This window comes from Castor canadensis, chromosome 10 (assembly GCF_047511655.1).
Source record: "Castor canadensis chromosome 10, mCasCan1.hap1v2, whole genome shotgun sequence".
Classification (NCBI taxonomy): Eukaryota; Metazoa; Chordata; class Mammalia; order Rodentia; family Castoridae; genus Castor; species Castor canadensis.
In genome coordinates, this window is record NC_133395.1 from 5,993,901 (window position 1) to 6,065,989 (window position 72,089).

The 72,089-nt window shown below is 40.4% G+C and overlaps 1 long non-coding RNA gene across 1 annotated transcript; it reads left to right on the forward strand.

Annotated features, from left to right (window-relative positions):
• The first annotated feature begins 38,786 nt into the window (after positions 1-38,786).
• LOC141411574 (uncharacterized) lies at positions 38,787-52,289 on the forward strand. The gene is made up of 4 exons (XR_012436414.1): positions 38,787-38,924; positions 49,541-49,672; positions 50,179-50,289; positions 50,720-52,289. It is a non-coding gene; the product is annotated as an uncharacterized lncRNA (long non-coding RNA).
• The last annotated feature ends 19,800 nt before the right edge of the window (positions 52,290-72,089 follow it).

A 72,089-nucleotide genomic window follows, 5' to 3' on the forward strand; every position in this document is an offset into this window, starting at 1 on the left:
AAGAACAATCAGCAAAAATAAATGAGAAATGTGCTAAGAACAAAATAAACAGACATTGTATTTTTTAAACTTGGGGGCCTCTGAATTTCCCAGACTTCTGGAATCTGGGGAGCTCCACCCAACTGCTACACATTTTATTACCCTATTATAGGTTTGGCGGGAGAGGCCTAATTTTCCGACTGTTGAAACAATATGGATTCACACTTTTCCAGAAGGGGAAAAGAACCCTCTCTATCTTACATATTAAATTCTAAATAGAGAAACAGTGTCTGCATCACTCTTCCCATTTTATGATGGAATTTGAGAACTAAGAGAAAAATTACATATATGAAAATGGTGTATCTCAGCATAGTTGGAACCTACATCTGGTGAAAGGATTTTTAAATCAGTGTAGAAAAGCCAGTTCACAGAGCTAAGCCCCCATGTTGTGAAATCCCACTTATAACAGTCACTGGAGGCTGGTCACCTGGGATTTGTTGAAATAACTCCTGTCTAGTTCTTACTGTTACATATTATACATGCATTGCTGGCTGATAAAGAGCTTACTACAGCTTCGGCTGAGAAGTAGTTCTCTGAATACTTGCTGAGTCTAACAGTGCCTTCTAGGTGATTAGGAATTCATGTTTTCTTAATCACCATCACAACCAACACACCTGTTTAGGTGGATGTGGGGGAGCTTTGAAAAAGAATGCGATTGCGATTTTTCTTATGTATATAAAAGATGATCTAAAAGCCACACAATGGAAAGTGATTATTCAATGGGTTTCTCTTATGCTGTGAAATGTGTAGAAAAAAAGAAATCCAGAGCTTTTCAGGATTGGTGTGAACCAATTTTCCCAACTGGAATTTAATTGCAGTGTTGGCACCATGAGTTGTGTTTTCCCTCCCTAATTGCAGGCACAGTGCGGGAGTGAAATGAAGAAAGAGGGGGGCTGGAGGCCGAATAGCTTGTTTAAGTTTACCTGGTGAGTTGGCAAAAATGTTGCACTAAAATGCACAAAGCATGCAGGTGTTTGCGGAGTGGTCAGCACCAGTAAGAATAGTGCCTGTGCATTTTGGACAGTTCTTATCTCTTCTGCTCAGACACGGACCAGCCGTGCTCCTTTAATTGTGCCCCTCATGTTCACATCCAGGAATGACATGCTTGCTGGAACGTCAGCCCAGAAAAGTGTGTTTGTTCTGGCATGACCTCCCCTTCCTGATGGCGGCTTTTCTGCCGGTCTCAGGGCTGCTCCTTGGCTTCACCTCTCCCTCTGCCTGGTCCCTGTCCTCCCTGTGCTGACTTTACCTCCCCTCTGGCTCTGTCTGCTTCCTGTTTCCAGCTGTTCCCTAGCCAGCCTGTAGCTACACTGGGTGATGAAGGGTCTCTCCCATTAGTCCTCTTGAGCCCAGGCCCCATGGCCCTCCCCCAAGAAGAGCTGAGCTAGGGTCTCAGCAGCAGCCACTGAGCAGCTTGGTACAGGGCTGCAGGTCCAGGATGTCTGATGTATGCGACAGGTGGCAGAATAGTCAAGAAGCCAAAGAAGGACGGGAAATGCACTGAGTCCTTGGACTTGTGTCTGTGGAGAGGCAGGTTGAGAACTAAGGTATCTCCAGGGACCGTGCAGCCATGTCCTGGGCTCTCAGGTGGGGAAGCCATCCTCACATAGGAAGGGCCCCATGGTGGTCCTGTGTTAAGTGATCGCACAGCTCTGAACAGGGACTTTGTGTGCATGAGTCAGAGACTAGAGTTGTGGTTACTTTGTTTACAGTTAATTTTTTCTCATTTGGAGAAACTTTAAAAATACAGTTTCAAAGCATAATGTATCAATCAGTCCCACATTCACTGCTAGTATTTGGAACTGATGTACTTTGTGATATTTGCGCTCTCTCTCTCTCTCTCTCTCTCTCTCTCTCTCTCTTTTCTTCTACTTATTGCCTTTAAAACCCACACAGGAAGGGTATAGGTTCACACTCTTAGAGAAGACCAATGATCGATAAATGATACAGAAGAATGTATTCATTCTTTTAACAAAAGGCAGACAAGAGGAAGAGAGACCCTCTAGGAAGAACCAAACTCCCTTGCCTTATTTCCAACTCCTTTCCTTTTAGCAGCGAGACAACATCAGCTTGAGTTTGAAGACCCCCTTCCCGTGTAACTTTCACAGTGCACAGCGCAGGTCTGCATGTGCTCCTCAGGCATGCTGTATGGAGCACATCCTGACTCTTGCTTTCTTCACTTGCTGAAGATGCTGGGATGAAGCTTATTTTGGTTTGGTGATGATAAGCATAAGGTCATGGGACCCTGTGTGTGCAACTCATGGTTTATCACATTTTTCCTTCTGAAAGTTCACTTACAACTCTGGCCATTGCAAAGAATACCCCAGTACACGTCTTTTGCACATGCCTCCTTGTGCTTTTCCTTGTGTTTCTCTAGAGATGAATTTGCACATGATTATGGGTCACACACCTTTTCAACTGTCCTAAAGATTGCCAAGTTGCTGTCCAAAGTGGCTCTAACAAATGCACTCATGCCAGCTTCTATGGAGGGTTCTGTTTCTGTAAACCTCCCTGGCACTTGATAATGTTACTCTTTTGAATTTTTATAGAGCTGACTGAAACACAGGTTATTGTTGTTGAGTGCAAGCAAAAGGCAAGAGAGTAGGTGTGTGTTGAGATCATGGCACTGTCTGGAAATAGGATTGTTATGAGACCCTACAGGGCAGCAGGACTCAATCCTACTGAAGAGCCCAGAAAGTTATCATTTTCCCACCTGTGCCACCTTGGGATTTTTTTTTAAAGCACTGATGATCTAGCTATTGTGAGTTACAGATAGTGTTATACACTGATTAACCTAGTATAAAAGGTTTTGGCAAATACAATTCTATGCAGCCCATATTTAAATGTTTTTTTTTTTTTTCCAACTTAACTGCTTGGTTATATAGGGAAGAAAAACCCAAAGGTGAAAAGCTGAAATGACTTAGCCAAGACCTCAGATTGAAAACGTCTTTTAAGAAACTAAATTTCTGAAAGGTTGAACAATTGGGAGATGAAAAACAGGGAAATAAAAATAAATGGCTCAGCCTTATTGTACCTCCTGGTGATTCCCACGCAGGGCAGGTACCTCTGAGCAATTCCCCTTTCTGCCAGTCACCTGTATAGTAGGTGGGGCCTGTGTTATAGAAGTTGCTAAAAAAAATGGGTTAAATTAATGAATAAGTCAAAAGGGGGAGCATATCAACCCTCTATGTGTGTGCAGGTGTTTGAAATATATCCCAGAAAATAAAACCTTTCTCTCTCCCTGGAAAGAAATCACCTACCTTCTCCCTCCACTTCTTCCTGTCTCCCCCTCCCAGGTCACTACTTGAGAATCTTAATGGCAGACTGAGCCAAATAAGAATCAGCTGGGTACAGAGTATAGTAGTGAATAAACTGATTCTACTGGAAGCTTTTATGCAGCTAAACACATGTAATTTTTCTGCAGTTAAACATGATATAGAACCATCATAGAGGTAGAGGGGTATGAGAGAACCATCTAAACTATGTGGCTGATATCATTGCTAATGTACAATATGTCATGGTACAAATTATGTTAGGTTTAAATTTTTGATTTAAGTTTTTGAATTGTAATAATTGTGTATCTTTGCAGGGTATGACGTGAAGTTTTGGCACATTTATATATTATGTGTTTTCAACTCGAACACAGAGGTTATCCACCATCTTAAACATTTACTATTTCTTTGTGATGAGAACTTTGAAAATCCTCTCCCCTGGCTATTTTGAACTGAATATTACTGTTCCATAATTACCCTTTGTGCAAAGGAAAACTAGAACTTATTTGACCTATCTGGCTTTAACTTTGTACCATTAACCAATTTATCTGCATCCTCATTGTCCCCTCTCCTCTTTGCTCATGATGACCACTGTTCTGCTCTTGACTTCCATGAGCTCAAGTTTTAGTTGCCACATGTGGGTGAACAGCAGTAACGATGTAGAGACGAACTATTGAGAAGAAATCCAGAGCACTACGCAAAAATAGTCCAAAGTCTGGCTGCATAAAATTGAAGAGGGTTTTTTGATGGGAATAAATGATAACCTGCGTCAATAAATTTCTTTTCAGATGAAACCTCAAGGCCCGAGAGGATTCTTTGAGGATTTGAGAGTAGATGACTGTGTACATTCAGAGGCAACACCATGTTATAAGTAGTTAGTTTGTGAGATTTAGCAGAACAGTATATATTGAAATCAACACACGCGTAAATGAATTTCAGTGCACAGACAGAAGAGACTCAAGGGAAAGAGTGTGGTGTGAGACTTGAGAAGCAGCCCGAACTCCAAGTCTTCATCTTGCAGTCCTAACCAGAGGAAGGAGACAATGCTCTGTGACTTCTGTGCTTTCTGTGGCTGAGATTCACAGGGATGGTGTCAGGAGGCAAGTATTCATGCCACTGTTCTCAATCAAAAGTCAGGCTTTGAAAGATGAAAGGAAGAATAACTTTCCCATATTTGGAGGTGACAAATGTGGCCAGATGCACAATGCCTCTCTCAGGAACTACAAGTCTTCCTAATAATGGTGATGACTCATCCAAGGGCCAACACTTTCACCAGCACAGGGTCTGCTTGTATCTTGCTGGAGAATTTCTTTATTAGTATAGAGCACTGGTCTGTCACATTGAAAACGTTTACCAAGCGTTGCATAATTGCTCTGCTCTTCCTAGCAACCTCACTCTGCCCTGGTCCAGCTCTTTAAGAGTTGTGAGCAGAGCTCTGTTCCCACACAGATCCCATCTCCAAAAGACTCCTCTTGAAATTTTTGGCTGAGCTACTGTTTAATCTTAACAAACTTGAATTTTTAGGAATACTGCAGTCAGATAAAAGGGCAGATAACTTAGCTGTCTCTTGTGCTTTTAAGAATACTATGTGAGCAGATTTGTAAGGAAAGAGAATTCCTTTACAATGAAAGTCTGTCTCTTTGACTCTGGAAATTTCTCTTTGTTCCAAAGTGAATAAGAAGATGTTAAAAGTAAAGAAAAATATACAGGCATAAAAGGAGTCATTGAAATTTATTTTCTGAGCTATTTAGTGAATATAATATACAAAAAAGAGTCGGGGACAGGACATTGCATGCCAAAGGGATTAACTGGCATACCAGTTAGTGTATGCCTTTTAAATCTGTTTTCAGCTTTCACAATATGACTGCATTTATGACCTGACAGTTATTAAACATAGCATCAGTTAATTATTCAATAGTGAAGGAATTCAATAAAGTAAATGTCTTAGTTATGCTTGAAAATTATGAAAGAGATTTATTAGGTTGATTTAAAATTTTGCTGATTTTTAAATTTACTTCTTGAAGAAGAGAAAAGTCCTTGTGACTCAGAGCATTGAGGATGTCTGTGAAGTGGAATTCTGGGAGTACTGGCCCCTGACTTGAGCATTTCTTTTTCTTTCTTTCTTTTTTTTTTTTTTTTTTGGCAGTACCTTGGCTTGACCTCAGAGCCTCACATTTGCTAGGCAGGAACTCTACCACTTGAGCCACTCTGCCAGTGACTTGAGGCATTTCAAGCTAAACTGGATTCACTATTCAGGAATATTCCACAGGGAACCTCCTGTGACAGTGAGTAAGACACCCCAGGAGAGGTATCTTCCCATTCCTGGGGTGATTCTTATGCTTTTGGCCTTGTTGCAATCTTCTGATTGAAAAGGAAACCCTAACGTGTACGTATGAGGTCAGTGTGTACTTTATGAGGTGTTTGCATCCATTACCCCCAAAAGAGTATTTCTAAAAACCAAAACAGAAGGCAGGGAAGAGGGTAAGTTTGTTACCAAACAGCAGATTATCAAGAAACCATGCTAAATGGCAACTGATTCAAAGAATTTTATTGAGACTATTTCACGTGAGTAAGGAATTATCTTAAAGTCTATTGCTCTTCTTTTCCCAAAACTAAACTAAAAATAGTAATACTAGATGAAACCTTGAAACGTATTGTGTAAAGTAATGATGAAGTAGATTGTGAGTGTCGTAGAGCTCAGAAATGTCTAAACTAGTATTTCCAAGATGAGCACAATTTCTTCCACTCAAGCAAACCATTGCTTTCTTTTCTATTTCAGAAACCACACTGGTCTTATAGGTTCTGTCATGATGGGTATACTAGACCACGGCATTTCTACAGGACTTTCACTTGAGTGTATACATTTGTGTTCATGTAGAAATAGGTTCTCAGACATGGTCCTTCCCCATTGCCACATTCATTAGCCCTAAGAGCACAGCCTGAGAATTAAACTTCTAGTTTCTTGTTATAGCAACTGTCCAACCCTCCCCTCTGTCTGCCTCCATAGTCATCTTTCCTTATCGGGAGGAAAGGGACTTCAGTTCTGGTAGGTTTCAGGGCTGTAGTTTTAAAAGAAAAGAAGAGAGAGAGAGACACACACACACACACACAGAGAAAGACAAACACAGAGAGAAAAAGAGAGAGATTGGAGAGTGAGAGAGGGAAGTCAGGCAACTTCATTCAAAATGTTTAGGATTCTTAGTAGGACATACTGCTTTTATATCTTTGAGTACTGCTTGCAGATTTCTGCTGAAGTGCTGTGCAATTTCCCCTAAGTGCATGGAGACACTCAGGCTCTCTTCTCCCTCCTTCTACTTCTCTGACAGCCATATCCCTCTTTGATCCTGCACTGCACTGAGCAGAGTTCGCTCCTGGGGAGGGGAGGAAGCCAGTCTTGGAAGGGGAGAACTGTAGGCAGCCGTTGTTCCCTACGGCCCTGAAGCGATGCACTGTTACCTTGGGATGAAATACTCCATTCCTGGCTATGTGTTGTGTTTGTGTTGTCACATTGCTCTCAGGCTTTCTTTACTTGGACAAGGAAAATGTTTCCCAAAATGTTAAAAAAAATAGTTTCAAATAATTATTTTTTCCTGATGCTGTGAATGTTAGGATTCCTGTATGATTTATTTGTATATTGAGACTGTAAGTGAAGAAGGGTGTTGCTATACTGGGAAGAAGAACTACCTTGTCTTCTTAGTCTTCAGTTTTTGGAGTTCATTAAATGCAAATCAGTTTCAGAAGGTTTTTGTAGAGGGATGCTCAGTCTTAAAGACTCCCCAAAGCATCCAAAACCCTCACAAAGCAGGAAGAAAATAACATTCCTGTCTACTGTCTTCTCTACTATACTCAGGCAGCTTTTGTTTTGAGACCAACCGTCTTATTTCCTTAGACAGTAAACTAGAGTTAAAATTCCTTTATAATTTTGCAATACGTATATATTTTTGAAATATGGTCTTCCCTTGGGGGATTGATTCCAGGACCAAGTCCCTTAAGTAAAATGGCACAGTATTTATATGTATCCTCCTGTATACTTCAAATCATCTCCAGATTGTTAATGATGCCTAAAACAATGTGCCTGCCATGCAAATAATTGTTGTTGTGTATTATTTAGGAAACAAGATAAAAGGTCTGTACATGATCAGTACTGATGCAATTTTTTTCACAATATTTCAATCTCATGCATACAGAAGGCTCTGTGTGTGTGTGTGTGTGTGTGTGTAACATCCAGTTTGCTCATGGTCATTTCATTGCTGAAAGTTTTCTCTCTCTCTCTCTCTCTCTCTCTTTTTTTTTTTTTAACTTGTTCTGTATAGAATGAGCCAAATCATATTATCTCTACAAAGTGGTATCATTTGTTGTAGTATCAGAGGTATGGTATTGCTGTTATTCTTTGTTTTGTTTTCACCTGAATTAAGTGGTGAATTGGTTTGTTCAGCAACAGTGAAAATAAATCTTTCTTAACATCAGCAGCTCAGGACTTAGTCCTCTGACTTCACCTGTCCTCATATCTCCTCTTAGTGACCTCGCCTGGCTAGTAGCTCGGCTTGTGGTTTATATGCTAAGATGCCATAACTTAGATCCTAGATCCTAGCTCAGACCTCTCTTTTTGAAGGCCTATATTCAATTTAAGACTCTATTTAAGAGTGTAGGAGACGTTTCATTCTCCGCGAACCCAGCTTCAGATTCAGCTGCTCATATGTGCTACTTGTAGCCTCCTTCATCTTACTGCACGGTCACCAACCTTTCTGTCACTCTGCCCAAATCTGGGAGTCATCCTGAGACTTCCTTCTGTTCTGGTCTGAGCCACCCTCCTGTATCACTCATATCACTGTGGGAGATGGGGAAACTCCTCACCAGTGTCCTTGCCTCTGTCTTCAACTCGATGGTCAAAATATCCCTTCAAAATATGGCTGTAACATGTCAGACCCTACTCAGACCTTAGCAATTGCTCTCCACTTGAAATAAAGCCACACTGGGTATGGAATCATTGCACATCTTCTGTAAAATGACCTTCTGCAACTGCCCGTGTCCTATGTCTGCATGTTCTTTTGCACTCCTTTGCACGTGCTCCTCACTGCACTCCTTTGCACGTGCTCCTCACAGCAGGGCTTGGAATGATTCCCGCACCTGCTCGATGCCCCGCTCATTGGTTGTTCACCATCATGACCAGGTCTCCCCATCCCTGCCCTCACTCAAAGTTTCTTCACAATGTATACTTTCCTAAATCCCTCTTTAAAATGCACCACATTCAACTGCAAATTCTCCATGTCCTCACCCACTGTCTTTTCCCCTCACAACTGTCCAATATACCATTTAACTGTTTTATTCTGATGTATCCCAGATGTCTGGAACAGGCAGGCACATAAAAGATGTTTAACATGCATTTATTGTGTGAATGAAATCTCAAAGGCATGTGGTGTCAAAGAAATGGTGTAGAAGATAATGTCTGTTCTCATAGGGGCTCAAAAATTAAGGGAGGGACAACAGGCCCAAATGAAAAAATCACAAGACCAAAACCCACCCAACTGCTCATTAAACAAAAATCACCATGAGCTGTGAAATAACAGGAGAGGAATTTAGACTGAAAATAGTCAGGACCCAGGATGGCAGTTGGCCCACTGCTGTATATTGGCAGGTGCTGAAGCTGTACTCGGGTCATAGAGTACAGAGAATAGAATGCCTTGCAAGCCTAGTGCAGGCATGAGTATCATGTCTTGTCTGGATCTTCCCCCTCTGAGCCTTCATGCAAGCTGTTCTCTCTGCTTAGACACTCCTGCCCTCTTTTATCCATCTGGTCAACTCTGACTTACTCTTTAGGTCTCTGTGTGCATACCTCTTCCCTAAGCCTCCCCCCACTCCATTGGCTTCCTCTGCACAGGACTCCTGGTGATCATTTTCTTTCTTATAGGATCAACTTTCTCCTGACTAGGCTGTGTAGTCCTCAGGGAGGGGAGGATCTTTGTCCTGTTCCCAGCTGGAGTTCTGACACTCAGCCAGCCTGGAATGCTTCTTGGGATGAATCCTGCAGACCACACCCTGATCCAGGTTGCATTAGCAATTGTCATTGACAGAGAAGCTGGGACTCACATTGACAGGGCGTCTATTCCCAGGCAGACTGTCTCCCAGCCCTGCTGTACATAATACCTTTGATCCGTAGAGGAATGACTCATAGGAGATATTTTGGAGAAGAAGAATTAACATCCTCCCACTTTATGTTGTTATTTATTCATTTGGCACATGTTGAGGCCTTGGTGGGATGTGAAATTACAAGGCTTCCTAGTTGAAGGAAAGATAGTAGAAATCAGTTAAAATACTGGAACAAGCAATACTAGTGAGCTGCATTAATGTGACTCTGGGTGTTATTTGCCTGGGATGGAGGGTTCTCATGACCGACAGAAGTGCAGGACGGCAAATAGGCAAGAGTGAGGTGGGCCAAGTGTGGCCCATGAGCTCCTGCCACTGCCTGGGAGCTCAAAGTGGTTTTTATACATTTAAATGGTGGACAGAAAAAGAATAAGTAATATGTCATGACGTGCATAAATTGTACGAAAGTCAAATTTCAGCATCAAGTTGTCCTGGAATACAGACATGCTCACTCAACTATTTCCAACAATAGGGCAGTGTAACAGAACCCATATCATTCAGTAGCCAGAAATATATCCTACTTATCCCTTTACAGATAACATTTGGTGGTCTGCTAGAGAGAAATGTGAAAGTCCGCTTCGACTGGGTTGTAAGACACGAGTGTGTGTGTGTATGTGTGTGTGTGTGTTAGGAAGGATGTGCTCGTGTGAAGGGGTTGTGGGATGTCAAGAAATGTGGCTGAGGAGAGGCAGGGCATGAACATAAACACATTTTGCTCAGCATGCCAAGGCCTGCACCTCTGTTCTGTAGGCCTGAGGAGCTCAGATAGGTTCTCAAGCAATAGAGTGACTAGCTAGCCTCTGACCTTGGGCAGCTAGCCTTTTGGCAATTTGTGTATGTGTGGGGTGGCCTGGTAGAAAGAGCTCAAAGACTTCAGTTAACCTGATAATCCATGTTGCCATTGTCATTAAATTATTCTACTTTTTATAGCTGTGCAAAACTGTGCCCAATTGGCTACACCTAGTTTCTCCTTTGTTCTTGAGAGAGAGAGATTGAGACAGAGACAGACACACACAGAGAGACTGTGCATGGCACAGATGCTCCATTTAAGTTATAGCACAGTTGTGATTCAGTCTTTTGTTTGTGTTTGTTTGTTTCTCCAGCACTTTTCCAGGTGTACTTCCCACTATCCAGAAACAATTTTCCTCCATCTTCCCTCAAGGATCCTTGACTTCAAAGAAGAATACTTGTAGATGGATGGCAGGAGAAATCAGCCCCAGATGGGATGTTATCAGCATCACGTGTTCACATCTCTGGAAATGTTCACATTTTAAATTGCAGTTTTCAGGCTCTGCCACCTTTTGGGCCACTCTTTGAGGTGTATCGTTCAACTATTAATTCGCTACTTCAAAGAGACTGCAATTCATGGATGCAGCTGCAGTGTATTTAAAGCATTATCCCCACCACTGTGGTCTCCTCCAGATTTGTCTTTAAAATAACGAAAATCAAATGTCAACCTACAGTCATGAATAGTAAGGGCAGTTGCTTTTCTGGAAAACTGTGAATGCTGTGTTTCTTCTTAGACGAACTTCCTTTTGCTTCTGGATTATATATTATTATATTTATAATGGTATAATAAGTTTGACTTTGCTGTCATTGAGGAAAGTCTTTATGTTGATGAAGAAAAGATTATAAATGAATACCAGAATCTCTGATGGACAGAAAATGTGGATGAAGATCTGTTTTAGTTTTCCCACACAAAGGAGTTTCATTGAGTGGGGTTAAGTTTTAAAATCTTTATGTTAATTTTTGTTAACAATTTTTCCTCTCCTCTTCCCCCCCTTCCTCTTTTTCTCCCCTCCTCTTTCCCCTTCCTTCCTCCCTTGCTTTCTTGGTTTTCTTCTTTTGTTCTTTTTTGGAGACAAAGTATAGATGTACCCTGCAGTACCCAGCTAACATATTTTTTTCTTCATTTATCTTTTTTACTTGTTAAAAATGGCATTTATTAATGACATAGCTATAATATAGAAACATGAAAAACTCTTCTTCTCAAAAAGTTATGTGTATTCTTAAAATTACATGAAAACACATTATGTATGAGATGACTTTCTATTTTGTTTAACAGCATCAACTAATGAATTATAATCACTCTTTGTGTTTTCTAGAACATGTCTCTGAGGAAGTCACAGTCCTTGTACACTTTTTTGCCATTACCTTCAAACTATTGTGCTTCTAAAAGGCAGCCGCACGTTGTCAGGTGTGGAGTTCTATATATGATGTTATCTGATTTTTGCCTGGTTATGAAGGAACAATGTGGTCGCCTGACCTTGAACAATAACAAAACAATTAGACGATATAGAATAGAATAATGGTAAAAGTATATGGCACTTTAATATTGCTCAACGTTTGTATTTATGGTAATTATTACTTGGAAATGAAACTGAAATCATGCCCTGTGACTGCTTAGTTTTAGTACATTTAATACTTGAGACTCCTTTGGTTGTAAATCACAGAAAACCTAATTCTAATTGGCTTATGGAAAAAGGAAATCCATAGGCTCAACAAACTCAACATCATGGCACTGGCTGGGTGCCATTCCCTGGTTTCCCTTGTATAATCGCAAGATGGTGGCCAACGGATTCTAAATCAGGCTACATCATTCCTCTTTCTCAGGGAGGGCAGACGAAGAACGTCTTCTCCAGTACTTCTGTTCAGAACTCTCATTGCTTGTCTTTGTGTCTGCCAGCACAAGGCAGAGTCCTGACTGGCATAGGCTTGGCCACATGCTGTGTGTGATCCAGGTGGACTCTACCCGGAGAAAGTGGTGTGAGGGTCATGGAGCAAGGAGACTCCCAGAGAGAACTGGAACACTTTGTGAACTCTGCACTAGATGTGCATTAGAGTGTGAACTTGATTTTTGACAACCTGCTGTCTAAGGCTTACCTTGAAGATAGAGACAGAGTTCAGGACATTCTACCGTACAGCATGACATGATGGCCCTTAAGGGAACAGCAGAAGCAGGAAAGTCTCCCTCACCTTCCCCTCACCTTTCTTTCCTGAAGCCAACCATAAAAGAGTCCTCTGACCTTCTTCTGAAGCATGTCAGAATGCCCCTATTCCAGAGGGACTGTCCTCATACCAGGAGGGAAGAAATGGAGACACAAAGAAGTTGAGAAGAACCTCAGCAATGCCCTGGCTAAGGAGCCCCCAGCTTGTTATCATTGGCTCACACTCCCTTTGTCCAGTCATCCTCCTGCAAGACTGTCCACTGTCCACCACATCTCAGCCCAAATAGGCATGCTCTCTCTTGCTTCTTTGGAGTGTTCATTTCTGAAGGCTCCTGTGTCATGTAAAATTAATATTAAATAAAATGTTTATGCTTTTCTCTTGTAATCTGTATTTTATAATGGGAGCTTCAGTCATGGTCCTTGAATGAAATAAGTAAAATTACTTTTCCTCCTCTACAGTAGCAAAAGAATGCTGATGAGATCAAGAAATTTCCCTAGAGAAAGTAAGTACTTACCATCTGCTTCCTCCAGCCCTCGGGGAGGGCACAGGGGATTCTCCTGACTTTATGCTTGTTGAGCATGACCTCCAAGGAGCTGTTTCTGTCTGAGGAAACATGGTGGGGAGGTGTTGAAGACCTGGAGTCCTACATGGGGAGAAGCTGCAGGTGCCAGTGCAGAGCAGAAGGAAGAGTGGATCTGAGACCAGGGAAGTTAAATGGGGCACCACACTCACAAAGGCCTATGCTTGGTATAATACTCTATTGTCACCATCTTGAAATACTTAATTTTTAATAGGAGGCCTACATTTTTTTTTGCATGAGGCCTTGTGAACTAAATAGCCTGTCTTAGTGAAAGGCCACCTTGCATTGAGAGCTGCAACCAAGAGACAAACCAGGGGGAAGGAGCCACTGTGAAGGTCATTGTTCAAACAAACCTGGTCTGGGGGCACTTGTGGCAACAGCAAGAGCTTGGTAGGGTAGCTCAGAGGCAGAGGTGGAGGAAAGCTTTAAGTATCAGAGAAAGACTTGTAACCTTATTTAAGGAACCAAAATGAGACATCTTGTTTCAGATGATGTTTCAAAAACTCATCAATGCATTCATTCTAAGACAAAAAGAGTTAGCCTTACAGTGTCTCAAGGTCCAGTGCACAAAGACCTTCTTGATATACTCACCTCCCTCTTCCTTGCCCACTCCAACCTGGAGAGAGCCAGACATAGCCAGAAAAGACAGAAGAGGGGTGAGGAGAGGAGAAAGCTCTGATGTGGAGGAGAAGCCAACCCCTTCTCCAGGTAGGCCTTCACACAGGTCACGGGAGAAGAAAGGACAGAAAGGAGAGAAATTCTTAACTCCAAGTGAAATTTGGAATTTTGATAATTACACTGGTTTGACAATGAAGTTGTTGATATTGAACTATTTTTATTTCTAAAAAGGACTGTAAAACTTTTCTTTTCTGAGAGTGGCCAGAAATACCACGTAAACTCTTTGAAATACCTACCAAGGATCCCAGACCTGTTTACAGACAGGATTTGAATAGGTGGTAGTAAGAAAGGGCGGAGTGGTTTCTCCTTGCGGCCTGCGGAATCCGCCCTTTCCATTCGACAAAGAAGACTGTAGAAGATCTTTTCTCATAAATCATATTAGCCATTTTACACAGAAGGTATCATTCTTGACCTTGTTTTTAAAACAAATGAGTTAAACCATCAAAAAAGGTTTATTAACAGCATAAAAGAAATTGTGTGCTGATTAGAAAAAAAATTATGAAGGTGTTGTCTCCAAAAGACTCCATTCATAGTGATCTGTAGTATTTGGTAATAAAGAAAATCCCATCCCCATGCTTGGGACTAAAACTAGAGCCATGCTTCCAGTGGGTGATAATTGAATCTCAGTTGTGGTAGCTTATCCTATCAAGGTTATACCAATGTTGTTAAAGAGAGGAAATTAAATGCACTAACAAGAAAGTCTCAAAGTGCAACTCAAAGTACATTAAGGTTTTGACAAAAACCAATATTAAGGAAATTCACGGTTTGAGCTGACCTCCCATGGTAGACTCAAAGGGATACCAAAAGGAAGTGGAGGAAGTGGTTTAGAAGACACCCTGTTGAGCCCAGGTATTGGAAGTCAGCCTGAGCTATAAATTTCCTGGTTTTCATTAGTTTGGGTTACAAGCAGAGCATTTTTTGAATGCTCTTTTAGGTAAGTAAGCTCCCTTTGCTTTCCTTACAAGTTCCATGGTAAGAGAACTTCCCTAATAATAGTCACACATTCTGTTTTGATTTTATGCAATTTAACAATGAAAGACAAACTCACCCATTATCTCATAATTACCTATCTCGTCCTGTATCATAATACTTTCTTTGTGTCCCAAAACATTCTTCTAAGGATTTGATGAAACTTGTTGAGCAGGTTCCCCATAGCAAAAATCAAGGTAACTCACAAATGGAATCTCAAAAATTTGGGTTCACCTATGAGTAAGTTTATTAATCACATAGCCAGCATTAGAGTATATACAGAAACAGCAAATCTTTTTGAACACTCATTCAAAGACAGCATGAAATTGGTGACTGAGACTAAATCAAAAATACTGAAGTGTTGTTACACTTCAGCTATTCAGTGATTGGTCCAAACAGGGAGGGACAGACCAGATTTCCAGATTCTGGAACCCATTTTGATGCAACAGTGACGTTTACCTGAGACTAACAGAGTTGGAGGCACTTACTCCGTTTTGTTAAGAAAACAATCCACACGATCCCTTTGAAAATTAGTTTATGAGTATCACTGGATTCATTTACTGACTAAACACTGAAATTACATGCTTTATTTCTTTAATTGCCCTAGTGAGTATGACATTCCATTTCATTTTGCCTTCCCTGGAGTCAGGAAAACTGAGAAGGACATGTAACCCATGCTATCACACTCCAACATTAAAATTGTATTTTTACTATTAAATCAAAAAGTAACAACAGTTAGATAAATGGTAAACATTTAAATTCCTCAGCTCTTTTTACCATAAAATAACATTTGATCAATATCATGAAACACAAGCCTTTCCCAGCAACCAGCCCCTCCGGAGTTTCAGCTTTCCTTAGCAATGTACTCAGGGGAAAAAAAAAAAAATTTCTAAGCCAAGAATAAAATTCTAGCTCCCGTGTTTACATATTTGCATATGCAAACACTTTCTAATGCATTATCTATGTATGTGCTCAACTTCTTGCTGTTGATACATGTTTTCATGGTTAGTCTTCAAACTTGTGTTGGCCAGATCTGTAAAACTAATAACTAGAAGTGGGGATAGGCGACATAATAAAAAATAGCAATAAGGATAATGTTTTCATTAGTAGCACTTAAAATTATGAGTAGCTCTTAAAAATGAATTATAAAAAACTGAAGACCCCAAGTAAAAGTAATTTTTTGTTTTATGTCTCCTTAGCTTCATGCCTCAAATTTATCAGAATCTCTTAATTTGGCAGCATGGGAGTTGGTGACTGAGACATATCTTTGATGACGGGCACCATTCTGGTGGAATATGATAGACTTCTTTTTCTTTCCAGTTGAGGCAAACTCAACTAGATTTGTTTATGTGACCCAGAGTCCAAAATATCACAGTGGATGCACGTGTGATCTGTGAAAAATGCCGTGATGTAGACACAACTGATTACATCCAACCTGCTCTGCAAGAACTTTCTAAGGAGGTGTAACTTGGGGGTTCCATGCTAAAAGATTGTGCCTAAGTTCCACATCACTTTAGCACCTACGAGTTTCACTGCACAAATAATTATAGAACACTTACTTTAATAATTATCTTGAAAAGAAATCACAGATATTGGTTATTAGCCAGGTGCCAGTGCTCACACTTAAATTCCTAGCTACTCAGGAGGCAGAGATTATGATTGAAGTTTGAAGCCAGCCTGGCCAAATAGTTTGAGATACCCTATCTCAGAAAAATTCCTTCACACACAAAAAAGGGACTGGTGGAGTGGTTCAAGGCTCAAGGTGTAGGTCCTGAGTTCAAACTCTCGTTTGAACAAAACAAAACAATACAAAAAACAGAAAACAGATATCAGTTATTTCAAAGATTTAATTGAATAACTTTTCCAACTGTCTTAAAGAGGGCAGTTATTATCATATATTTTCCACTTCTTCCTCAAAAAAAATTGTTTTGGCTGTACCCATTTTTTTCCTTTGAACCCATAGCCCCTTAATTTAGTGACGTAAGTAAGGTACAAACCAGCCTTAATACTTTCACTTGATCCTTGTGGCTCTTCAGAGAAACTGTAGTATAAGAAAGGAATCGAGTGAATCTTGACTCATTTCATCACTAATTCTTCTACTGCACATTCCTTGAAAGTCTTTCCTTTGACAGATCAATCAACAAACCCAAACAACCCTGTTACTTCTGTGTCTGTCATTCTTCGACACTCTGTGTGAGACATGGCTTACACATTCTTCCATCGAGTGTTCGTTGAGCACTCATTCTGTGCCAGGTATTTTGTTAGTGCTAGGCACTCAAAGAAACACTCATCCTGAAAGAACGTGTAGTATATTTATGTCTTAGTGTTTTAGGGCTACTATAACAAAATGCCATACACTAGGTGGCTTATAAATAAGACATTTATTTTCCACAGGACTGTTTTTGTTGTTGGGTCAGAGTCTTTCTATGTAATGCAGGCTGGCCTGGAACTAGCTATGTAGAACAGGCTGCCCTCAAAGTTATGAGCTTCCTGACTCAGAATCCTGAGTGCTAGAATTGCAGGCAAGCACCACTACACCCTACTAAAAAGTCATTCCAAAGACCATCTAATCGTCATAGTTCATGGTATCATTTCTCATATTAGATAATAACTGGAAAAAAACCAAAGGTTCTTTAGCTGGTAAGTGGATAGATACCTGCTGTGTGGGCTCATCCAATCATTTGAAGGCCTCTGGAGAAAAGATCAATATCCCCCAAAACAAAGGAGTTCAACCTCTGAACTTTGGACTTTGGTCTCAACAGTACCTCAAATAATACTGGTCAAACATCATATGCAGGCTGCTGGTATGTTTTGGGGATTTACGCTTGCTGGACCCCGTAATCAAAATGAGCCCATTGTGTAAAGGCGTATTTATGTACTTATATGTGTGTATAATTTTATATGTGTATTTGCACATACAGATATGCACATCTCATGGGCCCCATTTTTCTGGAGAACTGTGAATAATACAGGCTGCATGTCATATAATTCTATTTGTATAAAATTCTAAAAGGATTTATTAAAATAGTGGTGATGGAAGATAAGTTTCCCTCAGTTGAGGGCTTGTGAAATGTTTTAGGACAAGGGAAATGAAATGTCCTATGCATCTGTCATGGTGATGGTTACATGATTGTATCAATTATTAAAATTAATCAAACTGTACATATATACAAGTACTTAAAATGGGTGAACTTTATAGAATTTAAGATTAGTTTGATAAAAATGTAGGAAGAAGTCTTAGTACAAGCCATGTAGTAAACTCTAATGCAATTCTCTTGCATGTCATAGGCAAACTTAATTTAAAATCACTCTGCATATAATTTTACTTTGTCATGAATAGAGACATCCCAGGGTTCACTGAATTGGAATTGTTGAGATTGAAACACACTCAAGGTGAGCAAAACTGACTAATATACCTGTCAGGCATGGCTATGGGTAAATCACATCTTCATTATTATGAACAAGTTAATTAAAAGCATAATACTAATAAATTACATCCACTAAAACTATTACTCTATCCATTTCTGATTTATATACTGTCTCTCTCTTGAGTAAATGGGAATTTTTATGTGACAATAAAAACTTAATAACTAATATATCAATCTATAGTAAACATCATCCAAAGGCAATCGTGACAGAAATTAAGTCCCTAGAATATCAGGGAAGGACAACAATAGCAAAAATAGCAGTGTTTATAACTTCAAATGCAGCACCTGCATTATCAGTTGTGACACGGTCCTTTTATCTCTGGCTCTGAAAGCCTTGTGCAGCAGCCTCTCATTATCTTCAAGAAATCACAGGCACTTGGCAAATGTATGTGAGCAGCAAAGAAAGGGCTAGAAGCTTTTGCTCAGAAGTTTCACCTCTGTTCTCTTAGGTGCCCTTTTGCCTGAACAAGTCCATGATAACAAATTAGTCTACCCTTAGTTTGCCACCAAATTTCCTAGATATGAGTCAACTAGCAGAATCTCTAAGTGCACTCATGAATAATGACCCCTCTGTGTATCTAGACTCCCAGGTCCTTCTCTATGACATAGCTCAGCCCATCTGACACTGTGAAATGGTGTATTGTTACTTTAGAGGTTTATCTGAGCATAAGGAAATAGCAGAAGTACATTGCTCTCTGTCTAAAATTTCCCCATCATGCAGTTTGTAGTATGAAGTCCATCTTCTCATTGGCAATGTGAAACGACTATGGAAAGCCACTTCCTAGGGACACTAGTTCTGGCACTTCTGATCTGTGGAGCCTTAGACAAAGTACTTGACAGTCTGAAACTCAGGTTCTTAATCTGTAAACTATGAATAATTACACCAACTATGCGTGACTGTGTGATGGTTTAGCTAATGTTTGTGAAGGCTCTACTTTTAATACCCAACACCTTGTAAGGCCTCAATAAAAATGAGAGACATCACTGGTATAATTCTCAGTCTTAGTCTATTCCTACTACTGTAACAATTATCTTAGGCTGTATAATTTATAAATAATGGAAATTTGTTTTTCATAGTTCTGGAGACTGGAAAATCCAAGATCAAGGCTACAACAGATTCATTGTATGCTGAGGGCACACTGTCTGCTCCCAGCTCGGGGCCTGTTGCTCTATCTTCCAGTGGAGATGGACACTGAGTCCTCACCTGGCAGAAAGACTGAAAAGGGACAAACTCACTCCCTTGAATCCTTCTATAAGGGTGCTAATTCTGAGTGCTCTGCCTTCCTGGTCTAGTCACCTCCCACAGGAACCACCTCACAATGACACCACTGCAGGGGATTAAGTTCCATTTTATGTCTTTCAGAGGGACATACACTTTCAAACTGAAGCTTCCTAACAAGTGACGCGTGTCTAGGCTGATAAGATTCCCAAGTCAAGATTCCTCTTGAGACAGTGGTTTCAGACATTATAGATCCTAATAGGTTTCAGGTAAGGTCACTGGAATGTCAAACCAATTTTATATGGAGAGTACCAAGTAAAGGCTTCCTCCTGTCAAAGGAGACCAACTCGTGAAATATAGTTCATTTGGATATAGGACCCACAGTCTATATTTAGACCGTGGATCTTAACACTGATCCCCCCCCCACCAATGTACCAATTTACACTTTCATTTGCAAAGACACTAAACTGAAAAATACCTGCTAACCTTGCAGCGAGGCTTACTCCTAATACAAGAAAACTTAAAAGGGTAGACAGGTGTCAATAGGTGCTGATTGACTTTTGGGGATATATTGAAAAATGAGGGAAGCTGATTTATTCTCTCTGCCAGTGTCTGATGACAATTTCAGTGTCCTTAAAATACAGTGGTATCCCTTCCAGACGCCACCTTGATTGTTCAGGTTTTTTGAATATGTCTTTTTTAGCTGTAGTTTTTTTTCTATTTTTCTAATTTTTTCCCATTACTCCCCAATTAGTAACAGTTTTGACTTTATCTCCCACACTGAGACATGCTTTTTAAAGCTTCCTCTCCACTGTAGCACTACATCCATCTCCGCCATAAAATTCATAGACTTACCTGGCAACATCCATAATATGAGGAGCAAAAGCAAATCATAAAAATCAAAGGATGCCTAGGAAGTTCCTTACACCTAAAACAGCATAATAAAGCATAAATGTAATATATATTAGCACATATAAATGTCTGTGGTTTGAATGTTTGTGTAATCCTAAAATTCATATACTGAACTCCTAACCCTCAAAGTAGAGATACTAAGAATTAAAGCCTTGGGGAGCACTCAGTGTCTGGAATCTGTAATTCCAACCTGTTGGGAGGCAGAAGGAGAAGAATCAGCTTGAGGCCAGCCTGGGCAAAAGGACTAGTCTTTATCTGAGATCCAAATTAAAATCAAAAGGACTGGGTCGTGGCTCAAGAGGTAGAACACTTGCTAGCAAATGCAAGGCCTTGAGTTCAATCCCCAGTCCACAAAACAAAACAAAGCAACAACAAAAAGAAGTGGAACCTCTTGGCAGTGATAGGTCGTAAGGCTGTAGCTGTCTTAAAAGGGACCAACACCCTCGTGGCAGTACCTGAGACATCTCTTCCACCATCAAGAAGGCACCATCCATGGGCCAGGAAGGTGGCCATCACACACCGTATCTGCTCATGCCTCCATCTTTTTCTTCCTAAAAAGTAGCTTTTTGATTAAAAATCTGCTCAGTTGCTAGGTGTGGTAACTCATGCTTGTAATCCCAGCTACTCCAGAGGCAGAGACTGGGAGGATAGTCTGAGACCAGCGTGGAGAAAAAACTTAGCAAAGTCTCACCTAAGCAAATACACCAGGCATGACAGTACACACTTGTAATCCCAGCTATGTGGGAGACACGGGTAGGAAAATCATGATCTGAGGCTGGCCCTAGGCAAAAAGCAAGACACTGAATGAAAAATAACTAAAGCAGAAAGGGCTGGGGACATGGCTCAAATGGTAGAAGGCTTGTCTTGTGAGCTTTCTGAGTTCAAACCCCAGTGCCACCAAAAAAAAAAAAAAGATCAGTTTTACTCTATGAACTGCTACAAAAAAGTAGCTATAATTTATACTGCCCTGAAGTATTTACACAGTATATTTGCAGTTCCTTCTTAATTTAATTTCCATCATTTGAATTATTCTAATCATAATAAACATGCAAAAATACTTTCTAAACACATTATATATATTTATTATATATAATAAATATCTCATTATTATTTATTATAAATAATTTATTATAAACAATAAATGGCTCATTTATTATTTAAATAATTCCATGATTTAAGTAGTTTTGGCTCCATTTTTTGGACTAAATATTTGAAATTTCAGGACATGTAGGCATTTGTCACAGACGGCTGTCACGGGAAGTTATAGGGTGGGGTTCAGAGGAGGCTGCTCTGGTTCTAAGCCCAATTAGCCCTGTTCACTGGTTAAAGGTATGCCCAGAAAATGATGAAATTGAAATAAGATATCAGAAAAAAGCCTGATCAATGCTCATGAAAATGTTCTGAAAAATTCATTTCCCTGATTTAGAAAGCAGTCTTAAACAATCATTGTAAATTCGGTAATTGGAAAAATTCAATGCTATCTCTTTCTGAGAATGAAAATGGAGAGGTGGCTCCCCACGTACAGCTGGCATATTTGAGCTCCTTCAAGAGCAATCCGAGCTTTGTTAAAATGACATAAATAACCTGCGAGATCAGCGTTGTACGGTGGTGATTCTCACAGGGCAGTGACAGCTTTCAGATCCCCTGGGATTGTTCTGAGGTGACCTGCCAGTCCTGGCCCTTGACATTGCTGCAATGATCAGAGAATGGCTTGCTGATACTGAAAGAGTTCTCAACGGTCTCTACGCTCAATTCATGTGTTGGGAAAGGTCAGGATCAGAGGACTTCGAATGATAATTCAATGTTTGAATCACTTGCACGACTCCATCCCATTGCTTAAAATTTTTAGATTATTCATTTACACAAAAATTTTATTGAGCATTTACTACAGAGCAGATTATTGCTAGAAGCATCTCTATACTTCAGTTTTTTTGATGTGTTGAATATTTTACAGAATTTCACTGCACTTTTTTAATATAACACACACAATACAATATTTGTCCCTTTTGGCAGGTGTTATAGAAACTATGTTCTAGCCGTCAATCTCCCTTAAGTAGGTGCTGATATCTTTATTTTACAAATACGGAAAGTGAAGTCCACTGAAAATGAAATTCTTGATTCCAGGTAGCAGAGGTCCTAAGTGATAGATTTGCAAGTAGAACTCATGTCTTTCTGACTCCTCATCTGCTCTAATCTACGGGTCAGTTATCTGTTTCTGTAACGGCCAGCTTTGCAGTCTGTGAGGCAAAATTGAAGTTATTGTATTGGGCTGTGTGTTCCACTGTCTGTCACAGTCACTCAACTCTGTGCTTGTCACCCTAATGGAGCCAAAAGCAAGATGTAAATGAGCGAGGTGATTCAACAAAGCTTCATTTACCAAGGTAGAGGGATTTGACCCACTGATTGACAACTACAGCTCTAATGTTCCTTTCATTTGGGGAAGGGAGGTGTCTTTTAGCATTTTTTGTTATTGGATAAGTGGAAAGCTTTCACACAATAGTTCTTCCAGAAAGTTTGATGAAATGTCACTGAATACAGCTCTACTTTAGTGCCTCCTGTTTATGGGAGTGTGAGAAGATGGGAAAATCACCATCTTAGGAAATGTGGATAGACCTGAGATTTTAGAATATTGAACAGTCACAATAAACATTATAATGAAAAGAAGAGGTAGGTCATGTGAAAACTTTAATTCTCTAAAAAAAAAAACTCAGTATTTTAGTCTCTGTATAAATCTCAAGTTTATATTTTTACTCTGTGAGCCAATTGTTTTAATTTCCTAGTGTTGCTGTAATAAATTGCCACTTAGCAAGTTCAAAACTCCAAATTTATTCTATAAAGTCACAAAGTAGGTAAGTGATTGCAAGTGTATCCAGGGATGGTAAGGAGGTGCAAAGGTGGAGGGGCGGGGCAAATGGGGCGTTTCCTTTTTGGGTGATGAACATGTTCTAAGAATGACTGTGGAAGTGGTTGCATTAGACTTACTCCTCAGTGCGGGAATGGTGTGAAAAGTGACACCAATGCATTGACTTCCAGCTCTGGAAGCCAGAAGTCTCACTGAACTAAAATCGAGGTGCACAGGACCAGGTACCTTCTGGAGGCTGGAGGCTCAAGAGGCTTCACAGGCTGCCTGTGTCCTTTGGCTCACAGCTCCTTCCTCTCATTGTCACATCTCCTCTGACGGCCCTCCTGACTCTCTGTTGTAAGGGCCTTTGTAATTACATTGGATCCAGGGCGATCCAGGGTGCTCATCTCATTTCAAAATCCTTACCTTCATTGCACCTGCTGTGTACGGTGACAGGTTCACAACCTCTGTGCATTACAGCATCTTTGGGGGATCACTGTTCTGTCTGTCACCCCAAGGATGACGAGCAATGGATTAGGGGGGAGGGCATCTTAACCAGGAGTCTCCTACAGAAGCACATAGCACCTCTGGGGTGGGAAAGTCTGTTCCTAAGTAGTCCTGTCAATTTAGACATGTAATTTTTCACAAGAAATAAGTGTAAGCATTCCTGAGGCCACACCACCATCCCCTGCCGAGCACACAGAAGCGACAACTCAGACTCCATTGGAGGTGTGAGTTTACCAGTATGCTGGTTTCCCCTTGTCTTTTCAGCCAAGTAATTTGTACCATTCAAAATGCAGCTATTGTTAAGGAAATGATTTAAACATGATTCACATGTTGATGGTATTTAGCAACGACTGAAAGGATTTGAGAAATTTGCTTCTTTGCAGGGTTGCATGGAAGTAGGCAAAGTCTCCCTTTTAAAAGGATTTATGTAAAACTGCCCTATGTTATTACGGGTATAGAACCAGACTTTACAGATGTTATTTATTCACCCTTACAATCATGAGAAGACTGGATTGTTGGCCTACAGATATTAGCCCTTTCAAATTGGTGAAGAACACCAAATAAGGGTATTCTCACCAAGAAAACAACCACCAGTGGACTTGAAGGCAAATAGACATTCTTTGCATGGGGTCGCTTAGAAGAACCAAGAGCAAAGTAATAACAGGGACTGTGATTTTCAAGGTTCCTGGGGGAAATTTGGTGACATTGTGATAAGCAGGCATTTATGCCAGGACTCTGTTGAGCTCTGATGAGAAGAGGACCCCTGTGAAAGCATCTCTTCCCATGCTGAGGGGCTCCCCAAGTCACGAACACCATATTCTGGGTTACAATACAGAATCCCTCCTCTGAGTCACTCAGGCTGAGCTGAAATCAGGGTGAAGCCTGCAGCTAGATCTCACAGTTGGATCTGGGAGTCAGAAGACTTCCTGAGAAGGTTGCAATAATATCTTGTGACTATGTTTCTGGCTGCCGAATGTGTGAATAGTGGAGTCATACTTCTGAAAGCATCAAGCCTCAGTGCAGTTAATCACCAGCACTAATACCTGGCTGAGAAGTAACTGTAAGATTCCTTCAGAGAAAGATGTTCCCCAGCTTAAGCAGCAGGAAACAGGACTTAAGTTAGACTTCAGAGTTGGCTGATTGTAGGGGTTATTAAATACTGAAACCAGTTATTGAAAGACATGGGGAAGTCTTCTCTGGAGGTCTTTATTAATGGCAAAGCTGTTGTCTTGCCTGAAGGCAAAGGATATTTTTAATATGTTGAATTAGCATATTTTAGAATTTGGAAGATCTTTGAGAAAGTAATTAATACACTCATTGGGGCAAGAGAGATGGATGTGGACTGAGTTATTTTCCTGTTTCTCTGAATTCTTCCTTTGTGAACAGATGGCCATCACCTAGAGGTGAGACACTTCACAGCTCTCTTTTGGTTTGAGGAGCTGTAAGAAAAGAAAGTTACCACTTATTAACTCTGTGGTTGAGGAACAAGAAAGGTAGAAATTTCTCAGGACTCAGACTACAGTATTGTCTTTGTTCTGAGGTCCATCTTCACCTGATGTCAAACTGCTGGAGACCAAAGTGTTGTCAGGTATGCTGAGAACTGAGCTGTGTTCTACTGAAGAAGACCATGACCTCAAGTTTTCTGCAATATTTCAAGGAGTGTGCAAGACTGTGTTGGAAAGTTTGAACCAGCAGCAAAGAAAATGTTGCCGCTGAGTCTTAAAAAAAATTGGCCTCTCAAGTATTATCCCAGAAGAAGGGAGCAGTCTGTCTGGAAGGGAATGGTATTAACTGGATGACTGCATCTCAGGAAGAAGCAGGTTCTCTTGGTTGGGTGGTTCACTGTTTCATTCTTCAGTGCCTACTGATTTTCTAACTTCCTTTTACTTGCCTCTTGTAAAACGGCTAGCTGTTTGTCTCTGAGGCCTCACCTGTGAGTGGAGACTGTGGGTGTGTCCTTTTCTTATTAATGCCTGCACTTGAAGCTGGGTGCTGGTTCACAGTCTCGTGAATGACTTGAATAAAGTCTAAGAAGACAGGCTTAGGGCTTTGGCTATGCAAAGCTGAGAGCAGGTTCTACAGAGGAAGACTGAATCAGGAGGCTAAGAAAGTGCAGAAATACGTACAGTGCTAGATCAAAACTAGAAAGATGAAATTCAACTGTGCTGAGTAATTCAACTTTAAAAAAATTAGCTGCATAATTGAAGGCTGTCATGTCAAGTCCATATTTACTGCAGAATGGAATAGGGAGAGGAGGCCTCCCAAAGGGCCTCAGCAGTAGTTGACAGTTAGTAGGTACTCAATAAATGAGTTCGTAAAGATTAAATGTAAAATCTCATTGGGAGGTTCCTAACACTTTTTTTTCTCATTCTTCCTTTTTCCTGCTCAATAACCTATCTTTGCATACCATAGGAGAGTTTCTGGAAACAGAACCATTTGTTATACCTGTTGTGCTTTTGTGTATTTTCCAACTTTGTAGACAGACAATTCAAAGAAGGAGTGACCATTACCGCTCTTTCTTTTTATTTCTCTGTCCATTAAATAATATAATATGTGGTTCATCTTTGCAGCCTCACTCCACAATCCCACACCATGAGAAAATATTCTTCCCTGAGGAAAATTTTCTAGACATAATTCTATTTTAATTTGATTATTCACAATTTTCTTTCAGCACACACATGATTATATGCTCACTTTAAACATAACTGACATTAGTAATTGCATTTAGTTCCTGTATTGCACCATAATATTTTACACTTGTTGACATGTAGCTATATATTCACTTTATCCATGTGCATGACTTTGTGAGCAATAAAATGTAATACTCCAGTTTTTCTTCAGATCCTATAAATTTTGGGCCTTTTACTCAAATGCTGAATAGTTATTGTTTGAGAAATATAAGACTAACATCATTAATGTTAATTATTTATATTCTTCAAGTGTTATTAATTCATCCATTATTAATAAATTGAATTCAGTGTAGTATTACAATATTGGAAGAAGAGAGAAGAATAATTTCAAACTGAATTGTAGGTTTAACACAATACTCTGAAATATGATAGCAGACCTTATTTCTACAACAGTAGACTTATATGATTACCATCCTGGTAAATAACAAAACTTGCCACAAATACGGTAATTATAATGGTATGAATTGGTTTATACAAAAAATGTATTGGGATCACTATAACTCTTTGTAGACGGCCACTGACATACTCATAAACAAATAAAGCACATTGTACAAGAATCCTGCCCTAAAGGCTTAGGAACTGTATCACTCAGTTAACAAAATTTAGACATAAATAAATATTGACAATATGAAGGTATTGCCAACCTGCTTTCCAGGTTATTGCTAGGAATCCACCGAGAGTATGTGAAGTTAGATTCTTTTAAGATAAATCATTTGAAATATGAGGAGAGAAAACATTACACCTATGCTTATATAACAGGGGAAGAACGAAGTAGAAGAAAATGAGAATTGGTTTAGAAAAGTAGAAAACCAAAGGAAGCTTTGGGTTGATTGCAGTGTACCTCAGAGTCCAATTTAACCAACAATTTCAGACTCTGTCTCTTGGAAGACTTATAGACTGACTGGGTACAATGACTCGTGCTAGTCCACCGGGTATAGTCATAAGTGAGATGATGTTGCTTGCTGGGGAAAATGAAGACCAATGACCTAGAACATGCTCTGTACAGATGCAGTGAGATGGATGGGCACAGACTGCTCAACGGATTCAGAAATGAGACTGCTCACCCTAAACTAGAGAGCACAAGGGAACTTCCCACAGAGGGAAGTGGAGGATGTGGTGATTGAATCCTGGAGTGTATTAGGAACTGTTCAAAGAAAGGGAATGGAATAAGGCCATGTATGAGAGAAAGGATCTCCAGGAAGGGAATGTGAAATAACTCAGAGGTAAGCAAAAGCAGGAATGTTCATGGAAAGTTAGGCATGAATTGTGTAGTTGGTAGAACCATGGCCACACACAAAAAAATCTGTGAAAATGTTAGTTCAAATGGCATTATCATTAAAATCTGAAATGTCCCCCATAGGCTCATGAATTGAATGTTTGGTCCCCAGTTAGTGGTGCTATTTTGGAAAGTAGTGGAAACTTCAGAAGGTGGAGCCTTACTGGAGGAAGTAGGTCACTGAAGGCATGCCTTTGAGAGATCTTCCAGATCCCTGTCCTTTCTGATTGCCCTCTGCCATAAGGTGCTTCTTTTCTCCACCATTCATTCTCTACACCATAGCCCAGAATCGAAGGAACCAGCCAACAATGGGCTGAAATCAAAGGCAAAATAAACCTTCCCTCCTTTTGTTGATTTTCTCAGGTATTTGTCACAGCAGTGAAAAATCTGAGTAACACAAAGAGCAAAGGGGCAAGTTGCTGATGGTCTAAATTGGCTAATGAGCTCACCTGAAATTAGGGAGGTTATCTTGGATTATTCGTGTGGACTCAATGTTGTCACAAAGGTCCTGAAAAGTATAAGAGGGAGGCAGAGGAGGAGGTTGGAGGGATATGATATGAGAGCTTGTTCTGTTGTGACTGGCTTTGTAGATAAAGAGGCAGAGGGCCAAGGAAGGTGGGTACCTTGGGAAAATGGAAAAGGTAAGGAGAGAGAACCTTCCCTGGAGACGCCATAAAGGAATGCAGCCTCCCCAGTACCTCTTCAGACTTGTGTTGGACACTTGACCACTAGAGTTAAAAGATAATAACGTTATGTTGTGGTTTTAAGCCTCTCAGTTGGTGATAATTTGTCACAGCAGCAGTAGAAAACTAATACTGTGTATATTGTATGCAATGAGGAGCTGTGAACTTGGAAAGGCAGACAAAGTCCAAGCCCTGCTTTACCCTCATGGACATGGGAAACTCTTGGCGGGTTTAGCTGGGGGAGTGACAAAATGGAACATGTGTTTCAGAAATGTGACTGGCGTGGCAGGGAGAATTAGGAGACTTTTGAAAATGTGCTGATATGGGAAATTTTAATGAATCACCACAACTTGATATGTGAGTGAGTGTGTGTGTGTGTGTGTGTGTGTGTGTGTGTGTGTGTGTGTGTTTGTATGAAGAAGGTCAGCCACTTTTGGTTGGAGAACACCCACTAAGAGAAGAACACACAGGTATGGGAATGAGTTTGACAATTCACAGAAAGGAAATTGATAGTGTGCTCTCTGATGGCCTTTGAGTTTCTGAGAAGGAAGAGATAAAATCATTGGAAAAGAATGGTAAGAAGTCTGGAATGAAAACTGTAAGGGCAAAAAAAGATGTTCATCACCTGCTATGAACAGGTAGGTATTAGAATTTCTGCTCACAGCGAATCTGAATGAACTAATGGTTGTCTGTGAAGGCCCAGGTGAGTGAGTGCTTGGCATCTTGACCTCTTTGGTTCCTGATCTTCTTCTCTTTTTCCTCCTTCTTCTCCTTTCTTTGAAGGGTCTTACTATGTAACCCAGGATGGGCTTAAGCTGGATCCTGTGGCCCAGCCTCCTGAGAGCTGAGATTATATGCATGTACCATCACACTGGGCTAAGACACTTGAGTTCTTATTCTTGGAATAGAACTTTTTCATCTTGGCCAACCAGCTACTAGCATTCTTAAGATCACAAGTGAGAAGTCATTTTAACCCCTAAAATTTCTTGACAATTTAGGTATATTTCATTTTTACCTACCCAGAACCACTTTCCCCTTTTCCTGATACCTGGTAACCTCTTTTCCTTTGAAGACTTGCTCCCTGTCCTGATGGAGATGTATATCACAAAGCCCCTCTTCCTCCCTATAGGGCTAGATATGTAAGCTGGTCAATCAGAGTGATTCTGTGATGGTAGACATGGATGCTGGGAGGGTGAGATGATGAAGGACCAGATGAACCTGTAGCTGCTGCAGACCGATTTCCTGTAGAGGAAGAGCATGCAGAGGAAGAAGGCAGAGAGCATGTGAGTAAGGAAAGAGCAACTCAACATCATTATTTAAATCCCTGGACATTAGTCTATGCTTTGGACTTGAAAGTCTGGTGAGACAACTTCTTTTTGCCACTAATTCAGTTTGAGTTTGCTTTCTATCATTTGCAAACAAAAGGTTTTTTTTTTTTTTTTGCTAATAAAGTTTTTATCCATTGTTCTTTGTAATTCTCTGTCACAGCACCTGACATGCTCTGCTGTCGGACACCTTGTTACTTGTACTAGTTTCTGAAGACTACTTAACAACAGGCCATAAACTAATAACTTGAAAGGAGAAATGTATTTTCTCACATTTCTGGAAAAATCAAGATATTGGTAGGGACAGTCTCCCTCCAAGGCTGTAGAGTACATTCTGTTCCCCCTCCTTTCTCTCACCGCTGGTCTTGCTGGCCCTTGTCTTTGATTGGCTTGTAGACACCTCACTCCAATCTCTGTCTCCATCTTTACAGGGCATCCTCCCTGTCCCTGTCCACATTTTCCTTCTGTGTGTGTCTCTGTATCTTCACAGAGCATTTTCCTCTTTGTATATTGGTGTTCAGCTTTCCCTCAGCTTATAAGGATGCCAGGATGAGTGTCCACACTAGCACAGTATGACCTCATAGCTGCAAAGATGCTATTTCCAGATAAGGTCACAGTATAGGTAACAGTATTAGACCTTGAACACATCTCTTTTGGGAGACATAGTTTAACCCAGCACAATTTTATATACTCAATGAGAGCAGAAGCCACAACCTCAGTATCTCCACATGCTGGCTTAGTGCCTGGTACACAGAAAGAGCTTGGAAAGTAATGCATTCTCACTGGAGCAAAAAAGGAAGGCAGCATTTCCACAAAGAGGAGGAGGCCAGCAGCATCAAATGCTCTTGGAATTTCCAGAAAAGACAGTTCTGCAAAGCATCCAGAGGGTTAAAGGCTTGAGAGGCTTGGTATATAGTGTGCTTTGGACTAATGTCATATCAGGCACATGCAAGGAAAGTAGGAGATAAGAGACTGTAGGCAAGTCACTCAGTGGTCTCTCCTGTGAAGGATAAGAGAAGGACATCATTGCTTGGGAGGGACATTGGGTTGAAGGAAGATGCTTTAATGTTTCAATGCAAAAAGCATGGTTTCCAAAAGAACTTTAGATATGTGTTCAAACACACAGGAAAATGGATAAAAACCAACTAGACAACCTTACTCTAAAGTGTGGAAAAGCCTGGGTTTTATGTGTCACACCAAAGGCATGATTCTGCTGAGTTGGGTGATGGCCTTTTTTTCCTGGTGATTGCAATGCTGTGAGATGGCTTTGCCCAAAGATTGTCTCCTTTCTTTTCCTGTGGTTGTGATATGGGGTTGGAATGTAGACATCATTCTTTTCTGCTGTATCCTTCCCTTATCCATTGTCTATACAAATAATTAGTATTTAAAATTTTTAGAAATCCTCTGTTGTGACTTGAAACTAATTATTTATTCTTATTTATCTCAAGATTTTTCCCTCTTACAGTCCCTTTTTATCTCTTAGACTTTACTTTAAAAAAAAGATCTATAGAGGAGGATTCCAAGATGGCAGCTAGAGGGAGGAAGCAGAAAGCGAGCCTCCTACAGTGAAATCTTGGAGAGACGCTGGAGACACACTTTGTAGGCATAATCACCAAGAAAAGGCATAACTTTGACCCCTCCACATCTCCAGCCGGTGCAGAGAATCTCCACTTCATGTTAAATGGAGAAACCAGGAGGGCCCCCAGGCTGCCAGTCGCCCACGCCCAGACGGCTTGGGAAGACTCGGACCAGGTGAGCTTCACGGTACCGCGGTACTCCCACAGACAAACCTGGGCCAGAGCAGCATAACCCCTGGACAGACTGACCTCCTCCAGGGGAAAAAAGAGAAACTGAGTAATAAGCAATAAGAACAATAAAGACACACGGGAAAGAGGGTGGGACGCCCAGTACGCTGAAGATTGGGAGAAGGGAATCCTTCCCGGGACTGTAAATAAACAAGCCGGGTGGGCCGGAGAGGATCTGGCGGGAGCGGGGGCGTGCACCCAGCAACCAGGAGCGGGAAAACTTGTGAGAGTGGCGGAGGTAGGAAAACTCCACAGGAGAGGAGGGAAGACCCACTTCCTATGTGAACTGTAAACAAACATGGCGGCCGGCAGGAGCAGCAGAACCACCCAGTAATCAGGAGCAAGAAAGCTTGTGAAAGTGGCGGTGGGAGGAAAACTCCACAGGAGAGGGGGGAAGACCCACCTCCCACATGAACTGTAAATAAACACGCACGCCTGACAACGTGGGGGCAGTGTCACCTTTCCCAGTGCTTGGAAAGGGGAAAGCTTCTAGCAGAGGCTCCCGCACAGGAGAACTCTGAGCAAACAAAGCCTGCAGGGCCAGGTGAGTGCTAAGCTCACCACAGAGATCTGCATAAATAACGCCTCCAGCAACAGCAGGCTGACAGCAGCGGGCAGGCAAGCCACAGCCACAGATACCATTCTCAGAACTGCCTCCAGACTCTTTTTTTTCTTTTTCTCCCTATCTTTGATGAGAGAACAACCGAATTACACCTGCAAGCCGAAAAACTTACTGAAACTGTATGGCATTTGAACTTGGGACACTTGGTGGGTTTTGTGTGTGTGTGTGTGTGTGTGTGTGTGTAGATTTGTTCTACTTTATGCATCCCCTTTGATGAGACAACTACAGAACAACATCTGAGGCACCATCTCCAGGATTGGAGACTGAGACAGACACCAAAATTATTAAGACTGAAACTTCATTGCATTTAAACTTGGAGGTTTTTTGGTTTTTTGGTTTTTTGTTTTTTTTGTTTTTTTTTAATTTTCTATTTTCCATTTTATTTTAATTCATTTTTATATATAGATATTTCTTTCATTAACTTATTTTTTATTTTTATTCTTATCTTTATTTTTTTATTTTTGATTTTCAATCCTCTCTCTGTCTCTCTAATGTCTGTTCAGTTTACTGTCAATTAGTACACTAACACTCCCTGTTTATACCTTTGAAACTTTCTTGTCTGAAACCTTGTTCTGTTTTCTCCCTCTTGTCTGTGTATTTGTTTTCCCCTTTTCTTTAACTTCTTGCTTTCCATCTCAGCTTACCCTTCCATTCTAAATATTACCATTGCTATTATTACAAGCTAGAAAATACTTAATTGCACACAGTACAGGGACAGTAACAACACCAAAGACAATGATGGGAAGACAGAAAAAACAGGGAAACCAGTTTCCCCACAGCAAAAAATTAGTACAGAAACCAGAAGAGAATGAAGAAAACAGGTACTCAGATCCAGACTCCAACAAAATGAAGATAAACTATGCCAAAGGACCCAATGAAGCCCACAAGAATAATTTAAAAGAAGACATACTACAGGTACTCAATGAGAATTTTATAGAGATGATACTGGATAGGGTCAACCAAAATATATAGGAGACACTCAAGAAATTCCAAGACAACAAAAATAGAGAATTTGAAAAAGCAAAAGAAGAAATAAAGGAAACCATAGAACCACTGTATAAACACCAAAGTGAAACAGAGAACACAATGAATAAATGGATAAATGAACTCAGGACAAAAACAGACAACATTAAAGAGGAAAACTGCCAGGATATGGAAAACCTCAGAAAAAAGAACGAAACAGAACTGCAAAACAAAACGGAAGGCCAATCCAGCAGAACAGAGCAAACAGAAGACAGAATCTCAGAACTTGAAGATGAAATGGTAATTAAAGGAAAAACCGAAGAACTATTAATTAAACAACTCAAGACCTGTGAAAAGAAAATGCAAGAACTCACTGACTCCATCAAAAGACCAAAGTTGAGAATCATGGGCATCGAAGAAGGAGAAGAGGTGCAAGCGAAGGGAATGCTTAATCTATTCAACAAAATGATAACAGAAAATTTCCCAAATCTAGAGAAAGATATTCCCATACAGATGCAAGAGGCCTCCAGGACACCAAACAGACCAGATCAAAATAGAACTACTCCATGATATATCATCATTAAAAAAACAAGTTCAGAAACTAGGGAAAGAATATTGAAGGCTGTAAGAGAGTAAAAACAAGTAACATACAAAGGTAAACCCATCAAAATCACAGCAGACTTCTCAACAGAAACATTAAAAGCAAGAAGAGCATGGGGTGAGATCTTCGGGGCACTGAAGGAAAATAACTGAAACCATTCCCTCTAAAATCGAGAACCAGACAAGGATGCCCACCATCTCCACTCCTATTCAACATAGTACTGGAATTCCTAGCCAGAGCAATTAGGCAAGAAGAAGGAATAAAAGGAATATAAATAGGTAAAGAAACTGTCAAAATATCCCTATTTGCAGACGACATGATCCTATACCTTAAAGACCCAAAAAACTCTACTCAGAAGCTTCTATACTTCATCAATAGCATCAATAGCTATAGCAAGGTAGCAGGATATAAAATCAACATAGAAAAATCATTAACATTTCTATACACTAACAATGAGCAAACTGAAAAAGAATATATGAAAACAATTCCATTTACAATAGCCTCTGGAAAAAAATTTGGAGGCTACTTAAAAAGCTAAACATTGATCTACCATTTGATCCAGCAATACCATTCTTGGGGATATACCCAAAAGACTGTGACACAGGTTACTCCAGAGGCACCTGCACACCCATGTTTATTGCAGCACTATTCACAATAGCCATGTTATGGAAACAGCCAAGATGCCCCACTACTGACGAATGGATTAAGAAAATGTGGTATCTATACACAATGGAATTTTATGCAGCCATGAAGAAGAATGAAATGTTATCATTCGCTAGTAAATGGATGGAATTGGAGAATATCATTCTGAGTGAGGTTAGCCTGGCCCAAAAGACCAAAAATCGTATGTTCTCCCTCATATGTGGACATTAGATCAAGGGCAAACACAACAATGGTATTGGACTTTGAGCACATGATAAAAGTGAGAGCACACAAGGGAGGGGTGAGGATAGGTAAGACACCTAAAAAATTAGCTAACATTTGTTGCCCTTAACACAGAGAAACTAAAGCAGATACCTTAAAAGCAACTGAGGCCAATAGGAGAAGGGGACCAAGAACTAGAGAAAAGGCGAGATCAAAAAGAATTAACCTAGAAGGTAACACCCACGCACAGGAAATCAATGTGAGTCAACTCCCTGTATAGCTATCCTTATCTCATCCAGTAAAAACCCTTATACTCTCTCTACAACAAAATTAGAAATAAGGGCAAAATAGTTTCTGCTGGGTATTGAGGGGGTGGGGAGGAGAGGGAGGGAGCGGAGTGGGTGGTAAGGGTGGGGGTGGGGGCAGGGGGAAGAAATGATCCTAGCCTTGTATGCACATATGAATAATAAAAGAAAAAAAATAAATAAAAAGAAAAAAAAATTTTTAAAAATCTATAAATCTTCCAAATCATGGGTAACACGTTGGTAAGTCACTTCCACATTTGGATCATTTCTTCCCCTCTGTGTCTTTTTTGTACAACTGCATTAGCTTAGAGTTGGAAGATTACAGTGGCTGTCTGGAGATGATCATAACCTTAGCCCCAAATCCTTCCAAGCTTTTCCTGGATGTTCAGGTGAGGCTGCCGAGCCTCACTTTGAGCACTTTTGATATGATGATTAATCTTGATTGTCAACTTTATTGACTCGAAAGTGCCTCAAGGAATAGTAACACACATGTTTGGGTGTGTCTGTGAGGCCATTACCAGCGAAGATTAACTAAGGGGGGAAGACCCACCCTAAATCTGGGTAGCACTATCACATAGGCTGGTAGCCTGGATGGGATAAAAATAGAGAAGGGGAGAAATTCTGCCAGTGCAGGCATTCTCATTCTTTCTCTCTCTCTCTCTCTCTCTCTCTCTGCTTCCTGACCACCATGATGTGAGCTGAGCTGCTCTGCTCAGCCATGAAGGACTAAAACCTTTGAAACTGTGAGCTAAAATAAATCCTTCTTCCTTTAAGTTGTTTTTTCCAGGTATTTGGCTACAGCTACAAAATGTAGCTAACACAGGAAATTGGTACCAGGAGGGGGTCATTGTTGTGACTAAACCTGACTATGTGGTTCTTAAGCCTTTGGAACTCATTTGTGGGAAGAATTTGAAAAAGTTTGGATAAAAGAGATAGAGAAAGCCTAAAATGCTTTAAGGAGTGCTTAATGGGTAGTTCTTGTGGGAGTTTAGAAGACCAGAATGCTATTAGAAATGTGGACAAGAAAGGCTGAGCTTATGAGGTTTCAGATGAGAACAAGGACACCAGTGAAAATTGGACTAGAGACCATTCATGTTATATTCTGGAAAATACATTTGTCCATGACTCAAGACTGTGGGAGACTGAGTAAAGTGATGGACAATTTAAATTGCTTGAAGTTAGTTTGAGGGAGTCTAGCATTCAGGTTGTGGCATGGTTATTGCTAACTGCTTCCAGTGAAATTTATATTGAGAATGAGGAACAAAGAGAACAGATACCTCCCCCCACCAAGGAAACAACAATATGATAATAATAAATAATAACAATAAGGAAAACAGAAAGATTTGAAAAACTTGCAGCCTTGTCAGAGCATCATTATAAAGCTGGGGCTAAGAAAGGCATGGTTTCTGAAGAGTTTATCACCATTTAAAAGAAGCCAACTACTGTAGGAAAGATGTCATGAGGAGATCTCAGAAACCGACCATACCCCACGCACCATGGGCTCAAGGGGAAGAAAGAGTAGATTCATTTGAAGGACTGTGCCTTGAGAATAGAGCACCTCCATGGACCCTGCTTGGAAAGGGCAGCCCAGGTCATTGTTTCCCCAGGAATCATTTCACCATATTCAGCTGCCCAGGCAATCAGAGACCACCATAGCCACGTTCGGGATTTTGCTCAACTTGGTGGGAAATCTTGGTGTTTTCTGCATGATGCTAGTGTCACAGGGATGCAAAATGCAAGTTATGGGGCTATGGAGCTTCTACCTAGGCTTCCAAGGAAGATCCACAAGGCTAAGCAATGTGTGGCAGACAATCTTTGAGAGGATGATGTGTGAAGCTACGAGAGTGAAGCTGAAGAAACAATGGAGAGCCCAGAAAATTAGAGATTCTAGGAATATGGACTATCTGCTGAGGAAAGCTTCAGGCAGAGGTAGCACAAGAGAAAGCCCATGCAGGCTACAACTGGAAAAGCAATAGGGTTGGTGTCATGTCACAACACCACATGCTCCAAACGCTGAACATGAAGCACAGGATTTAATGTTTGCCCTGTTGGGTTCTAATGGACTAGATGCATTGTGCAATATGAGATGGCCCTAAGTCTTTAGGGTCCATGAATGGAATCCGAAATGTCCCCCACAGGCTTGTGTGGTGAACCCTTGGTCCTCATATGGTGACACTACTTTGGGAGGTGGTGGAAACATTAGATGGTGGGAGCTAGATGGAGGAGTTGGGGTGTGCTTTTGAAGGTTATACCTGGTTCCTAATCCCTTTACCTCTCTCTGCTTCCTGTCTGGCACCAGGTGATGCCTTCCACCATGATGCTCTGTCTCACCCTCAGCTCTGAATCAGTGGAGCCAAGATCTATGGCCTGAAAGTTCTGAAAGCATGTGCCAAAATAAGTTTTTCCTTTCTTAAGTTGTTTCTATCAGGTGCTTTGTCACAGTGATGCAAAAGTAACTAATGCACTTGGTATTGGTAAATGATTACCAATAACAGCTTCTGGTGGTAGCTTGTTTTGTTTTCAGATGGCTTTAATCTCTAGAGATTTCTTTCTTATATTAAACTAAAGCCTATCTCTCCATAGTTTTCACAAAGTGGTTTGATTTATGGAGCAACATAGAAAATATAATCTTTCTTAACCCCAACAACATTAATGTTTGAAGGCAGCTAGCATGTACTTTGCTAAATCTCCTCTTCCCAGCTCTATACAGTCTCCATTTTTCAACATTACCATTTTTTCAACTGTTCTTCACATGTCAGGTTTTCTTCCTTTTGCTGTCTTGGCTGTATTTCTCTAAAAGCACCATATGTTGTCACAATTTTTTTTTTCAGAAAGTAGGGGGATCAGAGTTGGAATAAAATCCTGCAGGTATTGTTTGGCAAAAAGTAGAACAGAATATCATCTCCATTTTGTATAATCAGAGAAAATTGCTAGCAATTACACTCCTAGGACACACTTTTTCCAATAAACTCCTCTTACCTTCCTCAGCTTAGTCTTCTCCTTTTTTTTTTTTTTTAACCTCAGTGCTGTGGTCTGAATCGATTCTTTCATCCAATACAAATCCACTGGGCACGCTCTGACTCTTAGGCACTCTGATGCATATTGGACACAAAGAATAGAATATGTCCACTTCTGCAACAAAGGTGAGAAGAGTCTAATAAGAGTAAAATACAAGCAAACAATAGTGAGAGGATAGATTGATTATAAGGAGTATTTATTGGAAAATGGAAATACGTGATAGCTAGTACAAATAGAGGGTATTACATTGATTAATTTATTCATCCAATGAATGTTGCATTTATTGCCAGTGACTCTTTGAACACTGAAGATACAGTAGTTAACTAAAGAAAGAGCCTTTCTGTATTGGAAATTTCAGCTCAATGATGGGAGATGGAAGTACAAAACCAAAAGCCAACCAAGACAAGAAAACATGTAATAAACTTTATCTAGAACAGGGGTCTGCAAACGATGGATTATTGGCCAAATTGTATTGTTGAAGCCAACACTTGGATAAGAGGTTTGGAAATGTCTCACATCTAAGATGGGTCTCAAAAATAACCATAATATGCATTTGATCAGGATGGTGGAATAGCTCAAGAGGCAGAGTGCTGGCCTAGCAAGTGTGAGGCCCTGAGTTCAAAACGCATTACTGCCAAAAAAATTTCCAATATGCAGTTGACTTTGAGGTTTTCTTGGATCCTGCTTCTTGGATATCTGTTACTGCAGAGATGCATTTAAAGCCTGAGAGTGCTGATATCACTCAAGTGGTAAGCTGGATGAAGAAGGGACAGGACCAAATGCTAGTGCACCTCCTATTTAGATGTCGGGGAGGCAAGAATGAATAAGAAGGGGACACTAAAGAGGAGGGTGCTGTGCAAATGAGCACAGAAAGGATGCAGGAGCTTCAGGGAGGGTAGGAGTATGGGAGTTTCACTTTGTGTCAAGATTGGTATCACCACAGTGCATTCTTCTGTTGATTGAAAACAAACAGAGAAGTGAAGAGGGAGGAGAGAGAAAAAGCTTTCCGGAGGATATTCTCAAGTGGGAGAGAGGGGATGGGCTTTGGGACCCACAAGGAAACCTTTGTGTTGCTAGGAACTTGATCCATTGTTACAGAAAGGAAGGCAAGCCTTGGGCACAGATACTGATAGTTGTAAATTTGGTTGAGAGTGAAAAGAAGTTCTTTTCTGGTTGCTTTTATTCCTTCATAGAAATAGAAGCTGAGGACTACTAGAAGCAAAGCTGGAGGAGGTAAGATGTTACATGGTTGAGGAGAAGGAAGGTCAGACATGGTGGGACAGGGACAGTGCTAGGAAAATGGTGGGGTTCATGGATAGCACAAGGCCCCTGGAGCTCAGTGGCCATGAATGAAAACAGAGACAGGGATCAGCTGTGTTTTCTCCACTCACTTCACCATCCTGGCAAAGAATGCCAACTTGAGTAGAACCAGGGTTGGGGTTTTGCCAACAAGCATGAATAAGGAAGGCAGGGAGTCCTGGATGTATGTGATGGAGTGCCCATTTTGAAGGAGATGGGATCTCAGTTGAGGCAGGAGAGAGGGGACTTCAGGGGATGAGGGAAAGTGAAAGGTGGTGAATCCTGAATCCTGGGAGGCTTGGAGGAAGGGATTTGAAGGCATGCTAGTGGACACAGGAGGGAAGGAAGGGGTTCCTGCTTAGAGAGTGGGGGCATCACATTGAGCTGCATTCAGAGAATCATGTCAGGTCATAAGTTAACAGTAGCAGTGCGATGAGTGGCATTAAAGAGCAAATGGTGTCAGGGACACCTGTGGTGACAGGTATCACACACAAGTATGGGAGGTAAGGGAGCATTGTCAGAGAAAGCTTCTTCATGGGTCTCACATCTAAACTGGGTCTCAGTGGTAAATTTGTAGTGTGCATTTGACCTTGAGGCTTTCTTGGATCCTGCTGTTTCCTCTGAAATATGTAGAGTTGTGTTTTTGTTTCATTTTATTCCTTTCATCAGTAAGGTATTTTGTTATTTTGTTTACTTAAACAATTTGTTTTATATTTTTTTCAAATCCTTTCTCCAATTTGCAATGCGTCCTAAATTTCGGGTCACTGCTTTTCATGATACATGTATCTCTAGATCCCAAGCACTCTACAGTTTTTTTAATGCCATGTGTTTATCGTGGAGTAGTTATCCCAACCCAAGGGAGCCTGTGTTATTTTTCTATAAGATTCCTACTTACGGGCCTGGTACGATAGACACCTCTGTAACCCCAGCCATGTAGGAGATGGGAGTAGGAGGTCTAACGCTATGTGGGCAAAAGTCTTGAGACTGTGAAAAAACAAACTGAAGAAGCAAAAAGGGGCTGGGACATGGCTCAAGTGGTGGAGTGCTTGCCTGGCAAGCTCAAGGGCCTGACTGAGTTCAATTCCCAGCACTGCCTCCTTATCTGAATAAAACTTAACATGTCAGTTGAAGCACTTTTCAAGTTGACATTGTGACTCCACATGGTAAAAGTAATTATTCTTTAATAGACAAATGTATGATTTTTAAACAGCAGAGAAGTATATCTCTCTCAAACTTGAAACTCCTAATGACATTTAATGAATAAGCCCACTCTGCAAGTGTCAAATTCTTATAATGACCACTTCAATCCCCTCTAAATAGTGCTTAACTAATGTCAAAATTAGAGAGCCTTAGGCTATATGGTCCATACATCATGTAGAATGTTCTTCCATAAGACTTTCAGTTGAGTACCTGGGGAAAAAATGTGTGTGGGTGGGGAGTGCAGGCTTGGTTTAGTAAAATAATCTAGTTTAGGGAACACAAAAGAATGTAATCATTGATTATAGTGGACAAAGACCAGAAGTAAGATTCAACAAATACCCATTTATAACCAATTACTTGTGGGTTTTAATTTAATTTGGTTCTTTGCTTTAAGCCAAACTTTGTCCTAAACTAATGGATAGATCCTCGTGAAACTTTTAATTACTTAGTAGTTCTCTTAAAGAGAATCGAGCTCATGTTCTTTTTGCCTCTCATCATAATCCTTGGATGAAGCCAAGCAGGATCCTTTTGAGAAATGAGGCTTTTGAAGGAAAATGCAGATGTAATTGGTTGTGTGGTTTGGATGAGGAGGAAAGAGATTGAAAAATGGTGGGCTTCATTTAAGGTTTAAGATGCACTTTTTAATCAATCGCAGATCTTACAAATCCTGAGAGTCATGGCCAATGACTGGCCGTAATACAGCTCAGAGAAAGTATTTCAAGGGTGATATGTTATTTGAAGTTCCTTACTTGAGCCAGATTTAATGTAACTTAATGCAGGGAAAACATCAATTGAAACACGATCCATTTAGTGAAGGTGTTCTTTCCTTTGCATAAAAATGGAAACAATACACTGAAATATCCTGATTCTAATTGCCTATTTTGCCACTGAAATAAGGAACATAGTTTCATATGGCAATGTTCTTCAGTATTATTAGTTTATATAATGAGTTCTTGTCTGCTTTAGAGCAGAAACTCTGAGTCATCTTTTGCAAACCAACTAAGATAGCACCATTATTTTATTTCCTCTCATGAATCTACAATACCATACATAAAGAATGACCTGTTTAAGGCTATTTCAAAGGGCCATTTCAAGATTTATGTTTTCAAGTAACTGCTTCTTAAGGCAGAGGACCTCATCTCCTCATGTGTTCAATTAGTGTCACTCAATAAACATGCACCAAGTCCTGGCTTTCCCAAGTCATGGTTTGGATACTGGGATGAGGAGGAAGGGATTTGCAAAAAGAAATCTACAGTCTATAGCACTGAATCCCAATGTGGGTGATTGTCTCAGGAGCATCTAACAATGGTGGCAGATGGTTTTGATTATCCCCATGGGGTCGAGGGCAATACTTTTGGAGTTACTTGGGTAGATGACAAAGATGCCATGAAACACCTTACAATTCACAGGTCAGCCTCACCTCCACCACAGCAAAGAGTTACCCAGTTTGAATGCCAATAGTGCCAAGAATGAGAAACAAAAGTCTAAAGGGAGCATGTTGTTAACATGTATAATTCAGATGAACAAGTTCTAAGACACAGCTATCATGTGTCATTCGTCCTTAACTCAGAGGAGGAAGCTTCAGATCTAGACGGTGGTACATGGACTGGGGTTGTCTGAGAGAAACTTGTGGAACAAATTGTCCTCTTACTTGAAGCTTGAATGCTGAACAGGAATTTTCTTGATAGATGAAGAGAGGTAGGTTTTCTATGGACAGAACCTCACGTACAAACTTATGGACACCAGAGGTATTCTGAATGACTGGAGTGTGGCACAGTGAGAATCACTGGAGCTTAGAGTCTTACACAGAGAATGGCTTAATCATAGTTTAAAGGGCCATTTCAAGATTTATGCAGTGCAAGAAAGCTTTGAATGTCTGTGGGAATCAAATGCTAAAGACTTTGGAGTTTCTCATGGGAGACTGGATTATCTACTTGATTGGGAAAAAAACCCGTGAGGTGGACAGGCCGTCAGCAACACGACCCGACCATGCTATGTCCTTGGGCCTTGACTTGACAGTATGGTGTGGAGTATGGTTTGAACCACAGCTGTAGAACCAATGCATGTGTTGGACAAGTGACAGATGATGAGTGGGATGAGGAATCTTTGTCAAGAATTAGAAGGCAGAAATGACAGACCTGGTAACAACCTCATGGGCATGAGAGAGGAACTGAGGAGTCAGAACCAACATTCAAGTGTTTGACCTAAGTTACTGAGTGGGTGCCAGTGCCCTTGTGTGAAATAAATTTGTTCTGAAGAAAAATAATGAACTCAAGAGTGGACTTGGTGGCGCTTCTGTGGGTTGCATGGCTAGGAGTAAAAGAAGTTCTGGAAGGGACATGGTAGTTGTCCTTTGGAGTATTGTGGCTTGCTGTATATATTCAAAAGGAAAAAGATCCAGTAGCAGGCATCCAAGAGACACAGAGGCTCAAAAGGCAAGGCAGGCATGGATGGTCCATGCAGAAAAGTAAGAGCTGACCAGGAAAGGAGTGGAAGAGAGAAAACATTGAGTCGGGAAGCCCAGTGAGGTCAGTTTTGTGAAGTGGAGTCCATCAGGGCAAAGAAACACAGAAGGCAACCTGCTTGGAGCCCACTGTGGGAGGACAACAGAGAAGACACTGGAAATTTCAGAGAGACGAGGCGGGTAATCCATGTCAGATTGCAGCAGGAACAGAGGGCCTAGGAAAGCTGGGGACAGATATGCAGAATCGGGTAGTCCTTGAGGAGATGTGACTGAAATGGAGAGAGAGCTGAACTAGCCAGCTCACAGGGATTGGAGCGGGTATGCCTTTCTGCAGAGCATACACGAACAGCAGAGTTTTATGACCTCGTTTGATTTTTTTATGGTTGTTGATAATGTTATTTTTGAGATTATAATTGCTACTAAGACTAGGTTGAACCATCAACCTCTGCTAGACAAAATACCAAGAGCATGAAAGGATGTAGACTGGATTGAAAACATTCAACATTTCAGTTTCTTTACAACAAAAGGGACATTCCTTTTCGATTAGATGAACTTTGGGTGGGAAAGTCGTTCATGGTCACAGACAAGCAGCTGTGCGAGCTGTGGGGACAGTTTGTTTTGCGTGGGGGGACCCAGAGGAACAAAGAAGTGAGCTCTGAATTGCACAGCAGGTGGCAGATGGAAGAGACCTTGTTTTAAGACCAGCAAAGGAACAGAATGAAAAGCAGGAGCATGGTGGGACAGGAACTTCCTGTCTTGGCATGCAGCAGACTTTTAATTGTGACCTTTTGCTTGCCTGTGGGAATGTAGGCAGATAGACGCTTCTGCTGCCGTCCTCAACCTAAAATGGGAGAGCACTGGAGACACAGTGAGTTTTGCAATCCTGTGGCCTCTCCACAGAATTGGGTGTGATCCACAGTACTGGTCTTCGCTGCCCTCCAAAATCCTAGGCTGCTTATAATGCACTTTAAGTCTTTGTTGATGTTCTTCTGTTGACTTTCTGGATTCTAGTTAGCTAACATAATCCTCTATACTCTAGTAATCTTTCAGACTTAGCAGTAGCCTTCGAGGGGCTTGATACAAAATAGGCATCCAAAAATGTGTGTTGATGTGAAATTGATATAAATTCACTAGACTATGAAGAGGGGAACAGAGACACAATGAAACGAATGTACACAGCGACATTTTTACTTATGTCATTTAATTAAAAACCTGTAATAAGTAGAGTTGGTGTCTACACATGATTCAGATCTATTGGCTTTAAAAACTTCCAGAGAATCAGTATTCAGTTCTGAATTCAGTCCCAGATTTAAGGAATAATTCTTACCTTGTTATTTATACATTCAGACGAGGGCTGTTTATTTTGTAAGTATTATTACAGAAAGCAGTATTTCAAGACTTTTGTTGCTGTTGTTTTGGTGGTAGTACTGGGGTTTTGGGATCAGAGCCTTGTGCTTGCTAGGGAGGCACTCTACCACTTAAATCCATACCCCTAGTCCTTTTTTGCTTTAGTTATTTTTTGATAAGTTCTACTTATTTTTCCCAGAGCTGGCCTCAGATTGTGATCTTCTTACCTATCCCTGCCATATAACTGGGATCACAGGTACATGCCAACATTCTTGGCTTATTGATTGAGATGGGGTCTGGCCTCAAGCTGTAACACTCCTGATCTCCACCTCCCCAGTAGCTGGGAATACAGGTATGTGTCACCATGCCTGGCCCTCAGAGACAGTTTTTACATACTGAGAGAGTGGGGGAGCATTACTGATGATTCTTCATCCTCTTTAGTTGGAAGATAATTATCTTTAAAGTCACCCATAGGCTTACATATTCTTTATATATATATACTAAATATGCTAATTTCTTTAGAATTAGATTGAGCCATCTGAAATGTCATGTTTGTATGTCAAAAATAGTTAAATATTGGTAATTTCAGATATTTTATTCTGCTATGGAAACTACATTCATCTTAGAAACAAATTGTGTTTCAAAGCCAAACATGCAGACAGAAATGCGGGCTGGTGTGTGCATTCTGCTGGAAGCAATGGCCAAGCTAGCACGCTATTAACATGGAGGTAATTATTTTTTCTGTTGCATTAAAGTACTCGATAGAAGTCATGTTAGGTGGTTATTAACCCATTCATACGTGAGGAAGCGAAGGGACCATCCTTTGAGGTAAAACTAGAGGTAGATAAACTTAGCATATTTTAGAATACACCAGCAAAGTCCCAGGCATTGTTTAGCTGAGTTCACTGAAAGCCCTGGTGGCATTTATTTGGAAATGACTCTTAGCGTGATGCCCATTTTAAAAAGTTTGAAAAAAGCCTTATCTTAGTAGACACTGTCTCCTTTGAGAAATACTATTATCTTTTATTCATTCAATAGAACAAATCAAGTTCCAACTCCCATACTGAAATTGCTGTGCTTTTGTTATTTTTTATTACAAGAATAAAAGGGTCTAGTCTTTCTTTCTCTTTGCCTTTGCGTGTTGTTTTATAGAGGAAGTCAGGCATTATTTTGTTTATAATTAAAGACTATGTACTAAAGCACAATTTGAATAAGCAACTTTAATTAATCAAGGAAAAAACCCTAACAACCTTCTATGCCCGTATTTCAGTTTCTAAGAATGAGTAAAGAGGATTTTCTTTTTTCCTCTTTGAGGTTAGAAGCAGGTCAGGTTAGTAATTGGAGCTGGCTAGTCATCAGCTGGTTTGACCTGCTAGGCTAGAATTTTCTTTACTACGGGAAAGTGTAATCAGAAAACCAGATGTATCCCCGTCCTGAGATGGAGCGTAATGGAAAGCAGGCAGCTCATTTATTTTCTCCAGGCCTTTCGATCTTCATTCAGCCATTAGGGGCTTGACTTTGCACTGGGCCGAGGAACTACAGCGGCAGGCATTATTTAACTGGACCACAGTCCAGAGATGTAGAGGTTGAGATTCAACCACTTGCCTTTTCTTGAATCTTCTGTTTCCTTCAAAAGTTGATAGCTATTAAGTTTTCTCCTGAAAACAAGATGACAAAGCAGAGATTCCTAATGAATAAAGCTAGGCTGTGCTCATGGTAGGCTTATTCTGTTATAAGAGCATTGTCCTGAGGACCTAGGACTGGGTATCGGGATTGGGGTGTGGGCGAGAGCACACACCCTGCGGGGACAGGGGGTCACATACAGTGGGAACAAGCCTATACACGGTGACTCATTTCATAACACCTTATTTGGCATTCCTGTGTACAGTTGGCCTACTTTCACGCTAACGTTCCCACATGCTTCTCAGCTTTATTTCACTATTAAAATTCATCTGCATATCCTAGTTTTCAAAAAGAAAGAGGTCACCTAAAATTACTGTATTCTTTTCCTTAAGGTTTGTAGACAAAATCATGTACATCCTGATACTGTTGGAATGTTTCTGGAACAGGTTTGAACTCATTTCAGACATTAAGCATTCAAAAGACCTCTAACTAAAATAATGAGAACTGTATTTATTGGACACATAGATGGCTTAAAGAAAAGAATTCAATTTGCAATGCCATCTGTCTGGAGAAAGACAGTTTAAAGAGCATGGTTAAGGAGGACTCCTCACTACAGACTGCAGAAGAAGCTCTCACTTCTGAAGGGCTCTGTCCTATAAGGTGAAGGTCAGTATTGCTCTCTTACCTCCTCCAGGCAAGTGTCAAGGAAGTTAGGACACACGATGAACCACAAGAATCAAGATGCTTAAGCACCTCAGATGTGTGAGTCAAAACTGGAATTAGGCCTAGGGTCCAGAAAAGAAGTCTTGAGGTCTTTGGCTTCCAGTTCTAATTCAGTGAAGCTGTTGAAGGAAATGAAACCCTCCTGGAATATGTTCTTTTATGTGGCTTGGATGTGGTTTAAAGAATCAGGAGAGAGAGATGAGATATACAGGTCCAGATTAGGGGTCCATGAAAACAGTTGCTGAAAGCATGTGTACTTTTGGGGTTATCTCACTTGAACATGCAAATATTAGTCATAAGAATATTTTTCACCCAGAAGATGACCTTATTATTTGTGTCTACAGTAGGCATCTTGTCATGAAAATGTTGGGAGGATTTATCTCAGCCTTTCAAACATCTTGTCCCATAAATTGTTCTTGGCCTTGGTCTGGTGGTTCATGCCTATAACCTATAATCCCAGCTATGCAGGAGGCAGAGGTAGGAAGATCAAAGTCCAATGCTGGCCTGGGCAAAAGTGAATGATCCTATCTCAAAAAAAAAAAACCTAAAAAGCAAAAGAGCTAGGGGTGTGGCTCTAGTAGTAGAGCTCTTGCCTAGTGAGCACAAGGCCCTGAAAAATCAAACTCCAGAATGGCAAAACAAAACAAAGAAAACCCCCAACAACAGCTAAAACCCTTACCCATTTTCTTGAACCAAAAGGGTGGTGCTTCTCCCCAAATCCAGATCCAAATGGCAGATGAAAGCTGTCCTTGTCTATGGCTGAACAGCCCCCGTCTCAGGCCTGTTTTGGACTTCATTCACAAAGTGAAAAAGTTGGTCATTCTTGTTCTCTCTTTCTGCTTTCAGTCTATTGAAGGAGTGCTCTTTTCCTAATAAACTTTGTTATCACTTTCACTAAACAAAACAGAGTAACATGTTTGTACTAGGACATATTCTCACAGAATTTTATCCTATGACATTATTTAACTCTAAGGGAAAAAAATGCAAGTGCTTTGATTCATGTTCTTTCCCCATGTAGAGTTTGGGATGAAGGGAAAGACAGAAGAAGGAACATAAAGGAGCCTTCCAGAAGGATTTCTGGGGATGTCATTTCTTCTGCCTTCTGTCAACAGACACCTGCTTTTTCCACCTTACTTTCCCCATCTCAGTTTCCCTTCATCTTTTCCTCTCTTTGATATCTCAGTAAATATCCCTTCCTTGGAGTCTTCCCAAGACTCAACCACATACACAGGTGAAAGGAACAGGTGAGAACTCAATAGCTGTGGTTAAGAAGGATGTATTGACTGAAGGACCTGGACAGGTATAGGTGTTGACTTGCATGGTGACACTGGATTTTTCCAGAGACACATTTAATTTAATATGCTCAGGCCTGTTTGGGTGTTTTTTGCACACATTAAAGTTTTTGAAGTTGTTTTGGAAAATCTAATAAAAAAGAATAAGCAAAAAAAAAAAAAAAACCCAAACAAAGGTTGAGCCTATCTAAGTAATTTATAAAGGAAGTCAACTATTTCCCAGAATTAAATTCTGTAGCCTTTCTTACTTGAAACAATGATTTGAATGCTGGACAGATGTTTAGGTGTGTCAAAGTGTGTGAAAGGAGGGAAATGAGGGGCAAGCAAATACCCAAAAAATAGCCCTGAAAAATGCTAAGACACAAGAACAGATAAATGGATTTGTAGATTCTCAGGTTCACTCTTCCTGATGAATAATGCCTTTTCTTGGATTGGTCTCAAGAAAGATGGTCATTAGATGACATTTGCCTCCAACTTTCTTTCTCTTCTCTGGACACAAACTCCAAACATTTCCTATTTCTTTGTTTTCTTCTTATTCCCATCAATAAGATGTTGTCCTGGTTATCATTGTCTCAAGACCATGTTTTCTGTGGTTACAACTGAAACCAGGTGAGTTAATTCAGACTAATGTGGTCACAGAGAGTTAGCTCCCTGACTCATGCTTGCATCCAAAGGAGCCTCATAAGGAAGGACTTGTCCAGCCTTGCCACGCAGGAGGGAAATCCACTGTGTGATGCTCCTCAAATTCTCCCCTGCAGACTGTGAGCTTGTGCTGCCATGACTTCAATTCACTTTGTGTCTTAACTATTTTTATTTGTTCCTTTCTAAGAAAAGAAAAAAACATTCTTGGGTTGAGAGAGTAGCTCAAGTGGTAGAAGGCCTATCTAGCAAGTGTGAGACCCTATGTTCAATCCCCAATGCTACCTCCAAAAACCTTCTTTACTATTTTATTCAACCAAAGTCCATTTTATTGCCAACACCTGAAAAAATGAGACTGAATTACGTAAAAGATTTCTTAATTGTAATTATAAAACCGCATCTTCTACTTAATGTAGAGAGTTGAGGTGTCTAAAATAAAATTTAAAAAGGGTAGATGCATCCATCAGTCATTTAAAGTGAAAATTGCTCTCCACTTCTTGGAGAAAAAAAAAAAATGAACTAATGAATCATGTTGAGAGTTAGCAAATCCAGGCAGATCTTTCAGGTTTGACTGTTTAAAAATGCTTCACCTATCTTAAAACTGAATGTTTTATCTTAGTGGCACATATGTTGTAATTTAAGTCGGTCTGAGAGAGAGGAATAGTCTACTTAAGGATGGATATTTTATTCTTGGGCTTTTCTTTATTTAGTAAATTCTATGTTTAATAAAGCAGTTCTTTAGTTACTTCTGTTGTCAGTGTATAGGTTTAGGACAGAACATTATCTTTGGAAAATAAGTATCATAAAAGTTGACCAAGTAGAAATAAAAATGGGCCAAAAAAGATTCAATATTAGAATAATGTGTAACTAAATTTTGTTAATTTCATGTAAGATTAGCTTTTTTTTCTGTTTATGAAAAAACAGATATTTTAATGGCTCAAACACAGGGGAAAAACTAATCAGCCAGGAAAAGTTCTCTGCTGTAAGATTTATGCATGGTAACTACAGAAATAAAGTTTTAATGAAGGAATATATTTAATTTGAGTGTAAAACTCTGTATTAACACCCTCAGAAGAGTACAGATAAGGAGCAGTCCAGATTCAAGAATATATATATATATATATATATATATATATGTATATATGTATATATGTATACACACACATACATGTATTACTTTGGAGGAGGTAGAGATGGTAGCTTTTTCTAATTGAGCATGTCTAGTTGAGACTTTTCATTTGTCCCATTCATTCTCCTTCCAGAATAGTACCAGGGAGTTCTGTCTTGGCTTCACTTCTGAATCAACATCAATGTCTGCTGAGGATGAGTGCTAAAAAAGAGATTAACACGTGTTAGCATTTCTGAGAGCAACCATGTATTTGTAATCAAAAAAGGTATGTATATAACTTATTGTATATGCCTACATAAAGCTGTAAGCAATTACTCATTATACATATAATTTTAGTTGATAAAGATAGAAGTAGAGAAAGGTATCACATTCCTAAGAAACCAGACATAATAATACCATAAACTAATGACGAATGATTTGGGTATATACAAAAAAGACATGGAAATTCTTCAGTAGAAAGTAAATGTAAACATAAGATGAAAGGAATAAAAAGAAAAAGAATGAGGAAGGCAGGCATTGTTGTGCAGTAAACGACAGGTTTAGTACTTGAAAGGTACTAGAAATTAAGTTCCCATTGAGATTTCTCCACTGCAGATGTTTTTCCCCTGAGAAGGACAATATTAATATTGACTATATTGATTTGATTAGTGTCAGGTATTTAGCCATTTCTATTAACACCACTTATAATTCAGACAATTTTATTACCATTATTAACTACAAGGCAATCCACTTTTGTTTACATCCCTCATTTTCTCCCCATCACCTCCTCAGGGCTCAGTCTGCTCAAAACCCACAGAAGATAAAACACAGTGGAGGATTTGGGAAGAGTTGAGTTGGCTCCATGGCTATTGTCCAGATGCTGATGCAAGGATGGATGCAATGGTGGGTTGGTTTGTGAGCTATCAGAGGACAACAGGCCAGCCACTTCACTCGATTAGCCTCAATAACTTAGCAGACAATTAAAATTAGATTGTAAGTACTACTGACTGGCTGTCACATGAACATGCTTGGAATCATTGAAGTACAGGTTCAGAAAGTGTTACCCAGACTTGTCAGAACCATGAGTTGATAGGACTTAGTACATGTAACATTTCTAATATATTTTTTATTGGCATAGACCCATATATGGTTTAAAATGGAGTACTACTTTAGTGTTTCAAGGTATCACCATTTTGTCTTGCTTGGTAGACACAAGTGTGGACCTTCTCATAAGAGGAAGTGTTTCCTTACTCTTACATAGCTGTGATTAAGATACCACAGAGAACAACTAGAAGGGAGGAATTATTTATTTTGGCTCATTTTTTTTTTTTAGTTCTTGACTCCATTGTCTCTGGGTCCATGGTGAGGCAGAGCATCACTGCAGTGGGAACATGTGGAGGAAACTCTTCTCGTGGTGGACAGAAAGCAGAGGAAGAGAAAGAGACTGGGGACCAGGTATAATCTTGAAAGTCACAACCCCAGTGATCTACTTCCTCCAGGAAGGCCCACCAACTAAAGTTTCCAGAATCTCTCAAAATAGAGCCATCAGCTGGGAACCAAGTATTCAACACATGATCCTACAAGAAACATTTCACACTTAAACCCTAACATGAGGCTAGATATTATGTGTGTTGTGCATTAGCAATGTAAATAGAATCTATGAATTTTCTTTAAAAACTAAAATTTGAATCTATGTAAATACTTTTCTTAAAATACCCTTCTTAGGATTTAAAATTTGTTTTATGATTGATACAACCTAAATATATTTACAACTCTTCTTTTTCAGACTTGCTTTCAGAGTCAGTTTATGAACTAGGAAGCATAACCCATCTATTTCTTTTTAGGTATAGCACTTATTTTGACCAAATAGCATTACATAGCTTGATTACCAAACTTGGTTTCGAATAGCCATAGCATTTTCCCCCTGAAGAAATAAGACCAATGTACAAAGTGTGAAGACTGTCACCGACAATATTCCCCAAAGAAGGGTTTAAGAAATGACTCAGAAGAGGAATTCCAGACATGGGGATGTTTTGAGTAATGGCAGCATTATATAAATGAGGTTGTCATGAAGCTACAAGTGTGTGTGGGCATTCCACACACCAGGCATACCCTCTGGGGAATGCATGTTGATGTGGGTATTTCTCCAAGTTCTCAGAAAGCCTGGGACAGTCAGGGTGTTGGACCCACTGACATCACTCTCCAGCCCAGTGCCCACGCACAGAGCGTGGCCAGATGTCAGACTCTAGCACAGGGATTCTTCAGGAGGGACCCCAGCATTGGACGGCAAAATTTGGATGCCTTAACCCCTCCACTGGTGTTATTAAACCCTGGAGGTTAGGACTATGATGGCAGGAGCTGTGGTTTCAGGTACTAGCTCATACCTGGACACAGTCTTGGATACCTACATACTTCCATGGCGCTCGCCAAAGGCCAACCTGCGAGGAAGCAGCTTTTGACACCTTTCCTCTACACTGGCTTCTTCCTGATTATCTCTTTGAAGGGGACAGCATGGCCCTACCTATAATCCCATTACCTAGCACAATTTGGCAGTAGGTAGAGTGGCACGGTTCTGAATCTAATTAGACCGAGCTTTATGACCTTGGGCAAATCATTTTACTTGTCTGAGTCATTGTAGCTTAATTTGTAAGGCTGCAAAATGATCCTAGAATATTTTTACTTTTGTAATATTATTATACGCTCTTCACATGGTCAAGTACATTAAAGAGTCTTCATACTGATACTTATTATTTTGGAAACTCATATAAAAAGAAAGCAAACTTTAATACAGTCTCATTCAACTTTACTACAGCATTTAAAACACCATTTACTTATGTCTATCTAGAACATTTGAGATCAGCCAATAAAAATTAGGGCTTACTCACTGCTCTTCATTACAGTTAGATGTCCTATGATCTTTCATTCATTTTGCTTTGTTTTTAAGTAAATACCTAAGGATATAGACTAGCTGCGAAATTATGTGATTCATACAGTGAATCTCAGTGACTCACAGACACATCTTACTACTGGTGAGAGTGGTTTTTTTTCCCCAAGTTTCAATTTTAGTAAGTCTTTTGTGGAACTTGCTTTGTATTAGCCACTTTCTCCACACTACGTCATGTACATTGGTATTTCTTTTCTTGAAATATGCCTGGATCGTACACTCTGACATGCTTCCAAACTAAATGCAGAAGAGGCACCGCAGAAATAATTATTTTGTGCACAACATCCGTAACTTATTCCCACTGTTTAACCTCAGCCACATTGTTCTCATTTCCACTCTTCACGAGACATTTGTTCTTTTCACTGTTCTCTGCTTTAAGTGGATGAGGTTCATCTGGTTTGTTGATGTTATGAAATATGGGATTCTCATATTAGTGGTCCTCAAATCATCTGGCAATACTTTACACTGTGTCTTTGCCATGATGCAGCGTTACCTTGTATCATAAAGAATGAGTTAACATGATATTAAATTACTCCTTTTTATGTCATTCACCTTTTTTTATTTTCTGAGGACCTTTGTCTTACTTCCTCTTTATGAAGTGTGTGACATATAACTATGGCGAGGAGGGGCTCTTGTAGCATGTTTTTGGAGTTTGACCTTCATATAACAGTATGTACATTAGAGCAGAATTGGCTTCCTGGTTTAAGAGATTGAAAACTGGTATCTGTGAAGTTATTTTTTGTTTGTTTGATCAATCTAGTCAGATAAAATAGGTCAGGTTAAAGAAACCTGGCAAAAAACAGAGTGAACCATTGCAATAATGTCAGCTGTTTTTTCTAGAATATTACCTTTATAGTCTAAGATGTTGATCGGGAATCTTTTAGCTAAGTGAAAACAAGCAGCTAATATAGTGAAATTCTTATTTTAACCAGCTATAACTGAGTATACATAAAGACGGCCACAACTTCATCTCAGAGCCAAATTCTTTCTGTAGCCTTCATTTTATTTTTCTTCATCCCCACAAAGTCCTAATATTTAGTAAAGTAGGTGAGGCCTGGAACCATAGTCCTCCAGCTTGGGGAACACTGAAGTCCCTGAAAGCTCTGTGGACACAAACTGCTGGTCCCACCCAGAGTCAGGCAGGGTGTCTGGGGCGGGGAGGGACCAGCCTTTCCAACAGTCCTCAGTCAGTCTCTGGAGACTTAGGAAATCACAGGGCAGGAGAATCACAGCTCTGTGTGAGTGCCAGTTCTACTTTCTTAAAATAAGGTGCAAGCTTCAAGGGCTCTGGGAGCTGGGTTTAAATGTAAATCAGAAATTACAGATATGGACTTAAATAATGCAGACTCTGAGGATAGTCTCTCTCTCTCTTTTTTCATCCCCATAACCACTCAGACTCATGGGTCTCGCTCAGTGAGTACTTGGGAGCCACAGAGAGAGGACTCTGAGAGTTGGACAGGACATTGAGCACACATGCAACCCAGTCTTGTCAGAAAGCATATGGCAACCCTAGAGGACAGAAGCAGGGCTGGAGTCCAGCCTACCTGGCTCTGAGCCTTGACTTCTGCTCCTTGTTTTAAGAAATTAAGGGGCACAGGAAGATACTCACCATCTCTTGGATACGAAGGAAATCAGCTTGTCCTTTGCACGTTCAGTTGTAACATTGTCACCTAACGAAGCCTAAAGGCCCATTGGCTGGGCCACTCTGAGCAGACTGCACTCATTTCCAAGCCTGGAGAAAGAAGGCCTTGTTTTAGACAAGCAGGGGACCAAGGGGAGTCCAATGTGTGCATCCGGTGTTCACAGCATCTCTCCAGAGCAGAGGTATTGTGGCTGAGGAACTTTCAAGTGCCCACTTCCTTTGACAAGAGAATTCCACGTGCAGAGACATTGGAGGAGCGCTCCGCCACACAAGCTCTGGTTGTGGTTCTAATTACAAGAGCTGTCTCACCTGTTACATGGACATCACAGTGCATTTTTGCCCACTGCCATTAAAACACCTGAATCTTCTAACTTCTTGGGGATTAGCCTATACTGACAAAGAAAGTTCTGACCACAATCTGGCTTGCTCTGGCTAGGCTTGACAACTTAAAGTGTTTTTGTTCCTGCAACAGTACACTCTTGTAGTTACTGAGTAAGTTGGCTTATTATACAGAGAAAGAGCTGGACACATGGTTCTGACTATCAGGTCTTCCACAATCATTCTTCTTGTATCCCAATAAAGAGGCTCCTGAAAAAGTTTGGGTTTTCCTACTGTTTAACCTTAAAGACAGAATGTGTGGGTTATGCTAAGTCTCTCTCTGTCACAGCTTTATTTCTCTGAAATGATTAAGCTGGCATACTTGCTTTATACTCGAATCTAATGAGCTTGGAAAATGTACTTTTGCCTGTGAGTAGCAGCTTGTAAAGTGGAGCTCCAGGCCTTGGACTGAAGTAGATCCTCAGCCTCCTAATGCCAGTGCTTAGGCTGCTGGTGGCTGGGCTGCTAACGTAGGGTTCTTCGCGGGAGTGACCAGTTAATCATGGATGAGACCCAGCATTTTGTTTCCTACTTAGACGAGCTATTGTTAGAGGACAAATTACTTAACTTCCCTGGGAGGCTCAGACAATAGGTCTTATGTCTGTTCTGACTTGGAATTTAATAATCGTCATAATGTAATACAGGTTTTGGTTAAAAATAATTTCAAGGGGGAAAAATGCCCATATTTAACACCTTAAAGTTTTCTGCCAAATATGAGACTTATACATATTGACCTTTCCTGCTTGAGGGATCACTGCCATGGTTTCTTCACCCATCCGAGCACTGTCTCTGTCATTAGTGTATCTTAGAGCTATGTTCTTGGTCTCCATCTCCTCTTCCCACCAAGGCAAGCTTTCAGAAAGTTATTAAGGTTCAATGAAATCACAAGGGCAGGGACCTGATGTGATAAGATTAGTCTTCTTCCCCTCCCCTTCCTCCTCTTCCTTCTTTTTTTCTTTGAGGCAGAGCCTCAATATGTAGCCAACAGTAGCCAAGACTGGCCTTAAACCTCGAACCCACTATGTAGACTAGGCTGGCCTCAAACTGGTGATCCTATTCTGGGGGTATCGAGATTACAGGTTTGTACTACCATGCCCGGCTAGGAGTCATGTTCTTCTAAGAAGAGAGTCCATGGTGTCCTCTATCTCTCTCTTTTTCTCTGCCTTAGCCTTTCTTCATTCTTTCCCTCCCTTTCTTGCTCTTTCTGCCAGGCACCCTTCTACCTGCCAGGAAGAAAGCTTTTACTAGGAGATGATCAAGGTTGGCCAGGACCTTAATCTTAGACTTTCTAGACTCCATAACTGTGAGAAATACATTTCTGTCATTTAGGACCTCTAGTCCATAACGTCTTGTTATAACAGGGGTGATTAGGGCAGAGTGGTTCATGAATGTCTGCCATTATGGTGGGAGCTGCATATACAGTAAGTGAGTCGAATGCATGCAGAATCATCTTAGATTAGGTACAATGCATTCTGCCTCAGTCTTCTATGAAAGGGGTGCAATAACAAAGCCTACATCAAGGGGTTTTGTGAGAATTAAATGAAAACAGTACAGGTAAAATGCTTAGAACAATGACTGATAAGCTTGCCACAATATCAGCTATCATTAGAATTCAATCACTGAATTTTGTAAGTATCTGTGGGAAAATAGCATTTTTTAGGTATTGTAGTTCTAGATGAAATATAAAATTTTACACACTTTTCTTATTCTCACTTCTTCATAAGGAAAATAGCATTTTGCAAAGGGACTGTTTGAGAGTGCCTCACATTTAATCAGTCTTTCCCTCCCTTATTCAACAAATGTCTCTGACACACACTGTGTGCTAGCCACTGGTTTAAGAAGATGGCTGTAGAGCAGAGAGCAAGGCCACTGGGGCATGAGCTGTGGACAAAAGCTTATATCTTAGTGAGTGATGAGTTATAGTAGAAGGTAAGTACAATAAGAATAAGGGTGAAAAGATTTGCTGGAGGGTTCACAATCCTTCTTGTCCCCAAGGGACAGGTCTACTACAAACAAGGAACCCTGAGTATTTGAAGTTCCACAAAAGAGCAATGAGCTTGCATTTTCCTACCTACTGAGTCCTCTGTGCCTTGAACTGTGAACTTGATAGCTATTGAATTAAACTTTGCAAACTGAGTAAACAGAAGAAGAACCTTTGAAAGTTTCCTTTGAGCATTTTGCACCATCTTAGAAAGACAGGGCAGAATGGAGCCTTAATTAGTCTACCTCCTAGGAGGAGTGAAGAATAAACTCACCAGGGTCAGGAAGACCCAGGATATGGAAGTTGTTATGTTAATTTTAGTAGGAAGAGTTAGGACTTAGATTGTGGTGAACAGGAGAGAGATGGAGAAAGGGTGGGGAGGAGACATGGTTTGAAAGCCCAAATGCCTGTGGTCTGGTTACACAGGCTGACCAAGAAAACCAAGATGGAAATGGCAGCAAGGCTGAAGACAGACAAAATCAACATGTGGGCAGAGGGTAAGACCAAGGCAGATCCCTGCCGCCGATAGCACCCACGCTCCTTGGGTGTGCTTTTGGAGGTGCTGATCTGAGGCGATGACAGGTAGCTGGCTGGATCCTGGGAAAGCACACACTGGTGAGTCTGTACTGGTGACTTTAAGCAGGGCCATGCCTTCCTTTATGGTTGTTGAGATTGGAGGGTGCTTGTGTCTCATGGGGGAGTATATGCTTTTAATGTTATTCCTGACTATACCCACATCTCCTAACTTTGTCTCAGCCACTTGCTCTAGGTACACAGGTTTTCTCCAGTCTAACAGGTATTAATTATGGTTTATAGAGAGAAGAAAGCAACAAACCACACCTGCACTAATATGTACTAGAGAGATATATCTCTCTAGTACAGGGGGAAAACAAGAGGTTGGGTAGAGAGACACTTCTCTAAAGCCATTGGGACACAGGATGGTGGGAGAGAACACAAACAGGCAATCAACACACGGAAAGCATGGAATTAGTACTTACTTCTTTGGGAGAAGATCATGGTCTGCCTACAACAGAGAACAGACATGAATATGAGTGGGCATTTCATCCACCCATATCCTCAGTCCAAGAATCATTAAGAGTCATCCATTCTGGGGGGTGGAGCAGAGATGGCCCATATAATGTGTACACATGTAAGTAAATGTAAAAGTGACAAAAAAGAACCCCCCCATGAAACAAAATAAAATCATATGGCAAAAAAAGTCATACATGCTAATGACCCTAATTTGCCAAAGAAAACCATGCTTTTAAAGTGAGTGGTAGTTGTTTAGTGCCTAGTATGTACACATATTTCCTATTATCAGAGGGCATCTGAAAACTTTCTGTTGAGTAGTCTCAAAATGGTAGAGGAGTTCGTGCATTAATCAAGTCAGCCCACTGGTATTAGTGTCTTCTCTGAGGGAGGTGACGTGTTAGTTTTGGGGATATACCATGGACAACATGAAGTTTCTATCCTCATTAAACTTACAGTTTACTTGGGCAGAAGTCACAGCCCTAAAGAGTGTGATGTTCTGCAATATGAATTTTCTTCATTAATTCATGCAAACGTAGCATGCAGTTTGATCTAAAATGCATTGCTTTAAAATAAGGTTTACTTGATGTGACTCGCAGTTTACAAACTCGAGTTATGCCAGATGCAAGATACTTGATTTCCTACAAATTAATTCAGAGGGTATTTTAGGGGAGTTTCCTGCAGGGCTGGCAGGACAAGTGGACCTCAGTGCTTCTACACTTCTCCTCCACTTTCCTGTGGCTGTGTCCAGGAGGATGGAAGGGTCAAGATGTTGGAAGTGGAGGCCTTATTTGAGCTGACTTCTTCTAGTACATCTCTCCTGAGGGTTACCATGTCAATGGGACAGACCCAGCTGAATTTGGGGTTTTCAGATTATGTTTGGTGCACGGAGTCTAACTTGGATAATTCCCATGTCTTGTAACTAGATCAGTTTCCACCTCAGCTCTCACCTGCCCTCCTCCAGCCAGTCTGGAGAATTTCTGTCTAAGCATGAGGAACCTTTATCTCTCCACCAGTTGTTGCAAGCGCATTTTGCTTGCAGAGTATCAGATATTTTTGGCCTTTGCTAGAATTAGAGTTTATGCAGCCCTTGCAGAAACAGTTCACTGCACACTACCTGCTTCCACGGAGAGAAGAAAAAAGATCTGATATGCAGGAAAAAAGCAAAATACAAGTTAATATCTTATTTCTCAAAAAAATCTCAGTATAAATGATTCCTCAAATCTTACAGTTCATCTTGGGGCTTCAACCTTCTGGTATACAAGTAACTCAACAAATGTCTACTTAGCACTCTTCTGTGCCTGGGACACTGAGATGGCATTGGGTGAAACTCCTAGTTCCCTAGAGTTGACTTTCTGAGTTATGCAAGGGCAGAAGGAGGGTGGGGTGAGGTGATTTCTGCTCCAATGTCATTCCTGCTCCACTCAAAGAACTCTGAGGCTGAGCAGACACCAAATGTGGTCTACTTCATTGGCTGGTTCCTTAGCCAGTTAATGAGATTTTGAGTAGTATAGTAATTACTTGGTCACCCAACATTGGTAAAAAAGCCAAGTATAAAGAGGGGTCAGAACACAAACCACTTTTTAAAAGACTCACTCTTTGTGCTTTTTTACTTTTGTGGTTTCTCATTAGAAAACTCTTGTGAAATAACAGCTAGAGAAATATTTCTTTGTGGAGTCCCAGAGAATTATCTTTCTGTTCTTTCTTCCTTTTTTCTACCCCAGGAGGATGGGGGGAGGTATCTCCTTCAGTTTCCCTTTGGCAGTGTTTGTTAAACAGTTATTGTTATGCATTGCTAGTGTACCAAACACAGCCTTAAATAAAACAACAAGGGAAAACGGAAAAGGCACTGAATACCAAAATAAGATCTTCTCCATGTACCCTTCATGTAGATGAGCTCAGTCGGGGGAAATGGACTTTAAAATTAGAGCATTAGCTTAGAAACCTGAAGAAACACAGTTGTCTGTCTCCTGAAATGGAGAAATCCAGGCCATTTAAACACAGTGTGGGGAAGGCAGGAGGAAAGGACAGGACTTGTAACTTAGTATGACAGGCAGTCATGGCAACAGCCAAGGAATCCCCACCCCAGGGTGTGTGTGGCTGGCAAACAAAAGTGCTGCCCAGAGACTTCAGGGGAAAAGTCTGGCCTTTCATCTTCTGTAGATTCCCTAGGCGCTAGGAAGGCAGAACAAAGCCCCAGCCCTTCTCTGTGCTTATCCAGTCTCACTAGAAGGGACACTTTCTTCAAAACTTCATTCCCTTCCTGCCCTTACCATTCCACCAGGCATACTATGTTGGGGACACTTTGGCTTCTTGGTGACCGTCCTCTCCTGGGGTGTCATTTAGCTGTGAGTTAAAGGGGAATTTCCTAGTGCTTGGCTAGCAGGCCCCCTCCCTCCATGTCCTGCTCTTCCTATCAGGGACACAGGCTCACTTGCTCTGGGACAGGTTCCTAGTCTTACTTTTTCATGAAAGGGAACAAGTCGTTTAGAAAGATCAACAGTGAAACCGGGTTAAGCAAGTGCACACCACACAAAAAATACGATCATTACGCTTACAGTTGAAACTATGTCTAACTTTGGTCCCAAGACCCATGGGGATTCTTGGTGTTAGTTGTCACCACTGCTGAGTTCTCAAGTACCCAGTTTGCATTTGGTAAACTTCAAGTGCATTGTCCTGTTAGAAAGACATTCATCAACTTTGGTTGGAGGAAAAAAAAAAAATCTAACTTTTATTCCTTAATCAGAGGCCTGATTTTATCTCAGGGCAGGGCTCAGACGAACAATGCTACTGAACTCTCACCTCCGCACAGGGGTCCACCCCTCCTCCTCAGGGCTGGCTGCATTCCACATGCAGAGCTTGCTTCCTTGTCATGGACTGAGCAGGACGATGGAAATTAATGCTATTATTAAAGGATTTTTCAATTAAATGTGCAGTTTAGGGCCAGATGCTGCTTTCTTAAAGGGAGAGAGGTTTAAGTAAAAAAATCTGACAGATATTCGTTCCGTCTAGCGTGGCAGAATTTATAGTAGATTACAGTCTTTGATTTTTGTGGACCAGGGTTGTCAGGTCCACTTGCAAATGGGCTATGGGAAAGAGTTGCACTTTTGTAATTTGAAAACATCTGGGGCATATGGTAGATATTACACCATAACTGCTTCCTTTGAGGCCCTTTCTTTGCCTGTACCTTCCAGTGGATTATTTGCAAGAACCCCATTACTTTCCACATCTTATTCCCCCAAAGAACAATTTGCTTTATTCTGATTCTTTAGAGACTTAGTGACAAATCTAGAATTTTAGTATTTATTTTCTTCCAATCTTCCATTTTCTCTTGAGCTAATGTTTATCCTGATTGCATCTCTGTGTTCAAAGATATAGGCTCTTTAAAAGTGAGTTTGTGTGCCATGTTTGCTTCTGAGGCCACCCTCCTTTTTCTATCAATATTTGACAAATGCTTCTGCTAAGTGTGACACATTCACACACAAGTCTCAGGACTTAAGAAATTATATTATAATCTTAAAGGTGATAAAGGTTATTGTAGAGCACAAAATGCTATGGCAGCTTGGACTGAGCTCTCTTGTTCAATTAGAATGATCAAGAAAAACTTTATTGTGGAAGACACGTTTGGAGTAAAATTATTAAGGAGACTGGGAGAGGCAAACATAGATGACTCATGCCTGGTTCCCATTGGAAATGGCTAGGTGAATTTGTCTGTGGTCTGCTATCTGATGTTTACACTGTGAATGGCTTGCTGTGGAATCACAAAGTTGGGGTGGTCAACAGTGGCTCCATTTGGGCTGGTGACACCCTCAAATATTTATATGCACCAGTACAAGTCACCAGTGCATAATGCAAAGGTATGTTGTTTTTTTCTCCAGAGTCTCTGAGGCAGAAGCTGCGAATGTACATTTCAATCAAGCTTGTGACCAACTGTATTGATCAGGTTTGAGAACCACTGGAACTAAAGTGTTCCATAATTAGGAGACCATCCATGTCTCCTAGTTGTGAGGCTTGGGCTATACACCGGTATGGGAGCTTAGGCCATCACAGTAATTTCTAGCTGAGATTACTTTGGTGGTAGATTAATTTGTCTGCCTGTGTCATTCAATCCCTTATCTACATTGTACCCAGGGGAATTTGTAAAATGCCAAACCAGCCCATGTGACTTCCTGGATTAAAATACTGCAGACTCCCCATTGATCTGAAAAAAATGTGTAATCACTAACATGGTTCACAAGGCTCTGTGTGATCAGATTCTTGCCCAGTTTCCATCTGTTTTTCCTCACTTTTCTTTTTGCCTTCATAATACAACAATGTGGAAATATCCCCTTCTTCTCTTTGTTACTCTTCCCCCAGGGCTGAGCTTTCAGGCTGATCTTCTCGTTCCTGCCCTACTGGTCTTCTTCCAGGTCTCCTTAGATGCATGTTCTGTGCAAACACTTCCTAGTGTCACAGTCTACCCAGAAGCTGGCCTTTTGTGGCCTCAGAGTAATTGCTGTGCTTTTCAGAGGATTATTTATTTGTCTGTTGCCTACTAGACAATGAACCTTGTGAAAACAAGAGTTAACATATCTCCCTCAGTCTTATCCTTCTAGGACCAAATACTGTGTCAACATAGTGTGCTGTCTGTAAACGGTGTTGAAAGGAGGATTAAATGAAAGAATGAATCAATAAGGAAATTGAAAACATCCCTCATGACATTCTACAACAAACAAAAACTGAGGAACATACTTTATAAACAATATGAAAAGAGGTTCTGACAAGATTCTTGGCTTTGGCTAGAATATAGCATAATTTTAGGTGGAATTTTTACTTCACGATTTGCTTGTAAGGCTACAACTAAATTATGTCACAGAATATTTTCTTCAAATGAGTTTTATTGCTGATCTGATGACAGCAATGAATACATCTCTTGGATTCAAAAAGCTATCCCTGAGAAAGCTCAAATGCTGTAAGCACCATTCTAAGTTTGAAGATCAGTATTTTTTAGCCTACATTTAGAGAATATTTAGTTACCAGTACTAATAAATAGCTGAGAAAATGTGTTAGAAGCTAAAATAGCATGCTAATTTGAAAACATTGTTATATGTTTTATAATAAAAATGTTTAAAAGAAAATTGCTTCCTGAATTTTCTAGAATTCTAGTAGAATAGTGAGATATGCACTTCCTGATGTTTTAGGAAATCTTTAAGTGGTATGAACTGCTAAAAATTTTAAGTACTTAAAATTTTGTAGTCACATTATCAGTGGTAAGTGGCTTTCGGATTTTTGTTTGCATTTACAGTTGTAGTAAATGTAAAAATTTCCTGAGCTCCAGAATTTTGAAATTGGAATGCACTGATCCTTTATTTGTCTTGTTTCAAGGGAGGGAAAGGTGACTGTGAGCCTTCTGTGGTTGTATGCAAACATTTGTGCAGTTGACTTATGTCGTCTTTGCCTGCAGCTAGGCTCTGTAAGTTCCATGAGATTTCAAAGGGCTCCACCTGAAAGTGTTGGGAGACGTTGCAGACATATGAATAGTTAAGTCATAATTTGCCTAATTTACATAGAACATCTGACCACAAAATAAATATGTGACCAGGAAATCAGTACAGTAAAAGTGACTAAGCCTGAAGACAAAGGTACAGCAGTACATGTTTCATTGCTTCAAATCCATGGGTGTGACAAGGACAAGTACACTTGAACTAGGGCAGTAAAGGTAACAGTGAACCTGCTCCTTGATCGAATTCATAATTGCCTCATTTTGTGAAAATCATTTAGGTGGTTCTGTGAGTGAAGCAAATTTAATTAAGGTGTAGGTCCCTGCTCCCAAGGAGTTTACATACACATATACACACAAGCACACTGTCACGCATCTGTGTCATTTTTTAAAAAGACTAAGCATGATGGGGATTTAATTCAGAATGCCATAGGAGCATTCAGGAAAGGAAGCAACATCTGGAGACTTGAAAGGGCTTCTGGGAAAGCTGTGGCTGGAGCTGGGTCATCAATAGCTAGACTGAAAGAGGAGAAAGAAAGAAGGGAAGCACCATAGGCAAAGAAAGCAGCAGATGAAAGTGAAAGGCAAAAAGCACAGCCGTTTGGGGGCAGGTGTAGAACATCATGGCTGACACGGGAGGTCTGGGGAGTAAAATACAACAGGACAATACTGGAAAGGTAGTAGTGGCCACATCAATATTTGTGCATGGATTAACATGACCAGTCTTAAGCTTGGCTTTGACAGCAATATGTGGTGTAGACTGGAGGCAGTAACCTGGAGCTGTCTATAACATGGATGACTACAGCATGGAAGACCATGTAGAAATTGTCAGGTTGGGATGTGGTGAAGAGTGGAGGTAGAAGGGTATAGTCCAATAGTGGGATTTGACAAGACTCCCATATGATTAGTGGTGGGTATAAATAAATGGATGCATCAAAGATAATTGCCAAATTTTATCTTTAATTTCCTGAGAAGCTGATGATGCCATTAGTGAAAGGGAGGGGATTAAGCTTAAAAGAATTAGAGAGGGAGGCAGCCCTGTTCCATTCTGACCATGTTTTTAACATTCATATATAAAAGAGTAATCCATAGCTGGAAATGTGAGTGTGCGAGACACAGATAAGAACGTCATTTCAAACTGGTGGTAGTTTAGTCATACAATGTATAAAATTTGAAGGAAGACTGAGAAACGAAGAAGAGCCAGGCCAGAGGGTATCAAATGATGCAGAGATAATGTGAACAAGAAAGGAGTATGAGCAGGATGTAGGGAAGGCACTGGCTGCTTGATTGGAAAATGCCGTAGAAATAAAGCTCAGAGCACTGTTTTCATGGAGGTTAAGGATAACAAGGGAGTGAGAAAGTACAGGCAAGAGTATGGATAAGTCTTTTAAAGACTGGTGGTGAGAGGAAGAATTTCAATCATGTAGAAGAATGCGATAATGTGTGTTGTGCAAGGTTCAGATAAAGGAAGTGACAGAATTGTTTTCGGCAGGTGGAAGGAAGTGCACAGAAGAGAATCCAGGGATGGGGAAGAGCTGGAATTGTTGATGACACACAGAGGTAGAGTCATGTACTGGGGATTCTGAAAGAATGACACAAATAGACTTAGAGGGGAAAAGAAAGCAAGGAAGGGTTGCTACCTCGGAAAAGTAGAATCACTTTCAGAGGCAAGCACCAAGCCTCTTTGCATGGCTTTGTGCTTGTTGTGGAAGAGCCTTCTAGCTGAATTTGACAACAAGCAACTTATTGCAAAACAATGGCTTGTTCAAATTCTATAAGTGTCCGCAGATCAGATTTTATTGCGTGCAAAGAAATATCATGTCAAGTTGGTTCTGATTGACACAGGCGGCTACTTTATAAAATTATCCTTTTTTAGCATTTGTGTTTTGTTGATTGGTTGCAAAGCATCCTACAGCTTTTTTTAAAAAGGTATTTTGTATATAAAATATTTACACTGTCTAAAGGTAAAAACTCTGGCATGACTTTTATTAGTAAACCATGAATCAAGTCTACACTCCAAACACCACCTGTTAGAAAAATGAAACACTGGGAACACAGTGTTGGTTTCTATAAACAAATGTCACTGAGTTTAATACAAAGTCTTCCAGATTTGACTTGTGTGTCCCACTGTGGACATGGATAATTTATTCAAAGACAAAAAAAAGGGCAACCCCCTACCCCGGTGACATATATTTTCTAGCTAACATCCCTAAAACCTCACACTAGGAGATGTCCGGGGACAAAATAAAGCTTGTAATTTATGGGACTTAATTTATCCTACCAATTTATATTTGATCTTTATGTAAGCAAAATATCACTAGTGCTGAGTGGTGGGCTCTACAAAAACGGAATTAATACTGAAAGGAGAACTGCCATTTTTGAGATCTAATTATCTGTGAGTCATGTTCTCGAATGCTTTATCCTGTCAGTAACCTAATAATGTATAGCTATACTTCAGATGAGAAACTTCAAACTTAGGCTGTAAAATACCTTCCTCACGGTCATGCAAGGTGGCACAAAGATAGAAAAGAAATGTTATAACCTTACAATTATTTAAATTATATTAAAAAAAATTTTTAAAACTCTCAAAATTCTTCATTTTATAGGTATTTTACAATGTGGCATTATTACCTGTGCTTTTGAACTTTTGTGTGTTGTCTAACTGTGCACTCCTGTTCCTCTCTCTCCATTCTGAGGTGTCATCAAGTCAGCTGCTTGGAATCAGACGCCATGGGACTATTTATACCTCAGAAATTGGCAGACACTGAAAACCAGGGCTTTTTTCCTTCTGAAGTCAGTTGTTAAGCATTTCTCAGCACATCACTGGATTCACACATGTATTTACTGACGACAAAGTCTGTGCCTGTCTAGAAGGTCCCCTGATGACCACACTGTCTTGGTCTTAGGCATGTCGGTACAGAAAGTGCTATGTAAAGTTTTATGAAACATCAGAACAGGCAGCTCTGGACAGTAATGACAGATTCTGGAACAGTTTGATGGAGGAGGTAGCATCTGCACTTGACCTTCAAAGAGAAGTTAGAGTCAGATACGTGAAGCTCTTTGGGAGGAATGAGGTAGAGAGAAGAAGAGGAATGGAAGAAAGAGGGAGATAAGCACGAGGTGTTCTAGCAGATGGTCAGGAGTTTGGTTTGAGAGAAGTGTGAGCCTCTTGTAAGGGAAGCACTGGGAAAGGGAAGGAAACTCAGGCCATATATCATAAGACCCTGTAATGTCCTAAGGATGTTTCATCAGGCCTTTGAAGGATTTTGATCAGAGAAAGATGTAGGCAGAGCTTGTGTGACAGCAGTATAGAAAGACTGAAAGTAGAGGTGGACGCCCCTTAGTGGACCATTTTTGGTGTTACAAAAGAAATTGAAGGAGGGTCCAAAATCTTTGGTTGTGGTGGAAGCCTGGAGGCAATAAGAAACTCCCTTCAGAGTGTTGACTGTTGAGATGTGGAGAATCAGAAAATGGAGGATGAAGATGACTCCAAAGTTAGCATCTGGGAAGCTTAAGCCAAAACCTGTCAACCTCATGCAGAAGCATTTGCTCACATACACATCTTGCTGTCTGGTTTTAGAAGTTGGAAGCTATCCCTCACAGAAGTTAGTCTCAAGAAACCAGGCCATTTTAGAGAGCAGCTGCTCAGAATTCCACATGAAAAAAATGTCTATAAGATGCCCTCGGAATCCATGGCTCTGAATTAGATGGTTTCAAAGTACAGTAATTAATCAGTGACAAATATCCTTCTAGTTTGTTGTTTGTTTGTTTTTGCCTGGTTTATGTCTACTAAGGTATGATAACTTCTTTTTACCCTCCTGCCTTACGTTTACTTGTTTGGTCTATCAAGATTTGTAAAAGTAGTATGTACTGAAAAGCAGCATTCTGACCAAATTCCATTCCCTTTGAGTGATGTGGTTGAAAATTAGGCCATATTTTTTGTACTGACTTTTATATACTACATGTCAGATCACATACCAGAAGTATAAGCATTTTACATTTAGTATAGTTCGATATGATGTGTTAATTTATTCCTCCTCTGGAGGTTGGATTTGGAATCATGGAATCTGGATTTACCACAACTCTGCAAATTTCTTGTTTTGATATTTTGAACAAGTAATAGTTTCAGTACCCTGAAACTCAGTGAATTCATCAGAAGAGGGGGATGGTGAAAATTCTGGCTTCCCAGTATTTGTTAAGTGGTAAAATGAACTTTTTTATGAAAAGTTTTCTATGTATTTTAATGTGTTATATAAAAGTGTTAGATTCTGCAAATAATTTTATTGTAAGACAGTGATATTATCAAAATGAATCCTTGAATTATGGTGAGTTATCCATCAGGATGACTTTTCAACATATTCATGAAGCACTTTTCAGACTTGCATTTGGAAATGTCCTGTCTGGGTTTCTCTGAGCTGGATTGGCACTTGCTTTATAGGCAATCCTGGATATGCTGCTTCTCATTTGCTATTTTCACTTTAAACCCCAGCTGGAAAAGCTACAGCATCCCTTCTGCCTCAACCTCGGGGCATTGTTTCCAGCATATTATGAGGAGGAAGCAGAATTCCATGGACATGGGGACAGGCATTAACTCTCTTTAAAGGACTGCAGCTCCCAAGGAGAGCAGGCAAGCTAGATCTCCATGAGCCACGCCCCTCCCTAGAGCTGGAGGAGCACGTGGTGTTTTGACACAAGCTGGGATTAATTTAGGATCAAAGTTGTCCTTCCATCTGTGTCTTTGCAATGACTCAGTACAGCTTGGTGGCACTTTGTTGGTTCCTAGTTATAAATTTGGCTCAACATGTCCCCTTGTTTGAGAGCATTTTGGTTCTTAGGAGAGTGACACTATTGCTTAGGTAATGCTGGTGACATCCTGTTTACCTTCCTGCCTTGTGAGGTCAGATGTGGCTCCATTCCCTCTGTACTCTTCATGAAGACACATTTGGGGAGACGCTATAGGGATCTGAGGGGAGCATCTGCCCCACAGGCTTAATTGATGGCCTTCCTGCCTGCCAGATTAATTCATGCTACTTTACTCACTGTAGTTAAATTATTTTTTCAAAATTGAATGCTTCAACTATTTTAAAATTTGAAATCCCTTTACATGATGGATTTTCTCTTTCCTTTCTGAAATATGCTTTTTGAAATATGGCTGATGTCTTTGTTATTTCTCTTATTGTTAAGCTACATTTTAGCTTCTAATATAGTTTCTTGAGGCAAGCAATTGCCAAGCAACTGAAAGCATAAAGGGAAATTTGTACTATGTAAATGAGGGACTTAATGCATTAATTAGATGGATTGGAACATTGTATTTCCATGTGTTTCATGCCTTAATTCTCAAGCTGCGGGCGGGAGCTGCTAGGAGGGGAGGCTGTGATGGAGTTCCAAGTGGATTTTAACGTTCCAAGTGGAACGTTAGAGTTTTGAAAAGCTGTGTGGTCATGGTAGGAGCCAAATGAAGTAGGAAAGAGTGATGGATTCTTTTTAAACCACGTTGTTTTGTTGCAATGAGACAGTATCACAGAGTTCTGAAGTGCTGTTTGGTAGACGTGCTCTCTAATAAATGAAAACTGTGTTTATTTTCACTTTCCATAGTGGTAGGATGAACCAACATCCCCTTTCCCCTTCTCTGTCAGAATGAAGCCCAGAATCAAAAGAATTTAATCAGAGCTGGCACCCCAAAGCTGGCACAGATCCCTCTGGATAGCAAAGACAGCAACCAATGACAGCTCCCCCAAGTGTCTCTTGTCCCACAGCCAAGCCTCCTCAGGGCAAGAAAGAGCCATAAAGAGCCATAAAGAGCCATGCTCCCTACTATATTACTAGTTTAGGAAGCTGGGCCGGGGGAAGAGTTTTTCCTAAATGGAAAAGCCAAAGTCGTGTTACTAGGAGACATATCTTCCTTGATGGTCACTTTTTCCCTTCACTCATCCCCTCACTATTTACTAAAAAAGTTTATTAAGCATTTATTATGGTTATGTGCTCTGTATAAATAGGGAAAATAGACACAGCCTTGTTCCTGTGAGATTTAGAGTCTAATGACAAATTATATCACTGTTGGAGGTACAGTTACAAAATGTGAAAATTGCTTCCCAAGGGAACATGGTTTGATGAAGATAGACTACGAAGTTACCTGGCAGGAGTCAAGGGAGAATTCCCTAAGACTGTGAGCAGAAGCAGAGCTAAAGCATCAGGTGATGTTCACAGGTAACAAAGTGGCATGTTTTTGTTTGAGGAACCAGCAAAGTATTTGGAAAAATTTAGAAGGAAATCAATGATGTTGAAGTTGAGAACTTGAATTAGGAGGAGGGGACAGAATTGACAGTTTCCCGGAGACGTTGCCAAGGATGTAGGTCCCGATCCAAAGAATGAGGGAAGATGTGGTACTGTTTTGTAGGAGGTGACACTGTAAATTAGGGGCATAATCTCTTGTCTGTAAGGAAAAGTACTATTTTATTTGAGGGTATGCTTGTTTATTTAGATCTATGCTGTCCATATGTAAATTTGGTTAAGCTGGTTCTTTGGAATTGTTTTCCACCAAATAAATACCTATGGATACTGCTTAGTACCTGGTCGCCCAAGCTGGGAACCTCAAACTCACCTTGGACTCCTCATTCCCCTCCACATTCAACATTGTCACTAAATTTACCAATGTCACTTTGAAAGTATATAAAAAAATTCATACCTTCCTCTTTATTACTACACTCCTTTCCGGTCTGATGTTTTCGTCTTTAGAGAACCTTTATTTCAACATGTCCTATACTTTTAGGCAAGGTTTGTTTTTTAAAATATGTACATATTAATTTAATAAAGTCATCACAATGCTGGTAATATAAGAAAACTCATTTGATGCAGTTATTTTGGCATGGGGACAGGAACAGTTTGAAACCAAACACCAAAGTCCTTTCTCTGTCCCTTCCCACTCCTTTTTTCTTCCTCTTTCTTCATGTCTTTTTTCTTCCTCTTTCTTTCTCTTTTCTCTTTCTCCCTCCCTCCTTCCTTCCCTCTCTCCCTTCCTTCCTTCCTTTTTCTTTCTTCTCTCCTTTCTCTCTCTCTCTCTCTCTCTCTCTCTCTCTCTCTCTCTCTCTCTCTCTCTCTGTCTCTCTCCCTCTTCCCTCCCTTCTTTCCTTCCTTCCTGCATCTCAGGAAATAGATCCTATTCTCTCCAGTTCCTGCACAAAACTCATCATTGTCCCACAGTTTACGAAATAAATTCAAATTTCGAAATGCAAACCCCATGGATCTCTAGTGCCTGTGTCCTTTACTGGCTTCTTGGTTCCCTCTCCTCATCATTTTCCTCCTGTCATCTGAACTTAGCCAAATCAGAACACCTCCATGAGCCTCTCTGTTTCCTCTCACTTGCAAGTCCTTCATCAGCACCTCCTTTCTTTCTCATGAGCCATTCAGATCCCATGTTCCACTGGCTTCGAATGACACCCTATCCATGGTTGGCCTGTGGCAGTCGGTCACGTGTCTGTCCCTTCTACTAGACATTACAAGCCTGGGAGGCATGACCATGGATCTCTGTTGCATCTCTGTGGTGCATTATAATTGTGCAGTTTGTCTTTCCAAGTTCATGTTTTGTTTTTTTTTTAAACAACAAAAGAAGATCACCAATAAATGTTTTAGCAAAAATAATAAATAGTTTATGTCAAGAAAAAAGATGTCCTGGATCATGGTCAAGTTAATTCTGTACAGATTGCTGTTATAAAATGTCTCTGAGAAAATGATATGCATTCCCCAAACTTGGGCAAATACCAAATGAGCCTTCTATACTCTGCTAGGAAAATGCTCCCAGCTTTTATTAATACAAAGCTTGGTGGACTACCTGCTCTTAGTTTGTTAATTGTTCTTTTTCTGTTTCACTGTTTGTACAGTTTTCTCCAGGCTAATGGATATGGTAAAGTAGAACAATAATGTATGCAATATCATTGAAACAACATCTTCTTATGATGCAAAGATCTTATGTTGGCATAGCCTGGAATTTGTATCTATGTGCATTTACTCAAAGCACAGCATGAATTAAAGGGGTTGTCTGTGAGAGCTCAATCCTTGCTTTGTTTTTGCTATAGAAAGAAACTTTGCCTAGGGTGGTATCAGATTACTGCTTGTATTGTTACCTAATGTAAACTTATATTGCATGGAAAGTACAATATTAAATCAATATAATATTTGGCAAGTCTATCACATTGAGTAGCCCAGTGCTAGCTGTTTGCAAAGCCAATAGCATCTAAAAAGAAGCAGAAGGGGGCTAGGTGTTGGTGGCTCACGCCTGTAATCCTAGCTACTCAGGAGGCAGAGATCAGGAGGATTGTAGGTTCGAAGCCAGCCCAGGCAAATAGTTCATGAGACCATATCTCGATAAAACCCTTCACACACACACACACACAAAAATAGGGGTTGTGGACTAGCTCAAGGTGAAGGCCCTGAATTCAAGCATGAGGCGATGCTTCCATTCTTCTAATGTTTCTAAAGCACAGTACAAGCCTGCTGCGTCTGGCCATCACAGGGACAATTGGACAAGCACTGTGCACCGAACAACAGTTTCTTGTCCCCCACGGTTCCACAAACACACACACAGTCACAGACTTGGTACCAGTGACTGTCTGTATTAATACATTGCATCTGATTTGTACTTTTAACTTCCAACTATAATCTATCAGAAAATATTTAATCTTTAGATGATTAACTCTATTTGAGTTACTTATAATTTTGTCCAGGAAGTAGCGTCACCATTGATACTTCTGTTTCAAGAGTGTGGTATCAGCAATCATAAAATGAGCAGATTAATTAGTTACAACTATTTCAGTATAAACATTTCAAATGTTAGCCATCTTTGAATTTTCATTTTTTTAAGTTAGCTACAAAGCATAAGTCTAGTGAATTATGAAATATAGTTTTGGCACTGGGATGCAAGCAGGATGAGTTTTGAAGTTATAGCTATGAGCAACTTAAAGTGTCACCTTATCCATGGCCTTGGTGACTGTTATAAAGGTCTTTATCTTACTGCCTCTTCAGTTGCACCAGGCCCTACTGCTTTTGGAGGCTGCTCTTCCTTTTCACTGTCTTCCTTTTACCTAATTGTCAATTTGTTCAAAAATGTGGCTTGTCTATACACTTAGGTAAATGAAAACTTCACCTACTAGAAATAAGTGAAGTTGAGAATAAAAAGGAATATTATGCTTTCCTTGGAAATAACTAGGTGTAGGGAATGAAGAAGCAGGATTGAGAATAAGACCTCTGTAATCTG